This window comes from Maylandia zebra, linkage group LG17, assembly GCF_041146795.1.
Source record: "Maylandia zebra isolate NMK-2024a linkage group LG17, Mzebra_GT3a, whole genome shotgun sequence".
NCBI classification, from domain to species: Eukaryota; Metazoa; Chordata; class Actinopteri; order Cichliformes; family Cichlidae; genus Maylandia; species Maylandia zebra.
The window spans coordinates 33735569-33803754 of record NC_135183.1 but is presented as its reverse complement, the minus strand read 5'-3'; the positions used below and the strand labels follow the sequence as shown (position 1 = coordinate 33803754).

At 40.9% G+C, this 68186-nt stretch overlaps 1 protein-coding gene and 2 long non-coding RNA genes across 5 annotated transcripts; 1 reads left to right on the top strand and 2 right to left on the bottom strand.

Moving 5' to 3' along the window:
- Nucleotides 1-19880: 19880 nt before the first annotated feature.
- On the bottom strand, nt 19881-21621 carry LOC143413284 (uncharacterized). Of its 2 annotated transcripts, XR_013093917.1 has the most exons (4): nt 21328-21621; nt 21019-21126; nt 20693-20900; nt 19881-20529 (listed from the first exon to the last, which is right to left on the bottom strand). It is a non-coding gene; the product is annotated as an uncharacterized LOC143413284 (long non-coding RNA). The 2 variants fall into 2 exon arrangements; XR_013093916.1 differs by having other exon boundaries at nt 20693-21126.
- Nucleotides 21622-21824: 203 nt separating this feature from the next.
- Nucleotides 21825-43196, top strand: LOC112436230 (uncharacterized). Of its 2 annotated transcripts, none has more exons than XR_013093915.1 (4): nt 21825-22065; nt 22459-22617; nt 23078-23278; nt 31028-33312. XR_013093915.1 is itself a non-coding variant. In XM_076876069.1 (4 exons), the coding sequence occupies exons 1-4, from the start codon at nt 21930-21932 to the stop codon at nt 42598-42600; spliced, it is 573 nt and encodes a 190-aa protein (XP_076732184.1). In that variant the 5' UTR covers nt 21825-21929; the 3' UTR covers nt 42601-43196. The 2 variants fall into 2 exon arrangements, 1 of the variants encoding a protein (XP_076732184.1); XM_076876069.1 differs by lacking the exon at nt 31028-33312 and adding an exon at nt 42524-43196.
- A 6372-nt stretch (nt 43197-49568) lies between these two features.
- Nucleotides 49569-50774, bottom strand: LOC143413267 (uncharacterized). Its single transcript, XR_013093903.1, has 3 exons — nt 49976-50774; nt 49779-49890; nt 49569-49698 (listed from the first exon to the last, which is right to left on the bottom strand). It is a non-coding gene; the product is annotated as an uncharacterized LOC143413267 (long non-coding RNA).
- Nucleotides 50775-68186: the final 17412 nt, after the last annotated feature.

Here is a 68186-nt window from a genome sequence, read left to right as displayed (position 1 = left end):
TTTCCACCACAGGCCGCCACACACGACAACACCACAGACTTTCAGGAATATACAGAAACTGTCACTGCCTACATCCCAAAATGCATCGATGATGACATTCAGGGACAGGTTGTTGTTGCTGTACCACTCTGGCAGATGGTTAACTTCACCCCTGTAGTAGATCTCGTCGTGGGTCAGCAGAGTGAAGAGAAGGGAGCTCAACACACATCCTTGGGTAGCCCCCGTATATCGTGTTCTTGGGCTGGAGGTGTTGCTGTTGACCCGTACTGTCTGCTGTCTTCCTGTCAAGAAATCTAGCAGCCCGTTATACAGCAAGGTGCTGATCCCCAGCAGATCCAGTTTGTGAATGAGTTGCTGGGGAATGATGGTGTTGAATGCTGAACTGAAGTCTATGAACAGCACTCTGACATATGAGTCTCTAGTGTTCAGATGTGTGAGGGCTGGATACTGAAGAGCCTCCGGGGCAGAACCAGCAGACTGAGAGACAGCTTCGTCCATCGGGCTGTCAGGATGCTGACCATCTCTGGATCGAGAAGGGGGGCCCAAGGGTACATCTTTGGCCATCCTACAATGCTGTGATTGTAGCCATTCCCCACTTTCTGTGAATGGTACTCATGGCCATTGATCAATAGGCTTTGATTAGTTGTCATTGATCAATGGTCATAAGAATTTGCATACTAACAATCATGGAATTAACCCCCCGGCACATTGTTCATTCAGTGGCGCTAGTTTCCTTCACTATGCAAATGTACTGTTTATATGGTTGGGGAAACCTACAGTCAGCTGAGACTGAAGAAGTCACTTGGATGAGTGACGAAACGTTTCTCCAACTGAAAATGTCCAGATGAACAGAATCAACCTTTTGGGATTTACTTACCTGGATGATTAAGCACGCATCAAGACGTTATTTTATTAAACATTTTAAAATGTTAGCAGCACAAACAAACATTTTTGCAGCACAAACCAGCACAAACGTTTGACATCCATTTTGTTTGATTCCATTAATATGGGGGGGCTGGTTGACCTCTAGAAATTTTTGTTAATATCTTTAAAATAATAACGGCACAAACAAAAATTTCTGCAGCACAAACGTAGCACAAACGTTTGATACCACTTTTGTTGGATTTGGGTAATGTGGGGGGGCTGGTTGACCTTTACATTTTCATTAATATCTTTAAAACAGAAGCAGCACAAACGCTAATTTTACCTGCACAAACCAGCACAAACGTAGCACTAAAAAAGTAGACCATTTTGGCCCGTTTTGGAGCAGTCTGGGGGGATGGTGACCTTTGAATGACCTATAAAATAAAGTTTAATATCTCGGAAACCGTAGCAGCACAAACGCTAATTTTACCTGCACAAATCTGCACAAACGTAGCACTAAAAAAGTAGACCATTTTGGTTTGTTTTGGAGCAGTCTGGGGGGATGGTGACCTTTGAATGACCTATAAAATAAAGTTTAATATCTCAGAAACCGTAGCAGCACAAACGCTAATTTTACCTGCACAAATCTGCACAAACGTAGCACTAAAAAAGTAGACCATTTTGGTTTGTTTTGGAGCAGTCTGGGGGGATGGTGATGTCATCAGCAAAAAATATAACTTTTAATATCTCAGATACTGTAGCAGCACAAACGCTAATTTTACCTGCACAAATCAGCACAAACGTAGCACTAAAAAAGTAGACCATTTTGGCCCGTTTTGGAGCAGTCTGGGGGGATGGTGACCTTTGAATGACCTATAAAATAAAGTTTAATATCTCGGAAACCGTAGCAGCACAAACGCTAATTTTACCTGCACAAATCTGCACAAACGTAGCACTAACCGCTCCGCCTATTTGCCTTTACGTTTCAAGTGGGTGGGGGGTCAGCTTCACTCTGCTAGTGGACTGTTGATCTGTGCTCCTGTCCCATACCTGAGGCATTCGCCAATCCCTCGTCTCCTCCTCCTCCTTTTTTTTTTTTCTTTTCCTTCCCTGTTTATTATTATTGTTATTTTTTCTGTTTGGTTCCTTTTTTTTTTTCTTTTCGGGTCTGTGCGGAGATAATAACCCCATACACATAGACTATTTTATTTAGCCATTTATAATCCGAATTCTTGTTTTAGCTGCGGGCGGGCAACTGTTTCACGTTACTGATTAAGAAAAGACTCGTACTCTGGTCCAGCATCTTTCTATGTCCAAGTTGGAAAGTTTGCTTGCGCCCCCTGCTGGGCGTTGAAGACCTTTGTCTGACCTCCATACTCACTGGTTTCTTGACGGTTCTGTTTCTTATAAATAGTTTTCTGTTAATTGTTAGCAGAGCAGGACGTTTGTTTTTCTATGTGTATTTTACTTGCCACTGGTGTTGTAGAGCAGTGTTTGGGAGCCCTACATATCAGCTATGCTTTGGTCACCTGAGCGTGGTTCCATGCTTATTTAAAATGTTGTATGATAAGTGATAATTCAATGTTGAATGTTTGTTCCTGGAATGTAGGAGGTATACATAACCCTGTTAAACGGAAAAAAATATTGAGCTTTCTTAAGAGGGAGAATGTACATGTTGCCTTGTTGCAAGAAACTCACCTGTCTCCTCAGGAGCATCTAAAACTGAAACGTGATTGGGTCGGTCAAGTTTTTAGTTCCTCCTTTACGAGTAAGAGCCGCGGTGTAGCCGTTTTAATACATAAACACCTACCGCTGGTAGATATGTTTCCTTAAAAGGCACCCTAGGTGGTCAGGCGGTGTCATTTCTGAATATTTACTTTCCGCCAGTACAGTCTAACGACTTTATTGCTCATACTTTCTCTTCCTTTTCTGATTGGGTTTGTGATAATTCTGTGATAGCCGGTGATTTTAACTTATTTTTCTACAACTAAGGACAGATCCCCTCCTAAACAAATTCAAATGTCTACAAGGGCCAAAGCACTTTTAGATACTTGTAACGAACTTGATCTGGTTGATACCTGGCGGACTCTTCATCCTAACGATAAAGAATTTACTTTTTTTTCCGGTGTTCATAGAACAAGTAGTAGGATCGATCTCGTTTTCACCCCCAAGCGATCACTGGGAAACATTTTGAGATGTACAATAGGCGATATTATTATATCAGATCATGCGCCGGTTTTTGTTCAGCTAAGTGATCTAAATCCTGTCCCTCGGTCTCATACCTGGAGATTTAACAATTTTTTGATTCACGACCCAAAATTCGAAATATTTTTAAATGATCAGCTTGAACATTTTTTAAAGGTCAATGCAACCCCTGAAGTTTCTCCAGGCCTGCTTTGGGACACCCTGAAGGCTTACACCCGTGGACTGATTATATCATATTCAGCAGGCCTGAAGCGGAAAAATCAGATGGAACAACGGAAATTGGAACTGGAATTGCACGAACTGCAAGCTAAACATAATGAATCACCTTCAGAGCAATTAAGGAATGAAATTCAGGTGGTTAAAACAGCTTTGGAGGCACTATTGACAAGAAAGGCTGAGAAATCTCTTTTCTTCATGAGGCAGAGGTTATATGAGTTTGCTAATAAACCTAACCGCTATCTGGCCAATCTTCTTCATAATAAGGGTGCTGGTTGTAATATCCCATGTGTTAGAGACTCATCTGGTTTACCTAAATATGACAATTTAATTATTAATGATACTTTTAAAACTTTTTATAAGCAGTTATATACCTCCCAGTTTAAACCAACATTGGAACAAGGTATGCATCACTTCTTCTTAGGACTAAATTTACCTAAAGTTACTGAAATCCAAAGGGATGATTTATGTAAACCTATAACGCAAAGTGAAATTTTGAAAGTTATTCAGATGCTTCCAAATAACAAAGCCCCGGGTCCAGACGGGTTCACGGGGGAATTCTTTAAGAAATTTAGTAAGATTCTGACTTCCCCACTGTATAAGATGCTTCTGTCCTCTTTTGAGGCAGGCACTCTCCCCCCCTCCTTAATGGAGGCTAATATTTCGCTAATTCTGAAGAAGGGGAAACCTCCAGAAGAATGCGCCTCCTATAGGCCTATATCTGTTTTAAATCTTGATTTGAAGATACTTGCTAAGGTCCTGGCTGTACGTCTTGAGCCAATACTACCTTCGATCGTTGAGAATGATCAAACTGGTTTCATACGAGGGCGGTATTCCACACATAGCGTGAGGCGCCTACTTAACATTATTCAGCACTCATCTTTGTTTAACCCTGAGGCTCTAGTCATCTCACTTGACGCTGAAAAGGCCTTTGACCGTCTGGAATGGCCGTTTCTTCTTTTCACACTTCAAGAATTTGGTTTAGGTGACAACTTCATTAAATGGATCCAGATCCTTTATACTTCCCCTCTTTCGGCAGTGATTACCAATGGTTATAGGTCAGACAATTTCAGTATTGAACGTGGCAGTCGACAGGGCTGTCCGCTGAGCCCTTTGTTATTCGCCCTGGCTATGGAACCCCTTGCCACAGCCATTAGGAAGGATGCTGCTATTGAAGGACTCTGTTTGAACAATTCTCAACATAAGATTTCACTTTATGCTAAATTCTCCTGCTCACTCAATTCCTAGATTAGTTGCGTTAATTTCCCAATACGGCTCCTTCTCAGGCTACAAGATCAATTTTTCTAAAAGTGAGGCTATGCCCCTCTCTGTTCTAAATGAGGTTGATCCAAACATTTCTCAGCCTTTTCGTTGGTCTCCCTCCGGTTTCACTTATTTAGGGGTAAAGATTTCACCGAATCTAAAAGAAATGTATAGTCTGAACTACACCCCTTTAATTCAGACCATCAATCGCGATTTGGGTAGGTGGTGCAGCCTCCCTCTGTCTCTCTTAGGTCGTATTCATCTGGTCAAGATGAATATCCTCCCTCGCCTCTTGTATTTATTCCAGATGTTACCGCTTGCTCTGTCCAAAAAGGTTTTGTCAAAATTAAATGGTTCAATTATTTCTTTTATATGGCGTAAGAAAAGACCTAGGCTGAGATACAGTTTTCTGTGTTTGCCTGTTCAGAAAGGCGGTCTTGCCGCTCCCTCCTTCCCACAATACCTCTTGGCTGCACAGTTTAAATTTCTTACAGAATGGTTTATGGACGATCCGGATTCCATTTACCTCAGCGCTGAGTCCGCTTCTTTAAAGGGCATTCCGTTGCGGAACCTGCTATATATTTCCTCAGGTAAAGCCACAGTTCTAACACAAGATAATATGGTGCTAAAGAATATGCTCGTTATTTGGCGCAAAGTCAGGCGCCTGGAAGGATATTATAATTGTTTCTCCCTTCTTACTCCTATTCATGAAAACCCTGACTTCTTACCTGGTCTTCAGGCTGGTTTTGCGGACTGGTCTCAAAAAGGGATTAATACAGTGGGTGATCTTGTTCATGAGAACTCTCTTCTTACTTTTAATCAACTGAAAAGCAAGTTTGGTCTGACCATTAAGGATTTTTTGAAGTACTTTCAGGTAAAGCACTATATTACTTCTAAATTGAAGGATTTGAATGGAGGGTTTGGTCTTTCTCCTATAGAATCACTCATGGTAAAAACTACCCAACTAAAATGTATCACTAAAAAGATTTATAACATTCTCTCTGATCTTAGAATGGATAACTCTAACAAAATCAAGGGCCAATGGGAATCAGACGTAGGCGCTATAGATGCTGAAGCTTGGGATGAGTTGTGTTGTCGTCCTTTTAAAGCCTTGGCATCTAATTCTATTTGGGAAAGGCAGTTTAAACTTATAAATAGGCTTTATATTACACCCGAGAAGAGACACATAATGTATCCAGCTTTGCCTAATCTCTGTAACAAATGTCAGTCTGCTGTTGGTTCCTTTTTTCATTGTCTGTGGAGCTGCCCTGTTATTCTACAGTTTTGGAGATCACTTATAGACAAGCTATGTAGTATATTTAATTGCCGACTGCATCTGGGTCCAAGGACTTGCCTGTTAGGACTGAACGATGAGCTACCTGCCGGCTTTCGCAGCAAAGATCTCCTTCACATACTGCTGCACTACGCTCGAAAGTGCATTATGGTACTGTGGATTTCTGATAAGGCCCCATCTGTCAACCAGTGGCTACAGTCTGTGATATGTATCATGCCAATGGAAGCCTTCTCTACAGCACTTAAGGACAAACCTTTCCTTTTCTATCGCATATGGGACCCTTTTTTGGCCCACCTGAACACTCCTTCTGCTCAGAGGTTGAAATCGGGCTTACGGGATTTAGCCTGGCAACAAAGGGACGATTGTTAACCTTTTTCATTGTTTATTAATATTGCTGTTGGCTTTCTCTTTCTGCCTCCCACGTCCTGCTATACATGTAGATGCATCTTTGTCCTGTGTATGTATATGCTGGTGACTGCTGTTTTCCTGCTCTGCAATTAAAAGTTCAAAAAAAAAAAAAAAAAAAAAAAAGTTTAAATTTCTTCGGACTTGAACAGCAGAAACAGGCTTTCTTGTTGGAAGTCATTTAAAAAAAACCAACCAAAAAAAAAAAAAAAAAAAAAAAGTGGCCGACAGCACTGTACACAGTGGTATACTGGTGCATAATAACCAAGAAAATAATGCAGAAAACAGATTTGAGACGGGGAAACTGTTCTTGAAGTACACTGAAACAGAGAGAGCTGTGCAGGGTGTGTGTTTTTTTTTTTTTTTTTTTTTTTTTTTTAATTGTGGTGGAAGCAAGACAGCCAAAGTAAGCGCGAATTAATGAGGATGTTTATCAAAAGAGAAGCAAAGTTTTGTCCGGCGAGTGACAGAACCTGCAGCATCAGAATCTTTGAGCTGATATCTGTGTACATGCCATCAGGTGAGAAGCTGACATCTCACTGATTCTGAAGTGTCGGGTCTGCGCTTTGTTTACATTTTTGTGTGGAATCATTTACCTGCTCTCATTTACGGTTTTAGCTGTTTGGTGGCTGTAGAAATAGTTTTGTGAAGTTTAACTTGAGATTCTGGTGTTTCTGGCAAAATACATTCAAACTGAGAAATCGATTCAGGATTCGAAATGAACCCCTAGTAGTATTATAGCGGCACCAGTGAGTCAAAGTTCTTACTCTTTGAACAGTTGGTAGAACTATCAGGTATTTGCATTTACACCTGTTGAGTACATGGCAGAAAATCGTGTCCACTCTGGCCATAAACAGCTACCAGACAATGACGATTCGCTCACTTTTTACTGTAGCATAAGGAACAATTTGATCACTTTTTTGTAAAATAAATGTGAAAAGGTAAAACTCTCATCATGAATTCAAATAACTTTTGTGATCCCTCAGGTTTTTATCTAGTATCATTACGAGATCAGAACTCTTCATTCACAATCAGCATGTAGCTCAAATGACAGTCTTTTAGAAAACCTATGACTCCCAGGTTTTAAATTAAACAGGTGTTGACTGTGCACCCTCGGTAAACAACTAAATTCAACAAGCCAAATTCAGAATTCCCAGTGAAACATGTATTTTGAATGCCATCTGTGCCAAATGGTAAAGGCTTAAGACTCCAAGCAAGAAACCAAAAATAGAATGAAGTGACAGCCCAAACCAACATACACACATGAAAAAGTATCCGCACACGCCACCGTAACTGGCAGCTGACAGACAGGTACAGACAAACAAATATGGGCACCTGTCCATCTGTCTGTCAACACGTACACAATCTCAGACAAGTGCACAGAAACTTCTCCTTTGGTAAAGCCTTCTTACAGAGGCCCAGAGAATTTCTTAGCATCTTATCCTTCCAGTGTACCTACAGCTAATGAAGGTGCTATACGTGAAGAACTTTCAGAGTTCTCCTGATACAGCATTCCCAACACTGAGCCTCCACTTCTTTGCACACATATTTCACAAAATGGCATATTTTAGCCTCAGGAATTATACATTATTGATAGTAACTACTTTATGCTTCACTTGTCACCATTCCTGCTCTACAGCTGCTAACAGACTGTACAACATGCTAGGTGAACGTTGTTATACAACTTAAATTGTTCAGATATGACATACTTATGGACTACACTTACATCTGCTGCTTTGCTGCACAGAATTGTGGTATTTTGTCACCATGTAACTGGCAATAAAAGACATTTTTACTATAACATTTACTTATTTCTGTAAGCAAAAGAGGCAGACAGGGCCAATAAAGAGACACAGGCAGGGAGATGTCAGCAGAACACATCATTCATTTGTGCTGCTCCCATGTTTTGGTCTACATTTAAAATAGTTGGTCTATGGATGAAGTACAAAAATGCTTGATATGTTTATACTGTCAACATGCTAATGATTAGCATATAATGTTTACCAGGGTTTCCTTCTCAGTTTTGTGTTGCAGCTTGGAACATTTACACTCCCAGGCTACTTGAGGACAAAAATTCCCTCCATCCCATGCATCAACTGACTTCCTGCATCTGCATTAGTTCGAGATAGATCCTTCAGAACATCAAGACAATGTCTCATATTTTTTCTTATTTCAATTTCATATGCATTCGTGAAGATATACTGTGAAATGTCTAATTTACGGTCCCATGGCTCAGTTACACTGAGTAAAAATAAGAGCGCAGCCCCCTAAGAAAAAATAAAGTAAAATTAGCAGTTGCTCGGTGATTGCACTGAATCTTATCACATTCGTTGACCAATTGCAAGCAGATGCAGTGACCAACTGGTTGCCCAGAGATTGTAGGCATTGCACACTCAATCTCTGGGTGGCAACTTTTTAATCACAAGGCAATTGCATTAGTATCTTGGTGGGAGACGACTAGTCTCCAAATAACAGCAACCCAAACTGGACTGACTACAATCACTCTGACATTGGCGAAGGTTTGCAAATAATTATGGGTAATTTACAAATGCAAGGAAATTTCTAGGATATTGCAATCAATCTGATTCACTTTACACCGATAAGCACAATTCATCTGTGGCACACCTCTTTGCATGAGAGGACTTGACTCAGCTGATTGCCAAATTGTTCTGGTTATATTCCTGTACAAAAATGAGGCTGCTGAGCACCTATATCAGTTTGCATTTAAATCGCTGTCTTGCAACAACCAAGTCTCTATTTGTGGCGGACTGAAGGAATAAAAAAATTACTGTGCAGTCCCACATAAAATGGGACACATGGTCACCCTAGAGGGAGGTAGTAAACACAAAGCACAACCTAAACTGCTGGTCATTACCTTTAAGGCATCTGGCTATAAAGCAAAGTCCAAATTAGAGTGATGCAGAAAAAAAATCCTTACATTTATGCTATATGAAGGATTTAGTCAGAGGGGATTATTTCAATACCAAATTTAACAGAAAACTGTCCAAGAGAACAGGATCAGCGTAAAAACCCAGAGTTGCACAAACGTAATTAGAAGTCATATAAGAAGCACTACTATCTGAATGACAGTGGAAATACTGGGAATTCAATTGCAAGGCATTCAACTGTTGAGATATTTCAATTAAAAAGAAAAACTGTCAACCTCATAACAGTGCTTGAGAAACAGTCAAAATAGAGCTACTTTAGTACTTTAAATCCATCTGTTAGGCCTAAATAATGGATTTGTAAACACAAAGTTGGTAGTTCAAACCCAGGCCCTGCCATTAATCAGACCTGTGGCAAAAATAAGTTACAAAAAGGCAAGTTGCTCTAAATGGTACAGGAAAGACCAACTGAAAGAAAAAGCTTACTTTTGCAATGATGGCCTAATTATGACACATATACAAAAATTAAGAATACATGTCAAATATTTAACACATTTAAAGTAATTATACAAATGCCATGTCACAGAATGTTGTTACTTTAATATGAAGCTGGCAGCAATATATAGCTCATGTTTGAAAAGGGTATAAATATGGATTTGTGTTTCTTGTTTTCTCAAAATGTAAAGCAGGAACAATCACATTAGCACACTGATGGTCACATCCCCTCATGGGAATCAAAGTCTTTCATACAGCGGCTGACAAATCTACAGTAGTATTTCAAATCTCCTGATCCCAAAAATTAAACTCAGCTCTCAGATGGGTGCTTTTCTCTTTTAATCACTTTGTCTATGCCTAAAACGTTTGCCCACGCAGAAGTAAAGGTTTTCCGCTTCTGCGTGTTCCAAGTACAGTTTGATGGATGGAAGCTGGTTTGATCCCTGCTGCACCACAACGCCAAATTGCAGCTATCTGCTGATGTGTTTGAGAAATAACATTCTCCATCTCGTGCTGTCGAGTTGCCAGGCTGTTTGGCCTGGCGGCGATGTATTAAATGGTATATTGATAATTGAAATCTTTGCAGCCCTTGCGTTGCCTTTCTGCTGACTGTGATCTTTTAGGCAGATGGTCTCTATTACTCATGTGCAACTGGAGAGCGGAGAGGAAGTGGAGGGGAGTCTTATGCAAAAATTTGATTTTATTATGCAGCCATATGTGCCGAGATCCTATGAGACCTACAGAACTTGGCTAATTGTGAAAAACATACGAGCAAATTTGACTTAGCATTATCTGTATGACTGCTATGTGTCATTTCCCTTTCTTTCAAACATACTTAACAACTGATAAATGGGACACTCGCAGGTTTCCTCTATGTGCATCAGAGCCATAACCAGATCACTACAGCACAAATGAGAGACCTCTTTTCATTTCCATCGCCTCAGAAATATCATATCGAAGGGTAATAGCCCATTTTGTTTCGATTCCAGTGGACCTCGTGAGTGCATTTTCACCCATGGCGTTCAGCTAAAATAGAAATAGAACAGACTGTTGACAGTAACCAATGTCACATAATCTCCCCCTGAAGGACAAGCATCCAAGATCAATCTATTTTCCTAAATGCTATTCATATATCCATCTCTGCTGAGCGCCCAGGGATGTTGCATATCAGAGTTTAAATCTAATGTTGCATGAATGAATTCTACAGGGGGGCAAAAGACAATACACTGACACAGAAAATGGACGTGACAGAGAGAGAGAGGTGGCGAAATTCACCCAATGAAAACTGTCAAACCAAAAAGAATGAACTGTCAAAAAGAAATGTTTGTTATTTGCTGTTCATCCAAGATGGCGCCGCGGATGGCAGCCTCGGTACTGCGCTCTCTCGCACTTTTCTTGTTTCTGTTTATTTTCTGCGCTTTTGAATAGAATAGAATAGAATAGAATTCAACTTTATTGTCATTGCACATGCACAGGTACAGGGCAACGAAATGCAGTTTGCATCCATCCAGAAGTGCTTTAGTGATATAGATATATTACAATATATATTAGCAATAGTATAGATATGTAAGTATATTACAGAAATGGGTCTATTATGGTATGTTATAATGTACACGGTATGAAGTATGTTGTGAATATGCTATAACTATAAGTATGTACAGGCTGTAGTGAGTACAAGCTATGTACAGGCTATGAACAGGATATAAATATGAAAAACTATACAGAATATGAAATAAATAACTTTACAGAAATCTGAGATATACAGCTATACAGAAATGTGAACTATGGAAGTTGTAAACAGTTGTAGAATTAAAGATTATCGAATGTACAGAATGATTATTTACACAGAGCTATACAGTAGTGCAGTTAAGATAAGTGAGGGTGTAGATAGTTTCTACAGAGGCTATATAAAGTGCTAGTGGTTGTGAGTGGTGGTTCAGTCCATGTTATTATTGTGTGTTTGAGGGTACAGTTGTCCATTGTGGGTGTGTGTATGTTCAGTCCATATGTTAACGTGGGTCAGATGTCAGGAGGCAGAGTTCAGGAGTCTGACAGCTGTGGGGAAGAAGCTGTTCCGGTACCTGGTGGTCTTAGTCCGGAGGCTCCTGTAGCGCCTCCCAGAGGGCAGGAGGGTGAAGAGTCCATGTGATGGGTGACTGGGGTCTTTGATGATTTTCCCAGCCCTTTTCAGACACCGCTTCCTGTAGATGTCTTTTATGGCAGGAAGTGGTGCTCCGGCGATGCGCTGGGCAGTTTTCACGACCCTCTGCAACGCCTTCCGGTCCGAGGCAGAGCAGTTCCCGTACCAGACTGTTATACAGTTGGTCAGGATGCTCTCGATGGTGCAACGATAGAAGTTCACCAGGATGTCTGAGGACAGGTGGTTCTTCCTCAGAGTCCTCAAGAAGAAGAGGCGCTGATGAGCCTTCTTGACCAGCTTGGAGCAGTTGGTCGTCCAGGTGAGATCCTCGGAGATGTGGACTCCCAGGAACTTGAAGCTGCTCACACGCTCCACAGCCGTCCCCTTAATGTGGATGGGTGGATGTGGGTCAGCATTCCTCCTGTAGTCCACGATGAGCTCCTTGGTCTTCTCGGTGTTAAGCAGCAGGTTGTTTCTGTCGCACCACTCAGCCAGACGATCCACTTCCTCCCTGTAGGCGGCCTCATCGTTGTCACTGATGAGGCCAATCACCGTGGTGTCATCTGCAAACTTAATGATGGTGTTGGAACCATCAGCAGGTCTGCAGTCGTGGGTGAAGAGGGAGTAGAGGAAAGGGCTCATCACACAGCCTTGTGGTACACCGGTGTTCATTGTGATGGTAGATGAGCAGTGGTTATCCAGCCGGACATGTTGGGGGCGGTTGGTCAGGAAGTCCAGTAACCATTTGCAGATGAGGGAACTGATGCCCAGGTCTGTCAGTTTCTTGATGAGTTGTGAGGGGTGGATTGTATTGAATGCTGAACTGAAGTCTATAAACAGCATTCTGGCGTAGGTGTTGTTGTTGTCCAGGTGTGAGAGGACAGAGTGCAGTGCGATGGAGACTGCATCCTCTGTGCTCCTGTTCTGGCGGTATGCGAATTGGTGGGGGTCCAGGGTGGGGGGGAGACAGGATTTGAAGTGTGCTAGGACCAGCTGCTCTAAGCACTTAGTGATGATGGGGGTGAGTGCTACTGGGCGGTAGTCATTGAGGCAAGATGGGTTGGAGTTTTTGGGTATCGGGACGATGGAGGTGGATTTGAAGCAGGCCGGTACCACAGCGTGGGCCAAGGACAGATTGAATATGTCTGTGAGCACTCCTGCAAGCTCCCCAGAACACGCTCTGAGAACACGCCCGGGGATGCCATCGGGACCTGCAGCCTTGTGGACATTGATCCTGCTCAGCACCGCTCCTACATCGGTGGGGGAGAGAGTCAGAGGTTGGTGGTCTGGCGTCATGTCTGCTTTGGTTGTGGTTGTGGGGTTCCCTCGCTCAAAACGAGCATAAAAGTTGTTGAGCTCGTTGAGGAAGGAGACATCAGAGGATGCGGGGGAGGGTTTTGGTCACTCAGACCACATCACTTTCTCCAGAGATCAACTGCTAAACATCAGGCAGTCGTCTCACTATAGTTCTTATCCATTTTTCACAAACCCGGAAAGTTTTTTGGAGATTTTAGTTAGAGGCGCAGCAGCTCTCTGTGGCTCCTGGAGAAGACCTAGACGGGGGAGTCGCGCTGGTGCACTGGTGAAACTACGTCGGCGAGGATTCCGCACGGCACTCCCCTCCATTCACCTCGCGAATCTCCGCTCTCTTCCAAACAAAGTCGACGAATTACTGCTCTTAAACCGGACTAACAAGGACTTTGCACGCACTGCTGCCCTCTGCTTCACTGAAACCTGGCTCAGTGAGCGAGTCCCAGACGCTGTCTTAAATCTGCCGGGCTTCCAACTTCACCGGGCGGACCGCGAAACAGAGCTCTCAGGGAAAACAAAGGGTGGTGGAGTCTGCTTCTACATTAATGAAGGTTGGTGTACTGATGTCACAGTGTTACAGAAACATTGCAGCCCACACTTGGAAAGTTTTTTCATCAACTGTAAACCTTTTTATTCACCGCGGGAGTTTTCTTCCTTCATGCTGGTCGGAGTTTACATCCCTCCACAGGCCAACGCGAACAACGCACTGTGCGAGCTGGCTGACCAGATTACTACCCTGGAGAGGAAATTCCCGGATTCCTTTACAATTATTCATGGGGATTTTAACAGAGCAAACCTAAACTACGAACTCCCTAAATACAGACAGCATATAGACTGCCCCACCAGGGACAACATCATACTGGATCACTGCTACACCACTCTAAAAGATGCCTATCGCTCTGTACCCTGGGCAGTTTTGGGACATTCTGATCACTGCATGGTCCATCTTATTCCAGTTTATAGGCAAAAACTCAAACGTGCCAAGCCTGTAGTCAAAACTGTGAAGAAGTGGACTAACGCAGCAAAGCAGGACTGTTTTGACTCCACTGATTGGACTGTTTTTGAAGCTGCATCTGAGAACCTAGATGAGCTCACGGACACTGTGACATCATACATCAGTTTCTGTGAAGACGTGTGTGTGCCAACAAAGACCTTTTGCACATACAACAACAATAAACCATGGTTCACTCCTAAACTCCAACATCTTCGTAAGGCCAAGGAGGACGCCTACAGAAGTGGTGACAGGGCCCTGTACAAGCAAGCCAGGAACACACTGACCAAGGAGATCAAAGCAGCTAAAAGCATCTACTCCCAGAAGCTGGAAGAACGGCTCTCAGCCAACAACCCTGCGTCAGTGTGGAGGGGCCTGCAGGAAATCACCAGCTACAGACGCCCCCACCCACTATTGAAGCAAACAAAGACCTGGCCAACGAGTTAAACACTTTCTATTGCAGGTTTGAGACGGACAGACTCCCACGCCCCACCCTCCCCTCCCCAGGGACATTGCTTCAGACATTGACCCCCAACACACCTTCCACCTCTCCTCCCTTCACCCTCACCCTCCCCCTCCCCAATCCAGTCTCAACGACCACCCCCACCCTCCCCAATCCAGACTCAACGACCTCCACCACACCTCTCACCCCCCTTTCCTCCTCCCTGAAACTCAAAATACACACTCAGGATGTGAGCCGACTATTCCAGAAACAGAAGCCCAGGAAAGCCCCCGGACCAGACGGCGTCTCACCCTCCTGCCTCAAAACCTGTGCTGAACAGCTGGCTCCCATCTTTACTCGCATCTTCAACAGATCCCTGGAGCTGTGTGAAGTTCCCTCCTGCTTCAAACGCTCCACCATCATCCCTGTTCCCAAGAAACCCACCATCACAGGACTGAATGACTACAGACCTGTCGCCTTGACGTCTGTGGTCATGAAATCCTTCGAACGACTGGTTTTAACCCATCTGAAAGACATTACAAGCTGGACCCTCTGCAGTTTGCCTACCGGGCAAACAGGTCGGTGGATGATGCAGTGAACATGGGGCTGCATTACATCCTGCAACACCTTGACCGCCCGGGAACTTATGCCAGGGTCCTGTTTGTGGACTTTAGTTCGGCTTTTAACACCATTGTGCCTGAACTTCTTTCCTCCAAACTCTCCCAGCTCAGCGTGTCACCAGCTACCTGTCAGTGGATCACCGGCTTCCTGACAGACAGAAAGCAACAAGTGAGGCTGGGGGAGATCACCTCTGAAACTCGGTCCCTCAGTATTGGTGCCCCTCAAGGATGTGTCCTCTCACCACTACTGTTCTCCCTCTACACTAACGACTGCACCTCCAAGAACTCGGCTGTCAAACTCCTAAAGTTTGCAGATGACACCACTGTCATTGGCCTCATTCAAGATGGTGATGAGTCTGCATACCGGCAGGAAGTTGAGCGGCTGGTACTCTTGTGCAGTCAGCACAATCTGGAGCTGAACACTCTTAAGACTGTAGAGATGACAGTGGACTTCAGGAGACATCCCTCAACTCTGCTCCCCCTCACCATATCAGACAGCCCTGTGTCAACTGTGAAGACCTTCAAGTTCCTGGGTACAACCATCTCCCAGGACCTGAAGTGGGAGACCAACATCAACGCCATCCTCAAAAAGACCCAGCAGAGGATGTACTTCCTGAGACAACTGAGGAAGTACAGTCTTCCACAGGAGCTGCTGATCCAGTTCTACACTGCGGTCATTGAGTCTGTCCTGTGCTCCTCCATCACAGTCTGGTATGGAGCAGCCACTAAACAGGACAGGAGCAGACTGCAGCGGACTGTACGGGCAGCAGAAAGGATCATCGGCACGCCCCTTCCCTCCATCCAGGATCTGTACCTCTCAAGAACCAGGAAACGGGCAGGGAAAATCATCACAGACCCTGCACACCCTGCACACAGACTTTTTGATCTGCTGCCCTCTGGCAGACGGTACAGAAGCCTGCAGACCAGGACCACCCGACACAGGAACAGTTTCTTTCCCCTCGCCATCTCCCTTCTTAACAGTTGACCTGTCACACTGCTCCCACTGCAGCTGCACCTTATGCACATTTTGCAGTATTCATTCCACCTCATTCATTTCTGTATTTTATGTATATAAGTTTAGATTCGTTATTTATAGTTGATTTACACAGCTTTGTGTATGTATGTGTATATATAGACACGTGTGTGTGTGTGTGTGTGTGTGTGTGTGTGTGTGTGTGTGTGTGTGTGTGTTTTACATTGCTGTGCTTGAGAGCCACCATCTACCGGAACCAAATTCCCTGTATGTGTCTGCACATATACTTGGCCAATAAACACGATTCTGATTCATCTAGAGCAGCCGTGACCACAGACAAAGACACAGCTGATCCACTTGTGCAACAATAATATTGAGGGTGCATACAGCAAGATCAAAAACAAAGAAACAATTGCTCATTAAGTACAACTGTGGTGCACCATTAAAAGAAATGAAAACGAAGTGTTTCTTCACAAACACCTTCGTGATTTGACTTTTTTGGCGGTGGGTATTTTTATAAATCATGCAAAGCCTGCTCCTTCTCGCACTTAATAATTGCGCCACACACATGGGGCACGGAGGCTTTGTTTACTGTACTCTGAGCCAGCAGATCAATGTTGTGTTTTCTGAGGAGCACTCCCAGCAGATCTCCTGCCCTGCCCCCTTTGATAATTGCTGAGCAGAAGATGTGCGTTTACAGTTACAATTCTGCCAGCTCTGAAACACTTTGGACAGGAATAAAAGTGAAAGGCTGTGAGGTGGATGGGAGCGGGAGAGAATTAAAAAGGAGAGAAAAAAAAAATAGCTGGCGGTGTGTTTTTGAAAATGCAAGGCCTGATATGATCGGTGAAAAATCAATACTATTAAAAATGAGGGATGGGTCAACAGAAAGCCCTTCAGTGTCAGATTCAATAAAAGATGGCGCCGGGATAATTAGCCACTGGAAAGCTGGCACAGATCTTCGGTGTGACCTTGCAAAAAATTAACAATCAAAAGATATACTAATTGACCTCTGGGTGACTTATTTTCCTTTATATAATGCATTAAATGTGTGTTAGCCTTGAAAAACTGTCTGCAGATTATAGGGACTAGGGATTGAACCACCAACATTCTGATTAGATGGGCGATGGTAAGTGACAGGAATGGAAGGTACAGTAAAGTGAGGAGAGCTATGCTGTAGTATCAAGAGACCAAAAGAAAATCTCTGAAGCATTGAACATGGTGTGCCGCTAATTGCAAACATTTCTGTCACTAACTTTCGCTGCCAATTTACTCTGACATCTTTAAAGAGTAATAAAAATAAGACTGGGAGACATATTTGAATCGACTTCAACACTCTGGAGAACGATGAAGAAGACTTTGACAGTTTGCAGTGTTTTATTGACGAGTGTTTCAAGCGCATTGTTATGGGGAAACTAAACAGTGCAGACTCCCTCCAACAAACACGCTCCATCTACAAAAAGAAGTGGCCCAGAAGATTCACCAGAGCCAGCTTCACCACAGACCAGTGGCACGGTGAACATTTTGCAGATGACAGACAAAATTATTTTTTTTAATTTATGGTCTTTTAAACAGGGGTGGCCCAGTACAGGAAAAATGTCAATTTTTTTGAGGCCAATATGGTCACAATGGTTTCCTGAAAGGATTAGTAGTACAATGCGTGATATTAGCCAGGGAAGTATCATTAAGTATTGTTTGACTTGATTTAATAACAAATTTTTGCAGGAATCGATAATCTGGGTAAGGGTTGTTCAGCTGAAGTTTTGTGTACTAGTAACCCCACCCTTACTGCTGGACTTTGTCTATCCACCAGAAGAGAAAACAACCCAATAACTAACCACACACACACACACACACACACACACGATAGATCTTTAACAGCCAACTCATCATTTATATAGCCACTCAAGCCATATAGGCATGCTCCCTGTATAGCCTTGTCTTCCAGTCAGCCTCCTTGGATAAAATCCAAAAATCCATTTAAAAAAAAAAGAGACACTTCTTCTCTGCCATAAGTTGAACAGTCTGTTAGCCGCTGCGTCAGTAATAGTCACTCTTGAACTTGTTTATGAATTCAGAACAAGTCAGATCCTTTCCACCACTTGGCACAGCCTGTGCTCATCCAAGTGCTCTCATCCTAAGAGGAACAACCAGGTAAGCTAATTTAGCATCATCCATCCATCTATGCATTTCCAAAGACAGTCGACATTTCTCTAGGTCCTCAGAGTAGACTTCTAGAGCTGGAAGGGATTGTTCGCATGGGATCTCTGGTGGGGTGGCCCAGTACAAGTATTTGCACTGGGCCACCCCACGAGGAGGAGGAGCAGCCTGGTGCTGAAGCTTGAGATTGTGAACACAGACTGTAACATACCTCCCATATAAGCCATCTCCTGCAGGTTTACTTTCTGCTGTTTGGAGAGGTGCTGGGGAACTTTGTGTTTTCTGAGGAGCACTCACTGGCTGATGAGTGTCTTCTTAATGGAATTTATGTTTGTAGAGTCCATGTTTATAGACAGATGTTTCAGGCAAAAACTGAACTAGACGCAAACACAGAACACCAGGAATAATGTCTTTTTTTGAATAAACAAAGTTCATTTTTGGAAAAAAATACTTCTAGGGTGTGTTTCTCCACAGTTTGCTTTTCCTACAGATTTTTCTCCGCAGGTTTCCTTTTCCAGCATGGATTTCTCTTCACAGGTTGGCCATGGCAAGAGGCATTTGCAGAGAGGAAAAACAGATTTTCTCACAGAAACACCCACAGAGCAGGAAGAGCTCAACTTTACTACCACAGTGGCAGCAACAATTTGACTGAGAAAAATCTTCTGCCTTAAGTAGTGGGTGAGTAATCATCAGATTGAATGCAGGTGAATGATTACCCAACTGCTTTCAGGTGTGCAAGCAGGAAAAGCACAGGAGCAAGGAAAAGGCTCCGCCTCTGAAACACACACAAGCAGAATTATGTGCTCACATGCCCACAGACTGAGGAGAGAAAGTGAGAGCAAGGAGAGGAGAGATAAATATATATAAAGGCAGGTCAACACAAGAGGACAAGGGAACAATGACAGCTATAGCATCAACAACAGGGTGATAGGATGAAAGACTCGGACATACAGAGGTAAAAGAAAAGGGTGACATAGTCAAACACCAGGAGGTAAAGGGACTACCTTAAAAACAGATTGATGACATTATATGAATTAAGTGCCACATTATATTCTTGCTCAACAGGATTATTTTGAAATTTCGGTACCACTTTACAATAAGTCTCCCCTTATAGATGCTAATAAATAGTTTATAGCTATATTATTAATTAATCTGTAAATGCTTTATAAACCATTATTAATGGTTTATTATGCATTAGTTAAGGGTGAGAAAAAGAAAAAAAACTGACCGGTTTCTTGCCAAATAGTGAGCCAAATGTGTTCACCTATATATTTCATCTAGAGTTGCTATATTAAACATTTCAGACTAAGCTACTATCCTGTAAGCACAATCAGCATTTGTAAACATATTTTTTATCATATAAAATTGTACTTCATAAATGCATTATAAATATCCACAACTATCAATCGGAGCTTTGTTGTAAAGTGTAAAGCATAAAACCATTTATTAATGAATAATAAATATTTATAAATGCCACATGGGAGACTTATTGTAAAGTGTAAAGCATAAAACCATTTATTAATGACAAATAAACATTTATAAATGCCACATGGGAGCCTTATAGTAAAGTGTAAAGCATAACACCATTTATTAATCACTAATAAACATTTAATTGCCAAAAGTGAGTCTTAAATGTATAATGTCACCATTTATAACACTTAGACCTAAATTACAATCAGTGCTTGAAATAACATTTAACTACTGTCAAAAATGTATTGTAAGAGTAACACCTGTAACATTAAATGTGTTTTTTAAAACACCAAACAGTCACCCACTCCAAAAAAAGTTCATGCCAGACTGGTTCAAACTGGAAATATTTTTTGTATGTCCTTAAATAAGCGTCCCAGTGGTCCATCAGGGTGTCGCGAACCAAGCCAAGATGACCACTCAAGAACCATCAGGTGTTCCTCCAGCAACTTCTCAGTGCGATTTCCTTAGTCTACGGACATGTCCTTTGATGGTCATCCAAGCCCTTTCGATATGCTGTGTATGACTGCCAGATTGAGGATCTACAAACCACCTGCTGTGATTTACAGTGTAATGTCTGTACCCTATGTTTGTCAAAACATTCTTGTAGGCTCTCCACTCATCACTGATAATGGCACTACCCAACTTAGCATGCTGTCTGATCAGAGGAACAAGGTGGCGCCTTGATCGTTTTTCAACAGGTTTTAACACGAGCCTTCGCCTTTTGTCTTTAATTCCCATCATTCCAAATACCCATTTCTTCCTTTTCCATGCATTTCCAAAGCGTCCACGTGCATACTGAAAACAAAAAGAATAAAATTAAACAGAATATCTACAAAGAAACATTCAAAAAGATGGTTGCTTCTACTAATTTTTTTTACTTATGGTAAAGGTTTCCATGTTTAGAGGACACATTCAGATCTGCATTGATTCTAACAAACCTGTCTGAGAGTTTACCAACCTTTCGCTGATGACGGAGACAGCTTTCATCTATAACCACAAATTCTCTGTCACCACCAAGACGGTGTCCATTGTTTATTCTGTGTCTTTTAATTGCACGTATACAAACATGTCGAATGTGTCTTGCCATGCTACTTAGTGTTCTGGAGCTGCCAGCCACTTCATCATCGATCATATCTATTTGTCTGAGCCTGAGCCCTTGTGAAAATCTGTGATAGAAATTGAGGCAATTATTACTTACTGAGGCCCTAATTTTATTTCACAAGTCTCGTATTGGTGTTCAATTATGAAAGGTGCATTGCTATTAATGTCTACATCTACATATACCTGTAAATGAACTTCATCCAACTGAAAAGAGATGTTTTTGATTTCTCAAAGAGGGAGCTAGTTCTAATTGTTCTGGAAACTTTCCTATGACTTGCTCTTTTGCAGCACCTGAGAACATACAAATGAGTTAAGTAAAGAAATGGACCCTTAAACAAGAGCATTAATTGAAAAGATAATCACAAAATTAAGTATGAAATTAAGTATGAGCATTAACCTAATGAAAAGAGGTTAATGCTCCCTCTTGCATTGATAACCGAAATATTTTGTTATATTTACTACATGCACTACATTATCATGCATTATACATACCACATATATTGGTCTTTCTTCACCACGGAAATCATTTTCATCTTATGGTGACAAACAGGACATCTAAGCTTCTTTTTTAGCAGGTGTTTCTTCTGCAGCCATTTAATGAGCCTTAGTGCCTTATATTTAGTTTGTTTTCCTTCTATTCTGGCGCGCAATCTCATTCCCAGAGACATTCTGGTGGGAAAAAATGAGTAATTTATTTTATTATCACCTCGAAACACCGTAAAATACTCTATGGGAGTCTAGTGCAAATCGGTTCAGAGTTAAAGAACTTCACATGCTATATAAAACAAGCCCTATAATCAAAAATAGTCCCAAGCAAAAAAGAGGATTGTCTCACCTGTTATAATGTATCTCCAACTTTGTTATGTAGATCTAACCCGCTGGATTCATGCTAAAGAAATATGTTCTGCCGCCAAAGGGAGGGAAAACAAATTTAATTTAAACGCAGAGGAGCTTATACAACCATCCAATCACAGTTAACTTTATTAAGGAAAGCCCCTCCTCTCAGAGCGCGACAGGCAGTGGAGCGCTCTGGAAGGTCAAGCCAAAGGGGCACGAACAGACACACTGAAGGCGCTCGTTCAAGTTGCTGCACCATGGATGGAGCAGAAGATAAAAATTTGTGTGCGTCTGCGACTTACACAGTTAGCACACGTTCGAAGAGATACAAAAAGCAGAGACTGGGTGATCTAGATTGCACTAAGCCAACGACGTCAGCAGTTAGACATGAAGGTGAGTATAATGCTAGCTAGCTAGCTACCGAGCCATTTGGCTGCTAGCTACAGTGGCTAACTAACATCACATAACATGTGAATAGCTCTATTACTATTGGTTATTCCAAACGATTTATATCACTTAGTTGTACAGTATATTTTTAGTTTTGTTTATGTGCATCATTAAATTTATATTAAACACCCTGGTAAGGCAGTACACATAAGAATTATTTGCCTTGTTTTATAAATGCCTGAACCACCACAGGTGTGTATAACATAACATACAGCCATACAAAGTGGCTTTTTATAAATTCAAGTTGTAAACGTTTTTAATCAATATTTTATTTGAGTTTCCCAAGTTTAGATTATAAATTATTTTAGTATTGTAATTTAATAATTGTTTGTTCTTTAGATTCTTCTTCTAATCCTGCCCCTACTGCAACTGCCCTTCTTAACAAGGAGCGAGAGAAATTGACTTTTCTTAAGGAGAAACTGGAGTGGCAAAAGAAGAGAATTGAAGAACTGGAAGGAGAGAGAGATTTTCTCCGAAGTCAGCTATCATCCCTTACAAGTATGAAACTAGACTTGTTCCATGAACATTGTTTTTATTTTACAGTCTTCAAATAAACATTAGATAATTTATCAATCCCAGTGAAGTTCCCTTATTGTCATTGTGTTGATTAAAAGATTTTAGTCAGTTAACTTTAAGTGTTGTGCTAGTTCATTCCTAAAGAGATCTGGTTCCAAATTCAGTTCAGCCAGGTCTAACTTGATTGATTCAATTTCATAGTTCATAAGATCATAACTCCAACTTGAACTAGTAATGTAACAGCCTTACAATCAGAATTAATATAGGTTTTATATATATATATATATATATATATATATATACACCTTATTCACATGATGATTTTCTATAACAAAATCCTCATTCTCTTTAAGCACATAAGCTTACTAAATCATCAATTGTGTAACTGAAAAACAGGGGACTTGTTTCTAAAACCAGCCATTTTGTTGTTTACATCCTGCAGAGCAACCTAAAGACGAACCATTCAATGATCCATTTTCCTCGAAGGCTTCTGAAAACTCAGATTCATCTTTCGCATCTTCATCTGTATCGTCTGTGTGGTCATCCTCATCTTCATCCCCAAAGAAGCGAAAGCACAAATACAACAAAAAGCATTCAAGAGCCAAGAAACCCAAGAAGGAGCAGAAGAAGCTCCGGCAGCGTGGTGAGCAAAAGATTTTGGAAGAGAAGATTTTACAGAAGAGGATACTATAAATGTGACATAAAAGATAGTATTATGATTTTAATTTGTTCTAAAAATTACTCTGTGTTCACTACGTCATATATACATATCTATCTATCTGTCTGTGTATATATATATATATATATATATATATATATATATATATATATATATATATATACACAGACCAGCACACAGTCTTTTAGCTAATCTCCGATCAGTCTCCTGGAAAATGGGATAATCAGCAATGTGCATGTGTGAAATACTAAAATATGCTTCAGGGTTTTTTTCCCCTCAGTAGAACATCAATAAGCCCACATATGATAAATGCAAAATTATAATTGTCAGGAAGTCACTGCCGACAATATCAAAAATGGGTGTAGCTGCTGTGATGTAACCTATTAGTTTTGGATTCCTCATTTTTAAGCTTCAGTATCAGCAACAAACCTTACCTTTTCAACCTTAAAGATTTTACTCACAGGCCAAATCTGCAATTTCAGCAGTATTAATGAGCTTTTTAATTCTGTAAATGTTTTTGACATGGAGGTCTGTATGAAATAATTCCCTTTTGTAGCCAGCTTCAAATGGAACCAAGGGTAACTGAAGTTTTTAGTACAAAAGGGCAGTAAACTACAAACTGGATACAAATTGGCAACATGAAATCATTTATTTCCTGGGCTCTCTGTCCTGGTCGTTGTGTCCTTGGGCAAGACACTTTACCCTACTTGCCTACTGGTGTTGGCCAGAGGGGCCGATGGCGCAATATGGCAGCCTCGCTTCTGTCAGTCTGCCCCAGGGCAGCTGTGGCTACAACTGTAGCTGCCTCCACCAGTGTGTGAATGTGAGAGTGAATGAATAGTGGCATTGTAAAGCGCTTTGGGTGCCTAGAAAAGCGCTATATAAATCCAATCCATTATTATTATTATTATTATTATTATTATATGACAGAACTACTCTGAGAGTAAGGAAAGTGAACACTTTCCCTTTGCTGTGATGCTAATTCGTGTTTTGGGCAAGCACTGCCTCCATGGTTGACCTGACCACACAACACAGAGTTTAATTCCCATGACAGTCTGATGAGATGTAATTATTGATTAGTGGTGCAATGGATGAAAAATCTCACGGTTTGGATCGGATTACGGTTTTAAGTCACGGATTGGATAAATTTTCGGATCAGCAAAAAAGAAAAAAAGACAAAATTTTAACATTTACTTATTAACTTTTCAACTCAAGACTCATTCCACGCAATTATATAAAAACAAATTAAGGTGCAATATAGGTCAGTACAGGGCTTTGTATCTACCACTCCGCTGTGATATAATGAGCGGTCACATAGCTTTCCGTTGACCTGGAGGTCCACCTGTTTGTAGTTGGGCAACAGAAGATGCCTGGGACAGTTCAGCCGTAACTTTAAACTTTTCCTGCTCATACATGCCTGGGTACAATATTGTCACTTAAGTGGACGCGCAACGGGATATCATAGTGTGGCTCAAGCACGGTCATCATAGTTTAAACCCCTTGTTTTGCACAACGGAATACGGCCTCCCGTCTGCAGCTAAACACTCCAGTAGCTTTTGTAATAGCTTTAGCCCGGTCGGATTGGGCAGCAAAGGGCTGTTTAAATGCCGCAAACTCCTCTGCTCCTCCACTTGGACCGCTAGCGCTGGCCATAACTACCGCTTGACAGACTGACCACGCGCACCATACACATACTTTTTTTCCTTCTTTTTTGAATCTTCGGATCACGTGCTGAACCGTGGAGTGGGATTGGTTCGGATTATGGATCAACCGTGATCAGTTGCACTACATTGATGGTGTCCCACCGCAAAAGAGCTGTGAAGCTGGTGCATGTAGACAATAGAAAGCAAATAGCTTCTACAACTAAAAGATGGATATAGTAAGTAGAACGGCAGAATTGCAATGTTTGAACATTTTTTTGATGTGTATTTTTTCTACTTAAATTTAGAACAGCAGTTGAATTAAAATTGAATTTATATGCGTGCTCTTTATTATAATTTGTCATTTAAAGCATTGTAGTTATAATAAGCAATACTTTCACATAATTAGCCATATTGTTAAAAATTCATTGCACTCCACATACAGCATTCAACACAAAAACAAGTCAAAATTATTGCACTGCTACACAGACTCTATACAAGCAGTCTAAAATGGTCTCTCACATATAAATTCAGCGATTTTGAAATGGGAATTTGAGTAGCACACCGTTTTCATGTTGTCCTTTAAAACCCAACATCTGCTGCCATGAGGAACGAAAGAAGTCGAGGTAAGGGAAATATTATTACCCTTTATATCTTTGAGGAGGCAGGAGTCCAATCCAGCCACCTACCCTTGAGATATCGCAGAGACTGGTTGTTTATGGGGCCCTTGAGTGTCACTGCGAAAGTGACAGTGCAAAGGGATCCGCGGGCATGGCAATGAACTGTGTCCTTCTCCAGAGAGAGGGGTAAAGAGAGGCAATTTCTGGAATGATGGGTGCCGGAGATGATGCCCAATATGCTTCAGCTCTTTAGAATTTACAGCCTCTGCAGCACTGTGTAAACAGCTGGGGAGCAAAACGGGGCGCTCTGCAATTTCCTCCCCTGTCCATTTTTTTCCTCTCCTTTTTATAATGCTCAGTCGGCAATGTCCTTGAGAGAACATAATTTTAGATTTCTCTGGAGAAATACTTAGCTATAGTGCCTTGCCTATTGTTTAGATGCCAATATTGCAGTTTTTACTTGCGCATCCATCACCGGTGACAGAGCAGAATTGTTGTGCTAAATGTTTACAGCAGGGCATTGTTGCCCATATAAGCACGCAAGGGTTAAGAATACTGTTGTGTGCAGGTGTTTAATGGATAGTTGTGGATATGACAACAAGAAATTCACTGCTATCTTGATGGAAGGCCATTATTGTGAATCTTTTTTATGATGCCTGTCGGCTCAGAGAGTTCTCTGGAAGATGGAGACTGTTTGCCTTAGTACATCAAATATATAATACATAAGGAGAACTTAATATTAGGCAGCACAATTCACACCTCAGGCTCATTGTCTCAAGGTTTAAATTTATATATAGATATTTTCATTGTCTCCTCTTTGTCTGCATTCACCTTCACACCTGAAGGCTCATTTAGGGTAATCACCCTAAATCATGAGCTGGTTATAATCACCACTTTAGTATGCACTATGGACGGCTCGATTTTCATAATTGCTCACGATTCCTTTAAACTATCTGACTGATCATGACAACAATTCATGAAGAAAAATCTTATTGTCGTAAAAGGAACCCAATGTGCATTACTATGTGCTTGTGTGCCATTTGTTATTTATTGTGATTTTGCAATGGAATGAAAATAGATTTATAAATGGCTTGATTGCATAACTTCTCCTGGAAAGAGCCTTTGCATTCTCTGACCTGGAAGCATACTGACCTTGGTGTTTAATCTTCTTTTACACTTGTGCAGGAAAAGTTTTGCTTTCTCTAGCGGAACTTTTAGAAAATGTAATAGCTGGTACATATTAGATTTAGTTCTTTCCACTTTTGTGCTCTGTAATTCTGTTAAATGCATAGTCTAGCTTTTTAAAGTTTACCTCCACCACACAGAACCAGACCAGAAGTAGTGAAGTAAAGTGTATTAGGTGGTGGGAGGAAAAAAAACAGCTTAAGATAAGATAAACTCAAACAGACTTATTCCTGGAGTGATTTCAGATAACACTGCAACATTCATCAGTTTTCTTTTACTTACATATTTTTCTCCTTGACACAAACACATTTACAACCAAGCTGCCCCTAAGAGCAAGCAATTGGTTACGGTGGGAAGGAAAGGCTTCCTTTTAATAGGAAGAAACCTCCAGCAGTCATCTGGTGGAGAGATGGAGGGAGACAGGACAAAGACACACTGTGGAAAAGAGCAAGAGATCAAAACAAATTTACAATAAATCCTCTTCCAAAAAGTCCAGCAACTGTTCTTATCAGTTACCAGAAATTTACATGCTGTTGTTCTGAGACGTGTTGCTATGAAATTTAAGATGATCTAATATGTTTCCATTTTCTCACAGTTGGTGTGTTTTTGCTGTTCCATTGTAAACAAAATGTGGGTTTATGACATTTGCAAATCACTACATTCTGTTTATATACATCCTAAAAAAACAAAACAAAAAACTTGATGTACTTTTTGTGAATATTTATTTTCCTCTTCTATTTATAAGTATTCTTGATATTTCTTTGCTCGGGGTTGCAAACATATGCTAAAGGCCAAAAAAATTCACAAAGTCTCGAGTCTCACAGGTCAGCTCCCTGTTGGCAGCTGAAAGTGAGCTTATGCCAAACATCTCGAGGACTGACCTCAAGAAAAATGCATCCCTCACTCTGGCCTGCGTGTCTCACTGGAGACCTGGATGCAGATTTCTGGCGGTAGCTGTAGAGCTCCTCACCTGCTGGTTTTAGCTCTTAGGTCTCAGAGGCCAAACAAGTGAACACATACTTAAAAATCAGACTTGTAGCAATTGAGCAAATTCTAGTTTTGTTCTGAAGAAGCCCAGTTGCTGCTGCAAGTTTGTGGCTGATGGTACACAGCCTGTACCCTACGCAGTGCAGAGAGGCATTATGCAAGGCATTGTGGATCAGGAAGTGGCTCTGTCCACCCACAGGGATGAATCTCAAGAGTGTGTGGATGCGAACAAGTTGTGTGTGTGGAGAGAGAATGAAATATGGTGGTGTATATTAACACTTTCCCCCCCCTGTGCTGTAAAGGTTCTTGCACATTTCTGCTTGGTGCACAACAAAGACCCACTCAGTGACCCCTCACCTTCCATGTACTGCACAATAAAATGTTTAAGTAGCATACCAGCACCAGTAAACTCTAGCTGAATTGCCTCATATTTTCTGTGAAGCTCCACATCCTTGAAGATAAAATAACATTTAAGACTGCAGTAAACAGAGAGAACATGAGATTGAAAAATAAATCTGGGTGTTTTGCTGTTATATACATAAGAACCTTAACATATTGTTTACTTTTATTTTGCATTTTGTGTCATGATTCCCAGAATATGAGCTCTCTTTGGATAAATATCTACATTGCACCCTTGTTTATCAACTTTACTGTGTACTCACTATTGCAACCTTCAAACATTTCCATGCAGAGGGAGATGAGATCAAAAAATAATGAAAAACATAATGCATATTTCAGGCAGAGAGGCGAATGTGATGGAAATGCACGCTGATGATGATTCATGCACATAATGGATCGGGCATCCCAAATGAATGACTCCGTCGCGCAACAATTCAAAGTCATGTTGAGTTTCAGCATCAAACTGTCACCCATGGCTTTTAATTTCACATGTAGCCCCGAGCTGTGGCAGGAGATGTTTTACATCCAACACACCTAAAAATATGACAAAAAATAAACAAAAAAAATAAGGAAACTTATGAACTAGCTTTCTTTATTCTTCTCTTGTTCTGCTATAATACATGAAAGCGCTGGGTAAAAAGCTATCTTTACTGAGCAGAAGGCTTTGTGCAAGTCCTGCACAAATGGCCACGCAGAGGGATTTGCAAATAGGCTACAGCTATTCCATTTGAAACTTTTGTGGTTTTGCCCATTAAAAAGATTATTTTTTAATTGCGGCTTTGAAAATACTTATTTATAATTTACCTGGGCGGCATAAATCTGAGCGAGCACAGACCCAAACTGCCTGTAATCCTGCGTGCTTGTTCAACTGAAGCATGGGGAAATTAAAACATGGCATTTTGTGGCTAGGCTGAATTATATGTTTATAAAAATCAGTAGGGGGGTAGGCGGGCGCCGCTCTTTATAATAAAAACACTGTTTCTCTTCACTGTACTGAAATAAGCACGGGATGTAACAAGGTGCAGGCATGCAGACTGCATGAATTTGCGTGCACTTTAACCTTGGGAATCCCTTTTGGGGATCACCAAATACCTTCACTCGCACGCTTTCATTCTGCTCACAGAAAGATTACCATCGCCTCCCGTGGAGGGAAAGGAATAGGAAAAAGATGGATACAAAGTGCTGGAGTTCATACTTGGACATTCCATTTCATATTCATAGAATGTATAGAAGCATTTTAGCAATGCGATTGGCAGCTATTTTTGCTTCGTCTATTTTACTTGAAAACTACAGACAGGACATTTCAATTAACAATGTTAAACAAGACATAAGGTCTGTAAATTTATCTTAAACCAATATAAACATCTTTTATTTTATGTAACACCCATATATTAAAATTCTCCCTGCACATATTTTGCATTCTAATTAAGGGTGCTCCAAACAGCTTTAATAATTAAACACGGTTGCAGGTGAATATGCATTATTTCACTGACACAACAGAAGAAAGGACAACTATTTTGTAAGCTGTTTGTGTATTTACAACAGTGGCGGATGTGTTTGGCAAATGATGCACAAGTAAAAGTGCAAGATTAACAAGCAGTGTATCCCTTTTGTGAAAAAACATGCATGCTAGCAAAAACAAAAGAATGAACACAAAAGCGTGCAGAGACGCACGACTTGCACAAATGCACACTGACCTCATGCAATGAAATGTCATCTCTGATTAGCAGGCTGCATGTTTGATGTGTAAATATATTTAACCGGGATCTTATAATTATTTCCCCATTAATTATCATTGAAAAAACAAAGGATTTTTGTAAAGGAGTGTTGTTTTTTTTTTAACTCATGTATTTCGTGTCCCCATTGTACTTCCTGCAACAAGAAGACACTGTTCACTGGAGTTTGCAGCTAACAAGGTCCCTTTGCAAGTAGTACAGCTCAGAAAATGCTTCCGGTAACAGAAAGTAAGTAGAAAAAATGAGAGAAATGTAAATTAGCTGGTGATTATGCATTCCTTCAAAGTAAATGGAAAAAAAAAAACTGTAATTACCAGAAACAATGTCCTGGTTACTCTGGATAATCGACAGACCTCGACATCAGTCCTTTTCATATGGGGGTTATTTCTTCAGTGAATAAGACGCTTCAGTGAAAACCGAAGGTCTGCGGATTAACGGACCTATTTTTTTCTGGAAAGGCACACTGCAGAGCCTTTCAGATGTCACTTTCCAATGCTTTAAGCTTCCCTAACAACATTACAGTTACTTTAATTGTATTCCTGTGGCACCAAGGAGGAAAAAACAGGCACAGTTGTTCAAAAATAAGCAAAGCTGCATTCTGACAGAGTTACTCCTCCATATGTGGCAGAGGAAAGATTTGCTGTAAAGGGATGGTGCCATCATAACACACATGCCAATCTTCACTGCCCACTGGGAGTTAAAATAACAGTGTATTTGTTTAAAACTGCAGACCCAGATATGGACTTCACAGGTGTAAAAATAGAAACAAATAAAAAAAGAAAACCGAGAACTGATGACGCACTGAGCATTTCTTTTTCGCACATCTTTTTTTATTTTCTTTACACATCATTACTGTATTCAATCATTAGCAATTACTAAACTCTGCTGCTCTCTAGTTTGCCTTTTGTTCTGTCTTTTGTTGCTGTCTTCAATTTCCAAACCAGTTTTGGGTGTGATGTGTTACAAATTGAAATTTTTAACCGTAACCACATTACATTTTTCAATGAAACATTACTGTACTAAATTCTGTAATTAAATTTCTGTTATGTCGTTGCCTACGTTACAAAGATTCTTCAATTACCTGAATGGCAAGCAGATTGAAAGACAAAAAAATTAAAACAAACATGCTCTTTTTTCTTTTGGCAGACTTGCATCACAATCAGCTGACTTCAGTCCATCTATGCAAGAAGGAAAATGGTGGAATTGTAGAACCATTAAGGAATGGAGACATTAAATTTATTTTTATTGCACAAAAAGACAAGAGCACTATGGTAAAATGCAAACTGTGTTCAGGACAGAAACAACTGCATCACATTACGAACACAACTTCAGCTCTTTGCAAGCACCTGCAAAGATAGAGCACCAATGGGTAACCCCTATCTTGGCTAGCTTTGCTAACACAAAGTAACAAGTAATGTGTAATAGAGTACTATTTTGAATAACAACTCCAAAACACTGCCTCCAACTGGTCAGACAGCTGCCCCAGCCTGGTTCTATATAATAATGGATTGCAGTTATAGCGCTTTTCAAGGCACCCAAAGCGCTTTACAATTCCACTATTCATTCACTCTCGCATTCACACACCGGTGGAGGCAGCTACGGTTATAGCCACAGCTGCCCTGGGGCAGACTGACAGAAGCGAAGCTGTGCCATCGGCCCCTCTGGCCAACACCAGTAGGCGGTACCAGGACAGAGAGCCCAGGGATCGAACCGGCGACCTTCCGGTTACAGATACGCTTCCCAACCCCCCTGAGCCACGGTTGTTATATGGATAACAAATGCTTGACAGCCTCATGTGACTACTGAAGTTTCTAATATTGGAGAGAAAGTTGCTGTTATTGCTGTTGTGCACTCTGAACAAAACTGTTTTTTTTTTCATGGTTCACCATACAAGCATTTCTCAGGAAGTTAAACATTGCATGGCAAAAGTTGCTTGTTTCTAGTAGTAAGTCCACCAGGTATGAAAGTGGAATATTCCAGGGTGATGACATGCCAGTAAAAATCATAAACTTGGACAATGTGTAGTCCAGTGATGATAAAAAGACAGAGGCATCAGGTTAAGGTGTTATATGGTGTTATATAGCCTATATTAGTTGTCAAATTTGAATATATATTATATTCAATTTGAATATATATTATATTCAAATTCAAATATTCAATATATATATTAACATTTTTGTCCCAAGTCTGACATCCTCTGGCTGTATATAGTTTTAACCAATTAGAGAGGCTTTATTGTCAGAACATGAAGATTTATTAATGTATCTTTAATCCTAAACTGGGGTTTGATTGCACTGGAATTCTGGCACCTTCAATTAGTGAGCAATTAAATCTGATACATTGTTAAAAGAGTTATTTTTTCATGTGCTTCCAGCTGATGGCATCAAAATATTTCCTCAGTAATATGAAAGTGATGACATGTCACAGTCTGCTTAAAGCTTTCCTTCTATATAAAGCTGCAGTCACAGCATTTAAACATCCATCTGGCGCTACAGAAGAGGAGTGAGTATACATTTTTACACGTTTTAAGTGGCAGGTAAAGAGAAAAAAATGTTACAGTTGCTCAGCAGCCAACAATTTATTAACTGGAAATTTAAATCTTCTCTCATCCTAATCATTGTAAAATCAGATGCTGAGGCTATACATAATGTATTGATAAATTAAGCTTTTATGAAAAGTCTAAACTAACTGAAGTATGCTGATTTTGTGCTAATAAAATATTGCATATATTGGATAAATAAGTATCAGGAAGTCTGGGCTAAACTGTTTAGCTTGCAGTACTGTGCAGCTTATGGTCAAGCACTATGTTGGGCTGATGCTGTCACGGTTCTGGGTCCGTGGGACCCAGTATTTTGAGTTTATTATGTTTTGGTGTAATTTTGCATCAGGGATTGTTTTCTTGTTCTCTTGTTGTGTTAATGATGATGATGATGATTATGATGTCTATTATTAGAGTTCCATGTTTCTGTTTATCTGGGTTTAAGATGTGGGTTTAGTTTCATATGTCATTTCCTGTCTGTCTCTCGATGTCGAGCCTGCATGTGATGTTTTATTGTGAAGGTCTGCGTCTCATGTGAGTGTGTTCAGTTTTACCTCTGTCTCGTCTTACTGATTGTTCCCAGCTGTGTCCACCACCTGTGTGTAATTCCCGTGTTTCTCTGTGTGTATTTAAGTCGTGTCCTCCGTCATTGTAGTTGCTGGTCTGTCTGTGTAACCACCATGTCTTGCTCGTGTGTTCACCCTGCTGTCTGCCTCTGCTAGCCCTGCTTCATGTTCTGGTTTCTGCGCTATAGTTTAGCTGTTTCCCAGTATAGTTTAGTTCGAGCTCCATTTGCTGTTTGTCCTCGTTTTGTGCTCAATAAACCACCCTCACTTCTCCACTACTGCCTGCGTTTGGATCCTCCTTCATTTCCTCCACACGGCTCCTCTCACTCGCCGTGACAGATGCAGGCTGTGGTTTAGGTTTTAGATTATAGGTTATATTATATTATATTATATTATAGGTTATATTAGATTGCATATCTAATATAAGCATTTTCCAATCTTTTGGAGACATGGCACATATGTCACATTAGAAAAATCACACGGCACACCACCAAACAAAAATGTCACAAAAAGCATATTGATCATTTTTCCCTGTGCACCAGGCATAGTGGAATTGATTTGGTTTGTCTCTTATATACCTTTTTTGCTGTCTTCTGACCACTACCCATGCTATTGTCTTCATTTGAGTTGGAATTTTTTCCAGGACCCAGGTCAGATTGACTACTTTTTCTTTTCAAATATGTATCTATTCATATTATGCGCTGTGTTGTCTCACCCGCAGCATGACTATGCAATTTCTTCGTCGTCTTCTTCTGTACTGGCAGTTGGCAGCCCATTTAATTAGAGCAGGTAGTTGCATTGCCCTCTAGTGAAGAGAATGTAATTGTTCTACCGTTACGCTCACGTGTGAAATTTATGGTTTGCAGGGTTTTTATAGTTTTTTATCGTTATTTTTTTATCGTTTTTATCGTTAACTCGGTTTCCCGGGGTCTTTTCCTGAGTGTTATGAATAGCAATACCAGTACTGGTTTTATTTTGTTGTATTTATCCGTGACACCTTAAAGGCTGGTCCGTCAAAATATTGTGGAAGATTAAACCGGTCGGCTCAAAAAGGTTGAGGACTGCTGGCTCGGCGTATCAATCAGGTGAAACCAGATCTTCCACGGCACATCTGATCATTTCTCATGGCATCTCAAGGTGTCATCACCAACAAAGGCTTCTGTATGAACTATTAAATTCATTTCAGTAAACATGTGCAATACTTTTCCGCTGTGTCATTTTTCTTTATTACTCATAATTTAATTAAAGGACATCTATGGCTTGACTTCTTTGCATGTTTAGATTGGACGAGTTGTTACAGACATCTGGTAATAGTTTTATGTCAATAGCACATTTAGAAAAACATTTACTTAATATATTTACAGTAAATTTGTTTGCAACAATTAGGAATAAAATAAAGGAATAATGTTGCATTTAAGAATTTATGTTTCTTCCTGATGCTTATCAGGGAACATTGAAATTATTAGATCCTATTGTAAATTTTTAGATCCTTCTACTATCCAGGCACACATCTGCGGGATCTTCCAGGAATGGTGATGTTATTTAATTAGTTAGTAGGCGTGATTTTGTACCTATTGATCTCTAATCTAATCATATTGCATATTTTCAGAGATGGGCAGTGACACGTAATCCGATTTTTTTTTTCAAGTAACGAATAACGTAAGGGATTACTATTACAAAAAAGTAATTAGATTACTGTTACTTTCTCGTAAGCACATGGTGTTACTGCATTACTAAACCGTGATTTTGTTTGTGAGAGTTTCTCATGACAATGATGTAAGCATTTGTTTGTACGACCATGCAGCTTTAAAAGAGTGGAAGTACTTACATTACTTCAAGTTTTATTCTGTAAGTGGCAAAAACATTAGCGTCAGCTGCAAACTCTGCATGGGAAGCAAACTTCATAGTTCACCAAGTACCTAGCACGCTGCCATGGGAATGTGAAATTCACAGAGACGTGCTTTGGAATTTGTACGTGCTTTGTCTCTAGGGGCCACTGTAGAAAGGTCTATTGCTTTGTTACGTATTCAAGTTGCACATCATGTTTTTAAAAAGAAACAGTAACTAACTAGTAACTAATTACTTTTTTCAAGTAACTTGAACAACACTGCATATTTCATTGTACAGGCCTCCGAGTTGATTCCTCCGAATGTGCTTACTATTTGTTTTTGGATTATAATGAAAGGCTAGCTTTTTTTTATCATCATCATCATGTTGGCAGCACGGTGGCACGGTGGTTAGCACTGTTGCCGCACAGCAGCAAGAAGGTCCTGAGTTCAATTCCACCATCGGGGTCTTTCTGTGTGGAGTTTGCATGTTCTCCCCGTGTCTGCGTGGGTTCCCTCCGGGTACTCCGGCTTCCTCCCACCGTCCAAAGACATGCAGTTTGTGGGGATAGGTTAATTGGATAATCCAAATTGCCACTAGGTGTGAATGTGAGTATGAATGGTTGTCAGTCCTTGTGTGTTAGCCCTGCGACAGACTGGCGACCTGTCCAGGGTGTACCCCGCCTCTCGCCCTATGACAGCTGGGATTGGCTCCAGCACCCCCCATGACCCTGAAAAGGATAAGCAGTAGCGAATGGATGGATGGATTATCATGTTTTGTATTTGAGTCCTGCTCCTTGTGAACCCTAACATATTGACCCAAACTACATGATCATGCGCCCATCCTTGTTGGTTTGTCATTGGATGTGTATATGGATTGGCAGTTTTGCAACTTCTCTAAGTTATCCTGTAAAAAAAGTGTCGTCCTTTTTTTTCTTATTTCTTTAGAACATGACTTTCACATACTGTTTATTTGCTGAAGATAGTTTTTCAGAGCTCCCCTTGTTCAGTTTCCTCAAAGGTTTTAAGGACACACTGCACACCATTCTGCACCACACCTTGTTGGTGCAAAAATACAATTTTATGCCTGTCAAATTGCTATCTTTATCTTTGATGGCCCATGAGAAATCATCGCTGATTACATTTCTACCAGGTGCAACAGTGCTTCAAACATCTGAGCATTCTCAAATAATGTTTCTTGACTGTATCTTGCACACTTGGGACACTATTACTTTGACAAAAATCTGTCCGCAGAGACATTTGCCAAAGTTCCCTCCACAGACATAAACACACTTGCAAGGTGAACACAATAAGCTGCAGCCTGCAGTGAAAGCATCTGAAATCTCATCTGAATTTGATCTGGATATAAGCCACTTGAAATGAGAAGTGCAAATGAGGCCCCTGCTTATACGTAAACGGTGGATTTCAGCATATCTAACATAGACATCCTGAATCACTGCTGTTATGTTTCCTTGCCAAAAGTCCTATTCTGCTGCTCTGTAATTCAATGCTGGGGCTGTTTTTAAGACTTTACCATTAATAGTACTCGTTGTCCTTGTTTTTTTTCAGTCGTGGAGAGCATTCTAAGGGCCATCCTCCACCTAATTTGTATATTTAGCATCTAAAATTATTCCTCGGCAATGCATTTCTTTGATCGTTGTCCAAGAAACGTGTTTGATGTTGAGAGCGGGTTTAGCAGGAAATTCACAACAGGCCCTGAATGAATAATTCCGCCATATTTTTGGAAGGGGCAACACTACATGGCAGTGCCAACAGCCACCAACTGTCTCCTCTTTGAAACTGTCCTGGAAAAGAAGGCCCGTAGTGGCATCTTTTTTCCCCCCTCCTAAAGAAGAACAGGAGCGAAGGGGGAATACTCTTTTATGTTATTTCCCGGTCTGAACATATCAAACTTCCTCTGTGACTCATACCACACATGGTTGATGCACCCAGAGGCATGTGTCACTGATTTGTTCATCATCAGTGACTATTCCTGTTTGAAGATAATTCAACATGCTTCCACTGCACCTGACTCGTTCTGCCTCGGCATCGAAATCAATTTTCCTTGACTCCCGTCTGTACATCCCACTCAAAGCTTTAGATCCTTTGCTGCCAGACTGCTGAGCTGTCCATCATGTGGCAGCCTTTAGCATCTCAGACAGTAATTGGATAGGTGCTGCACACAGGCAGTCTCCTTCTTTTACATTATGCTGTGAATATCTAAACATATGATGGGTATAGAGGAGTGCATTATATGGTTATAGAATGGCTCCATTAACATATCCACTGCTATGGGTTGAATCTTTAAAGTAAAAAGGAACACTTGTCTATACAGAGACAAGAATTATTGCAAGGGAAGCAAAGAAGGAGAAAAATAGAAGAAAATGTGAAAAAGAAACTGAAAAGAGAAGATTAGAGTGAGCATTTTCCATGCTTTTTGCAAGAGTAGTGGGGGATCGCAATGCAGCAGCTCACATTAAAAAAGTAGAACTTGCACAGAAAGTAAATACTCTAAATCAGCTTTGGTTATTTGCCCAAAGCCTCTTCAAGCTGTCAGGTTGTGCACATGTCCAGAAGAACTTGGCTGCTACTTCCACGGGAAATACAGCCGAGTCAAATGTAGCAACATAACTAGGTTTATGCCCACAATTACTTGCATCAAATGTTCAATTTATTTCACACAGCTGTTGTTTATACCTTATATGAGAGCCAGAGGAGCTATACTGAGGCAGCGATTGGCATGTCTACCAAAATTAATTTACAGCATGCTACAATATCACACTTCATACTAAGATACTTCTTGACAACTTAATATAATATTCAAACATACAATAGAAGGGTGGGATCATCTAATATTACTGTCACTGCAAATGGTGAAGATACTATTATTTACTCCTTACAAAGCAGTGACTTCATTATTTTGGCATTAGCTATGAAGTTGACAAAGATTTTAGGAATTTTAAAATGACTTCATCATGAAATATTTACCACCGCTGATTAGTTGAGGCTTGGCAGCCATTTTCAAAAGCACCTCAGTGGACGAGCCAATTTTCAAATGAAAAAATTCCTGTGAAGTAAGCCATGGCCTCTTATTAATATTCCTCTATGCAAATGCCAGATGATCTAACCACACACTAAATGGAGGGGGCTTTCTGAAATTCATTAACTGATTCAACAACTCGAAAAGGAAATGTCTTTATCGACGTCTGAACTCAAGTTCAAGAACACCATCTTGTGCATCCTTGACGGAATAGAAGGGAGCTGGGGAGTATGTAGTGGAAAATGCAAACATTAATTGAAAGCTGTTCTGCAAAGTTCAATCTAAGCTTTAAATTATTTGTCAGCAGTAACAGAAAGGGAAACTTTTTCTTTTGTTCTGGTGTGAGTGACAGGCAGGAAGACAAGTTGAAACTATATAAATAAATCCAACAAACAAGTTTAGGGGCAAAACTTGGATCGATACATGAAACTGTAAGATTTCAAATAAACTGTATTGCACTTTTTCACAATCACTGTCAGAACTATGATACAGCTAATTGCCTCAGGCATGCCATAAATGTAGATTTGAATTAATATTGAAGTAAGAAAATCATAATGACTTTAATGTAATTAAAGTGCAAGTGAGAAATTAAAAAGAGTAACCACAAACCTTTATGTATAATTTTTTATTTTTGAAAGCCTTCGATTAACATCCAATTTTAATCCAGGCTCTACAGACAGATTATAACTGCTTTGGTTACATGCAAGGAAACAGTCCTTATGGAGAGCAAACCAGTGCATGCATTTCTCAAAATCCAAACTTGAATATACTGGGTGATTGCTGCGTGCAACAACAACTTTCATAATGTAGTACAGCTGAAGTACAGAAAAATTAGAATTAGTATTACAAAAAAATAGTTTTTTTTATCTTCAGTTAGAATAAAATAACATCATCTACCCCACAGAGGTGTACATTCAAGCTCTCTTTGAGCTGTCTACCTTGAGATAGCACCAAGCCCGAGGCTGAGGAAACTGGCAGAAGGCTACCACAGGCAACAAGACAGATGGCAAGCACAGGCGATTTGCCTTGAAAAAAGGAAACACTGATACTTACCCATATTTTTAAGCTTTTTTTGATTATACACCTAGCTGGACTGCCAAGTATTTCTATTTAATTCCTCTTTGTGTCTTTATTTTGCCAAAAGCCCATCAGAGACCTCATAAGTGACTCTAGTTATCAGAAGGACATAAGTACCAAATGATTTTCAGTGACCAAATCATGTCCTTTTAGCTGGACTATGTATTTGCTAACTATTTGATCTTTTCAAATTAGCTTTACATTTCATCTAAGCAAAAAATGCTTAACTTAACCTTAATCATTCATCAAATCTAAATCTTAAACCTGAACTTAGTTTTCCCCTAAACTAAGAATGGTACCAGTGTTGGCTGTACTTCTAAATGCTAATTTTGCAGTGTTGCTTTTTGGAGCATTTTAAAAGAAGCTATCTAGCAAATAACATAGATTTACTAGCGGGATCTCAAGATCTCTGAGCTCCAGTAGTGGTGTGTTAATTTCTGCACTGTTAGTGGTATGGTACTTTGAAGCCAGTATATATTTCTCTGCGATTCACCAATATGGTCTATGACTGTACCTTGCTAACCACTTTAGCTAAGATTAGCTGACATGTTTAACAGTTGAATAAATTAGTGTCAAACGAGCTCATTTTTCATTTGTCAGTGCCATGGAATAACCCTTCAGTCCTAATGCCACATAGACACCAAGTCAGCAAGTCACTATGGTCATCCTTTTCATGCATGCAGAGGTCAATAAAAATGTGGTGGTGGTCCTATCTAGCTATCTGCTGAAAAGGAGTGAGCATTGCTTTTTTTTTTTAAAGATTTTTTTAAATGCCGTGTTTCAGGACAGTGGTATCCAGGGCCACCAATAGGTTAGGTCCTGGGTAGCAACAGAGACATTATAAAAGAGAGTCATGGCACTTAAAGAATTCTGAAAGTTTATGGTAAAATTGTGCTACAGCAAAGAAAGTGATAGAAGTTCCAGTAGAAATAGAGCTTTTAAACTTATGCCTGTGGGCAAAGTCAGCAAATCTTCTGAGTTTTCTTTAATCTGATTTAACTGGATATTTTTACACACAGTTTTTATATCTCCTTCACCACTGGCATGAAAATCAATTTAGAAAACAATTCAAAACACATGCCCAAATAAGTGAAACGATGTATTTCAATATGGCTGCTAAGTAACAGGACTTGGTAGGTGTTATGAATTTGATCTGAAGCTGAGTATGTTTAGTAATACTTGGTAGATTTGCAGAATGTCGTTAGCTAAATCCACAAAGGAGTAGGGAATCTTAGAACCAGCAGCAACATAGATCAACAGACCACCACCTGTCCATAAAGGAAACAAATCTACTTAAACTCACAATAGACATTATTATGGGACTTCCCACATCTTCCAAATTGCACTTTACCCTCTGCTTATGTATTACAAAAATTCAATATCCAAATATGGTGATAGGTATTATTATCTACCAGTCTAAAAAAACAAGATAAATTATTTGTCCATTTTAAGGGTTATTTAAACCTTAATGTCACCATAAGATTGACATTTGTGGCTTTGAGTAATTTAATCCCCTAACTTTTGGATTTAAATGACTACCTACCTAACTATTACCATGGTTTAATGTAATCTGCTATACGGTACTAAATATTATACAGTCTAAATATTAGCATTGTCACATTTGTATTGTTAGCATGTAGCTGCAAGTAGGCATGTGTGGAGCCAAATATCAGCTAATAATTAGTGTCTGTTCCTTTGAATAGAGCCTAACATAACTTTCTGTAATTCCATTAAAGTTGCTAAAACAAAGAAGATTGGTGAGAACTCACTGCTGACATGGGCGCTGACTAACAATATACCCACAAAAGCACAAATCCAACGGTAAATAGCTCTAGGAAAACAGAAAAATACAGCTCTTTCTCTTTTTTTAATCCTCTTCTGTCAGAGAATCTGACTTCTGAGGCCTTGCTCCTGTTACGCCAGGATTTGACACCCAGATCTGTTCTCGTCGTGTGCGTGATGCAGTCCCGCAGATTGTTTTCCATCCAATCGTAGCTTGAGTCCACATTGTTCCATACTTTGTGATTTCTCGCTCCACAGCTCTAGATGGGCAAAAAGTGTGGAGATCACCATAGCAACTGAACAGATGCTGTGCAGTGGACATTTTTTTCCAACAGTACACGTACACACATGGATCCAGCTACTTGTGATGTTCAGCACTCACTCCAGCCCTTGGGAGCACCAATGGACCAAGGAGGCTTCTGTGTTTCATGCACTGTTAGGTTAGTTAGAGGCTCTTTATCGCTGACTCCTGACAGTTGTGCCTACACTCCATAACCGAATGACGCTTGTGATCCTTAGAGATCCAAAGGCTTCCCATGGGAATGTTAGGGAAAACTGTGTCCAAACAAACTCATGTATTTTAACCAAAGGGAGCTGGCTAATTATGCTCAGTGCAGATTTAATATGATTATGCATGAGTGAGGTTTGGGAACCTCTGAAGGCGACATTTCTTTATTTGACACACCTCTTTGGGAACTGAGTTGATGGAGCTGAAAAACAGATAAACTCTGATATTTCTTTTTGTTTTGTTTTGCTTTTCTTTCTGCTCACTTGTGTGCAGCCACATTGACAGCCTGCCTTGTAGCCCCACGGAGCAAAAAAAAAAAAAAGAGGTTTCGAAATGCACAGGTCCAGATTGCGGTTTGCGTTATCTCATGCTTGATCACTTCTCAAATTGCAATATCTCGGAAAGACAAATCGGTTCCTTCACGCTCTACGAGATTCAGGTTGGATTGTTTCATTTTGCGCCTAACTGAAAAAGTCATTTTACAGGTTGTTTTTGCAAATTGTGTTATTCAGAAATGAGCCATTACTTATACTAATATGACACAAAAGTCATTCTGACCAAAGGCCCCATATTTCCCAGCCTCATCGGAGCAAGTCATATTTAAATGATAAAGACGTATTCAGCTACAAGGTCTACTTATACCTACAGCCCCCTTCGAGGCTTTTATCAGCTAGAATATAATATTGTGCTGCTGTGCCTCAGCTCTTTGCAGCCGTGCCTCAGATCCAAGACACCACTGGCAGAGCATGATCATCTCATTACACCAAATACTGAATTTTTAATGGCCATCATTATGGCCGGCGATTTTCCAGCAGCAGTTCTGTCAGAGCAAACAGGTGGAGAAGGGTTCTGTCAGGTCACCGTCTACACAGGCGAAATATCTCCACTGATCCCCCATTTATATACGTGTCTGCCGAATAGAAAAAAAGAAAAGAAGGGGGGAAAAAAAAGATAGGAAATAAAAGCTGCCAAGATGGACAGTACATTTCAAAAGCCATCAGTTTATTTCGGGGGTAGGCTAAAGCTAATTTCAACAGCCCTCAAAGGATTTGCTGATATGATGTATTAGCCAGAGCAATATTATAGGCCCACTGTGCTCCTATATGCCATTAGACTTGTTTGTGTTGCATTACGGATTCCATCTAATTTAAATGTACTCTGGTAATTAGGCCTTGCGGTAATTATAGGTCATAATTGTATTACTGCAAACTTGAAAATTGAGAATTGATAAATGCAGAGTTATTAATTGACTTCCAAATTCACCTCATATTTATTCATGTTTTTTTTTTTTTAAATTTCCACAGCGGTTCACTCTACATCAGGGAGACAAGAGCCAGCATTCCAGACCGAGCGCCAAGAGCAAGAGACCATTAAGTCTTAAGAGACTCGCAGTAGATGTCGGTAAAGAAAAGGAGAGAGCGATAGAGACGGGGCAGGAGGACGAGGGAGAGAGAGCGAGAGAAAAGAGTCCGATCAATATTCAAACTGCAAAATGAATTTGACTGGAGCGAGAACTTCTCATCAAATGGGAAAAGAAATTGGATATGAAAGATGACCTGCCATAAAATCCGATATCCCACAATGCCATCTGTCAGACAACGGCCGGGGAATAATGACAACGGCTAATGAAAGTTGAGCCCTGGTTCGGCAGTGGTTTAAATCAGCTCCTCTGTGCAGCCGCCCCGTTGTGCTGACTCAGTGCCCTGTCCTCTATCCAATCCAGCTGCCACAGAACCAAAGAGCAGGAAATGCCTAACATTATTCCATCTTACTTCAAACATGGGCAGGAAGGGAATCAGGTAGCTTTACACAGGTCCTGGGAGAGGTCTTCGATTCTGGTCAGAGGTTAGGCAAGACAGAGGTAAGCCCTTGTGGAGCTGAAGGAGCCTTCAGCAGTGCAGAAGCTTGCTGTCATGGAGGCTTCAGCATTTGCCTTCCAGGTGATAGACAGTCTCAACTCTCACATTGCTATTCTGCCCCCCAAAAGAGGTGAATTTTGTTGTCAGACTGATATGAAATCCAAATGTTGTTTTACCTTTATATATGTGCAAGGTTCAGGTGAGTCCCCTAAATCAACTGCTCATCCAAATCTCGCATTGCATTGGTTTCTCTTTCTCAAAAGTGAAATGCTAAAAACAGAGATATTTTACAGTATTGCCTGTGATTGTCTAATATGTTCCTCTGTGTCAGAGTCAAGTTAAACTTTTAAAGTGAAATTACAATGCTAAAAAAAAAGAAAAAGAAAGCAGCACTTCTTAATCAGAGTGTAACATCAAGTCAGTGAAACTTCTAGGATATTGATCTGGTCAGTTAGTATCAGAGGGAGTTGTTAATCAGTTTCAGGTGCTTTGGTGTTAATGAAATTAACAACAGCTGCACTAGAGGGGCAACAATGAGACAACCTCCAAAACACATAAGGTGACACCTGGACCCTACAGAGTTTGCACAGGTAGTCCAGCTCAACATGTGCCATTGCCAGAAAGTTTACTGTGTCTCCCAGCACAATCTTAATAGCGTGGAGGAGGAGAGAGGCAGTTACTCTAGGAGAGCTGGACAGGACTGCGGAAGGCCCTTAATCCATCGGCAGGACCGACATCTGCTTCTTTGTTCCTGTACTTGTGCTACAATCAGCTGATTTGAGCTTATGAGCAAGGAGGAGGAAAACGGTGCGGCAGTGTATAAGGCTTAAAGATAGGAATATTCCTTTTATTTGCATTGCATGAAAGTAGTGCAATAGTAAAGTGCAAATTGTGTGAGCAGCTACTGAGTAATGCAAAACTATTTTAACAAGTAGTGTAATGAACTACTTTTTCCAAAGAGTAATTAAGTAACGCAATGCATTGCTGTACATAAAAGATGCACAGAGTTCCGGGCTGCTTTCTTATTAATCACCAGCAGGGGGTTTGCAATGTATTATGTATGATGCAGTTGTAAGTCTATGGAAAAACAGTCCTCCTTGCTCAGTAAACTCACTAAATACATTTCTGACTTTATAGGTTCATTTGCTTGTTTAAAGTCATATTGAATGCAGCATGAAGACCACTTAGTAAATTGTGGTCAGTATTAAAGACAGAAAAGAAGATAAGTCAGGGTATGCCAGGCAAAACACAAAGATGATGATGGTGAGAGTGGCTACATCCATCTTTTACATATTGTCTGTGGTTAGCTGTTATATTACATAGTATAATGCAGTTTTATGCATTTTTTTCAGGTTGCTTTTGCTTCCTGCTTCCTGTTTTGAAGATTATGTAGCCTCTTCTCCTTGTTTCTTTTGCATTGTTCTTGAACAACAATTAGCACATCAGCAATTAAAAGCTTCATATCATAAAACAATAGAAGAAAATTGTAAACAGATGCGTGCCATTGTTCCAGTAAACCATGACCTAATGCTGCAGAGTGTCAGATGGAGTGACATGCAGAAGCTTGACAGAGGCTTTCGATCTGCAAACAGTTTAAATAATCACTTGGCTGTATCAAAAATAAAATCCTTAAATGTTTGTGAAGTTAAAACTTCACGAGAGGAATAAAATGCAATTATCTGTCTCGCCTGTGTTCTCCCATCCATGTTGAACATGGCTTATTCTAAAGGTTAAGATATGTTATATCTTGGCAGTGGTTAATATTACAGTAGAAAAATAACTATGCAGCGAGAGAAAAGCCAATTGTTCGAGACATCGCACAGTCCTGCAGACCACTGGTTTTGCTCATCTACTATATTAGCTCCAACCTTTGCAGCTGAGAATACACACATTATTAATGTACATTGCAATTAGGTGAATCCATAAGACCAGCGTGAAATTCAAAAGGTCAAGCTGTCGAGTTTTCCACATTTCTCCTGTTTCTATTAGTACAACAACCCAGTATGTGAGATGTTGACCGGGTACAGTATCTTTTCACGTTGTGAGTCCTAAAAAAAGTTAGAGCCTTGGGGCCTTAAATTGCAGCATATGTGTATGTCAAGTTGTGTATGTAAAGTTAATGGCCTTTTAAATAAACTGTCAATCGTACCAGTGTCTGCCCCCCCCAACTCACTCAAGAGCACATTCTTTTTTCTTCTTTTTGTTACAAGCCATGAAAAATATTACCTCAGTTTAGGAAAGCTTCTTTCTCCTCTCCCCTGTGCCTCTGCCCACCCACGTTGACTCCATCCTTTGCGACACAGCAGATTTAATAATTGATCCTATTTGATCCTGCCTATTTCCATTTCAATCTGTACCTACAGCCATATGGGGACAGGGAGGCACGGTTGTGACCGGGAAATCACAGGAAGCAATGACGCTGTATTTTGATAGATTGCGAGGGTGCAAGGTGACTGATGTCAGAAAAGACGGGGGAGTGCCTTATATCTTACTGTCTCATTCAAATATATACACTGCTGTTAGGCTGTCAACCTAAATCATGGCGCACTATTTTCTCTGGGCCAAAAGGAAAATTAGCGATATTGAATCGTCAGCTGAATATTGACTAGTTTACAGAGTTTCTCTTGTCTAACCTAATAGGAACTGCAATTAAAGATAGCCCACACATAAAAGTCAGAAAAGGGAAGAGAGAATTGGTTTCTTTATCAGCAGTATGAGGAGCATATGTTATGATTCATTGCAAGTAAAGTGTTCATAGATCTCTCAAACTAGATAAAACTTGGTGACATAACACTATTTCTAGGAGCATTTGTGACTGAATTTCAAAGGGAAGACTACCTCCAGTTCCCTGACATACTATTTATACTGTCACAACCAATGAATGACCTGAATACAGCTTTGAGGTGACTGGAGGGTAGCTGAGTTCTTGTTCTTTGTCTTAGTCTCATCAGGTAGACATTTAGACCAGCCATCACTTTTTTCCCCTCAAACTATCTAAAAGCAGTCTCCTTGTTAAATATTCATGTTGCCCTTCTCTTTCAGGCTAAGATTTTTTATTTGAAACGCGCAAGTGCTGTATCTGTGTTTTGATGTTGGGGTGTAAATGTAGTGTGAGGTTTTTGGCAGATGTGCAGGACCCAGGATTCAACAGATAACAGCTGTGTCCGTCACATGGAAGCTCCCAACAACACCGATGTGATGAGGAGACCAGGGGCCCGTTCTTCGTACCTCGCTAAGTAGGTTAGCCGGATTAGATTGTTGACGATTTCGCGTGATCCTGGATCAGTCGGTTCCCCGAAGCTCATCCGGGACTTGCTGTCATAGCAACAGAGCCGTAAGCGTAAACCTGCTCGGGAGCAGGTTTACTTTATGTAAACAGGATTAGATCGCGGCCACGCAGGTATGTCCGCGTCATTCATACGAAAGCAACAGCGATATTTTTCCACTGTTTCACCATAAATAAATATTATCAATGTAACTAAAGATAATGCAGCACTTGATCCTTTTATTGATGTCACACAGATACATACAGGTCATTTCCTAAAAAAGGGAAATGAACTATTAACATTCTATTACATGTATGTGATTATTACAGATGTAATTCATATTTCAGAGTAGTAATTGTAAATTACTTCGTGTAATCAAGATGAGAGACCACGGCTATAAAAGTGAAGGTGGATTTGGGAAGCCTGTCGCAGCCATGTCCTGTCCGTATACGCGACCAACCCATTGCGGAAGGTGCAAGATTGATAAGGAGAGTCCTCAGAATTCAGCGTATATTTCGGGACAGACAGGATCCTTTACCTCAGCGCGACAGTGTGCTCATAGAGAGATATCGATATTCCCGTGAGGGTATTATTTACTTAACCAACTTGTTGACGAGGGGGTGCAGGACCACCACCTGTCTTTTTTTCCTCTGCCCTTTTCTTGGTTGCTGTTATGAACAAACTAACAGAGTATTACAGGCCAGTATTACCTTGCCAAGAGACGCAAAGCAATCTAAGAGATAAATATTACCATTCTGTAGAATACTCCTGTATTCCACTTTTACTTGTTCCCATTTTCTTGTGGGTCCTGTTGTGGCTCTAATGTGAAAGGGGATATAATATAACATATTATAATATAATATAATGCCATATGATATTGGACAATATAGTGTCATATGATAGATCTACCCTACCGCCTACTGGTGTTGGCCAGAGGGGCCGATGGCGCGATATGGCAGCCTGGCTACAACCGTAGCTGCCTCCACCAGTGTGTGAATGTGGGAGTGAATGAATAGTGGTATCGTAAAGCGCTTTGGGTGCCTTGGAAAGCGCTATATAAATCCAATCCATTATTATTATTATTATTGAATTACCTACGAGTTTGATTTGTCAGCAACTTTCTGCCAGCCCTCTCTCCTTGCTTTTGCAGCCTTTGCAGTGTTCTCTTGCGTTTTAATTAAACTCTGAAACTCCTGAAATCCCTCACTCATGAGTTCTTGCTCTGCTGCCGGAAAATACCGAGCACGCCCCTTCGACATTTTCGCCGACCAATCAGCGGGTTGCCGATCAATGTTTCTACTATCGATGCGTAGCCCCTTTTACGACACCCAGTGATGTCACATTCCTGCGTCCAGCTGTAGTAATCGTCAACAGCAGGTGTGTTCGGGGAACCGGATTAGCGAGCTCACGGTTAGCGCGATGATTTGATCTTGGATGTGTCATTTGATCTTGGATGTAGTAAGCGACGTACGAAGAACGGGCCCCAGGGCCCTGTTTCAGGAAGCCGGTTTAGAAAACTCAGAGTGAAAAACGATACGCAGGGTTGAGTAATCCCGAACTGTCCAACTCGGAATATTCGGTTTCAGAAAGGCTGATAACAAGTAGTTCAGTCAACGCGGAGTTGCTTTAACCCCAAGTGAAGCGCGCGGACGAGGATACATAAAGCCCTGATCAGTGGAGCACAGATTAAGCGAGTCACCATGGAGACGGAGGGAAAGAAGGCGCGGTCAATGTATTTTACAGCGCTTGAGGCCGAAATTCTGATGGCAGCATATGCCGATAACATGCAAATTCCGCGGAAAAAAGTAACACAGCGACAGCTGCAAAAGAAAGTGAGCATGCATGGCAAAACATAGCCGACAGAGTCAATGCGTGAGTGTTAATTTAAACATTGATCTAGGGATTTCCACCCATTTAACACGTTATTTTATCATATGTTATTTTATTTGTTATTTTATACATTTTATTTTGTGACGTGATGTGAGCGCAGGTGCAACCCAACAGGCCCCAAACGTTCCTGGCAGCAAGTAAAAATGAAATATAAAAATATAGTCCAAACAGGTAAGGTGTAATTGTATTATGAGCCATAGTGCTTGGTCTGTTTGTCCGATGTAAATCAATTGCAGTTAGAGGCTACATTAATTTTCTGTCTGTAAGCACTTATTGAAATTATCTGAGCACATTACAAGTACATATTTGCTTACTCTGTATGCTCAAATGTGACCCGTTATAGCCAACAGAAAAAAAGCGGAGGCCCGAAAAACAGGTGGGGGTCCTCCACCACCACCACCACTCACAGAGGCTGAGCAGTTGGCCCTCAGCCAAAACAGTGGGCGCCCTGTGGCCGAAGGCATCTCTGCGGGGACATCCTCTGAGTCAATAACCCCGCAAGACACAAGTGCCTACATAGGGGGTAAATTCAAAATAATACACGATGTGCATACATCCTTTCTTCACAGTCACCTTTGCAGTGCTGCTCATTCATTTGATAAACTCTTTACCATAATGGATTATTTTGTAGTGAAGTTATTTTCCTACTGATTTTGCCTTCCCTCAGTCTTGGTTGTCTTTGAGAGCATAATGACAATGAAGTGTAAGGTGATTGGTGTGTTTGTTAATTGCCATTTGGTCCCTTGTAAGTTATAAGTGACCTGTATAAACCTCATATTCTATCAGTTGATGGTGATGGTGTACTGCATCTGGTGCAGCCTCCTGTTGAGCCAGACCAACATGCAGTTGTGAGTAATACTCCACAGATTATATGAGTTTACAGTAGAACAGCATTGTTGTTTATTTCTTTACTACAGGAAAATAATGAAGAAACATTGACAGCTGTTACAGAGGAGGAAGCAACAGAGACACTTTATGAGGTTTACATCTTTTAATACTTTGTGTACAGGAAACACAGGTGACCAATAAAGCCAGTTGAACAAAAAATCTGTTTATTCTTCTTTCAACATGTTGAGGTGATGGGTCAAAAGAAATGATTGTGACATATGGTGTCTCTGACTGCGCTTCCATCTTGTATGTCCGTGGGAGGGTCAGGATGTTCATGGTTTGGATCACTGCTGTTTGGTTCAGAAGGACAGTGTTCTCCTCTAATTGTGGCAATGTTGTGAAGAATCACACATGCCACAATAATGTCACATGCCCTTTCTGGGGTGACCCTGAGTCTTTGCAGGCACTGGAACCGGGCCTTAAGCATTCCGATAGTCATTTCAACTCTGGCTCTTGTCCTGCAATTAGCCAGATTATATCGCTGCTGTGGGCCCGGTTCAGGGTCAGAGTAAGGGGTAAGCAAATAGGGTAAACATGGATACCCCCTATCACCAAGCAAGTAGCCAGTGAACTCTCCTAAGACAGAAGGATACACTTCAGTTCAAATGTCCCTGAAGCAATTGGTCTTTATATATTTTAAAGTATTTTCAACTCACCATGTCCAAATTTTGTGCTCAGTGTACATTCACGGAATATTTGTGAGTCATGGACAGAGCCTGGCCACTTGGCTTCCACATTTGTGATAATGTTGGCAGCATCACATATGATCTTCACAGTGCAGAGAACACAAATTAGCATCCATTACTATGATGAAATAATTTGTTAGTTTGAAATGCTACAGGGAACTATGTACCTGTACATTAATGCTGTGGAAAGACTTCCTGTTCACATAGTCTCCTTCATTTACTGAAGGAGCAATGATTGGAATGTGAGTGCCATCTATACAGCCAATCACGCCTGGGAACCCTGAAAATAAATGTAAAATTTAAGTAGTAGTTCAAGTATCACCACATCATAAATTAAGTTTTGGTCATCCTGATACCTGCAATTTTGTGGCATCCCTCTTTGATGAATCTTGTGGGTCTATGACCGGGGAACACCACAAACGTGTACAGGAGACGTTTCAGTGCAACTGTAACATTCCTGACTGCCCGACAGACGGTAGCCTTGGAAACGTGCTCAGCGTCACCAATATTATACAGAAAGCTCCCGTTTGCAAAAAACCGAAGTGCAATACAAATAATATGTACAGAACTGAGAGCATGTCCGCGATGTGTCACATGCGTAATATATGGCCTGAGGATGTTATTCAAATGAATTATAGATTGTGCTGAGAAACGGTAACGTTCGCACAGACAATCATCAGGAAATGATAAAATGTCCAAACGCGCTCTGATCACTCTCTCCCGGCGGAGAGCTCTGCGGAGAATTTGGGCTTCACGATCTACTGGCTCTTCAAGGAAGGGACACGCCATGTCTGACACTTCCTACTGTCAGGTTTCCGACAAAGGGGCGGAGACAGTCAGGGTTAGTTGTAGTAAACCTGCTAGGGGGCAGGTTAGCTTCACGGCGTGTGTCGTCATAGTGACTCACTCAGGCTTCAGCTGAACTCGCTTTGTGAAACCGAAAACCCAGAGTTGTCGTTAACTCAGGGTATACTTACTCAGTTTTTCCACTAAACCGGCTTCCTGAAACAGGGCCCAGAATGAACAGGGAGAGGGAAAAGAGGAGAATTTTTTTTTTTGATAGAAATGTTATACAACACAGATGCATGAAATCTCATTCATTTTTTCATGAGTTCCCCTTTTGTGTCCTCGCAGTAACCCACTCAGCAGCTCCTTACTTGAAAGCCAGAACTTGCACATGAAAATAACCTGCTTGTAATGAGTTCTATGTAATCTTCCGTAGGACTTACTTTTAATTGACAAAAGAACCATCAAAGGCAGCTTCATAGCTGGGACTAAGCGTAAATCATGTTTTAATTAAGGAGGATATAAGGATTCCTTTTTTCCCTCAGCGAGAAAGACTTCCCCAACGGACTGCCTTCAGATTCCACAGTAACATTACTCCAAATAGCTTAACTAGATGCTAATTGGAGGCTGTGCTAGCCAGGAGGAGGCTACGTTTTTTTTAATCAATCCTTTAAGAAAAAAGGGCACCGTAGTGCTCTTTTCTTTTAAAGAAGCCCAGTCGACTGGCCCCGAAACAATCCATCTGTGTAAAAGAAAAGGATTTTGCAAACGTGACAAAACAAGAGAGGTTTGGAATATTGTGTCAGCAAATTATTTGTGGCTTTACCCTTTCATTCTTCCCTCAGAACTTTTCAAGAATACCACTGAAAATGAATTAAATTTGCTGTGCAATGTGGAAGAAATGTGGGGGAGAGACAGTATGGGAAGTATGGGAAGCAGTTAGCACTGCAGCAAGTTGGACAAAGACGGCGAGCGTTTGAAAGGAATTTTAACATGCTGATGACATCAAGAAAATTGATCAGAAATCTCCCCAATGTCTCCAGACAAAAAGAAAACCATGGTACTTTGTCTGGAAGAAGGTGAACCTAAAACAACAAAAAAATATGTATTGATTTTTGTTGAGCTATTGCAGCTCACAGTCAAAAGTATGATTCACAGATAACCTTGAGGTATGAATGGACATAACAAATCACCGCCCACAGAAGCCATTATCAGTGTGCGAGTCATTACCATGTCATTTATGTATATTAGGACGTAGGGGGGACAATAGGCCATCAGAGGGCCAGGTGGAGGAATTAAACTCGCAAATCACTTAGTATCTGCCACTTCTACTGGCAACACGTTAGCAATAAACACAAACTCATTATTGCAGTGCACTCCTTGGCCTATAAATGTCTCCAAAGCTGAGACAGGAAATAATGATGAGTATAGGCCTTATATCACCGTTTTTGGTCTGATAGGCCAGAAGGGAACCCACCCAGCATCTGTGTGTATTCCAGAGAAATGGCTAAAATGGCAGCTGCTATGGCCTGCAAGTTATTTGATTAGGGCTCCCTGCAGACCAGCCATGCTGCTAGAGAGAGGAGAGAGAGGCAGGAGAAAGGAGAGAATGAGGGGGAAAGAGATATGTGCTGTTGATGCACATGAGATACCAATAACCAGTCTCGTCTCTTAAAGGACTACTTTGATGTTTTTAAAGTGATCCTATTTAGAATATAGCAACAGGGTGCAAAGTAATTGGCTAATACTAACAAGCTTGGTTGGCAAAAGGTCATGCCTCAAACTTCAAAGTGAACGCATTAAACTTCCCGCATCGGTCACGTTGAGACCAAACAGTGACATCACCACTTTACCCGTTGCATTATTCTCCTGAACAATGGATGTTGCCATACAGAGAAAAACTATATCAGCACAGGTATAAGAGGAGAATAATTCAAAATGCAACAATTTGAGGGTTTTCTTTGTTCAAGTTTTTTATTTTTTATTTTTTTATTTACAGATATTTTTATAAAATGAGCTTCTTCAAAAAAGAATTATGTGTGTGTGTTCGACATTGGTGTGCTGACCGAGGCGCACCAATGTATAACAAATTGATTCCTTCAGTCTGCATGTGAAAGCATGTTCGGACAAGATACCGACCATTGAGCTGCCCTCGATGCAGCCATCTGAATGTGAGTGCATGTTGTAACGTGGGTTTTATTCAGTGGTTGAGAGGAGGCGGCAGAAACACTCAGCAGGACAGTCAAAAAGTCATGATCACACTAGTACTGGGAATGCCACAGTGCTTGTTCTTTTAATAAACACACCCTTCACCAAGGCCCGGGAACAGCTGCTGTCTTATCATACATGAAGCGAGCAGTGTTCATACATCACGCAACGTTACGTTGAGTTAGGGAGGTAAAGATATGAGGTTCATCTCAGTCCATATGTCCATCTCCAAGCACTTTCTCCCACACTCGACAGAGGGCAGTAGCACATACTTGTAAAATCACTAAACATTAACTTAGGTTGTCTTAAAAAGACACCACAAAATTGCGACTGCTACAGTGTGATTTTAGACAAGATGCTTACGCACAGAAAAAATGATAGTATTAGTGTGTGTGTGATTGCATGAATAAGACGTGTTGTGTCTTGTTTTACTTAATAGAAACACATCACTCAAAGTTATCAGTGATCATTCTCTACCTTTCTGGCTTTTTAATAGCAATAATCATGTGAAGCATGTCTATTTTATTTTTTTTTTTTTTACAGTTACAGCTTACACAACACCCCATGGGCTTACAGTGTATACTGCGACTCTAAATATTGGAAAGCTTTCAGGAAAGAAGCAGTCTTGGGCAGACAAAGATTTTAGTGTTGACATCCAGCTTAGGATCAAGAAGTTTTCTTTGTTAGTAGTCTAAACCATTCAATAACATTATAAGTAACCTTGTGCTGGAGAAGGATCACTTCAGATAGATAGCTTAAGTTTGGTTGTTTTTCAGTGTTTTCTTCCTCCACAGGATTGTCTCTGCCCACCCTTACCGAGAAGAATTACTGAGAGCAATTTATCTTTTGTCTTACATCGTGTTTCTATTAGTCAAACCTGCCACCAGGTACAAAATCAACCCAACTTCACTAACCTACCAACCATCACTGCTATTCAAGTTTCCATCTTTGTTTATGTCCAAAGTTATAGCAGTGCTGTGCAGTTAAGGTTTTTCAGAAATGCTTTAGTCCAGCAGTCCCCAGCCCCCGGTCCATGAGTTGATAGTTGAGGCTTGCGTGTGAAATTCATGGTTTTCGGGGTTTTATCAGTGTTTATAATTATTTTTTTATGGTTTTTAACATTAACTTGGTTTCCCTGGGTCTTTTCCCATGTGTTAATAATAAATCTTCTTTTTTTGGTACCGGTACTGGTTTTATTTTGTTGTATTTATCCGCAAACCCTAAAAGGCCGGTCTGTGAAAATATTGTTGGACATAAACCAGTCCGTGGTGCAAATAAGGTTGGGGACCGCTGCTTTAGTCAGAACATGGTATCATCTTTAGGTGGTAACTAGCTGATGTCCTGCTAAATTCTATTGCTAAAGGTCATAAATCCTATTTTTCGCAGATGACTGGATGATAAAGACCTGGGAGAACAACCACACTAATAATTTTACTGGAGCTGTTTTTGACTCTTAGTGGTGCCCCAGAGTTTGTTTGCTTTCTTGTTTGAGCCGAAGTGGCATCTGGACCTTCAAAAGGCACTTAACAAGAGGGGATGGAGTTACTTTTGAAGCCAACATGAAGTGGTCAGTCAACTTCAAGGAACTACAATTTGGGACAGTTTCACATATGCTTTATTTTTCCAGGGCTGGACGTTTATGCATGGAAAATAACTAATTCTCTTCTTCTACAGGCGACAAACTAGCTCAGTTTTGCAAAAAAAAAAAAAAAAGGCAGGAAATAGAGGCAACAGTTAACCTAGCTCTGTCAAATAGTAACAAGGTCAAACCAACAGCTCCTCTAAAGCTCAGAAATTAAGATGTCATATCTTGTTAGCTTCACAAGATAGCAACAGTTTATGGGTTTTTTTTCCAAATGATGCGTGCTGGACTGTGTCATGGCTGGGAGCAGTGATGTCCTGAAATCTTGCTTTTACCATGAGGTTGTCCTGCCAAGAAATACTGTCTTTACTCTCTTGCTATAAATGCAAAGTGTCTCCTCAATTGGCAAACAATCTCATTTTGCTGGGCCTTTAACCTTGAAAGCTGGCATCAAATACAAGGCAAGTTTTATGATTTGCTGGGAGAAAACAGTGAGTCACTGTTCATTTACATCTGTAGCACCATGCCCTCTGGTGATCTTTAGGCACATGACTGTCTCTAATCTTTTTTATTCTCAGAGTTTAGCTAGTCAACCAAGAAACTATCGAGGCAGAGGGACACCTGTCCTTAGAGGCAGCGACCACAGGCACACGCTGGCTTGTAGCACTCTTACCATATCTGAAAAACACTCAGATTTTGCCAGCCCACCCAAGCTCGCATCTCATGCAGTTGCTAAGAAATGGCAGCGCTAATTAGCAGTGCCATTTTTTTTTTTTGATCTGCCACCCACTCCCTTAACACAGGATCAGAGAGTGTGGGTCGGTCGTACTCAATGTGGAGGGCAGACTATTCACAAGAGAGCCCTTTGCTGCCGAAATCACCAAGATGCCGGTGAGCAGCTTGTCTGATTAGCGCTGATTACTCTCTAATTGGAGTTCTCCAAAACACGATGACCTCTGCTTTGTTTACTGATGGGATTAATCACAGCCTGGTAGAATTAGAAATCCCAAATGGATTCATCCTTTCCTCATTGTTTGGAGGCTGCGTGGCTCAGCCTGTGCCCCTTATGGCCCTGACTCTTTTTTTTCTTCTTGAATGCTGAGTGGCCAACAAATTTTCACTGCTGAGAAGGGCGAACCTTTGCCGTGATGCTCTCCCCCTCCTTGATTGCAAAGTTTGATCGAACACAAAACTCGGAGTCAAAAAGGACGACTCTGTTTTTCTTTTTAGCTCCTGTGAAGGTGCAGTGGGTTGAATAAGGCAATTACACATAAAAGAATGAGTGCCACGATGATCAATTAGTTCATCTGCCACTGGCTTTTACTGCACAATTTGTGCAGTAACACACATGTTTGATATGCACTGAAAATTTAGACTAGGCAAAAGGCAAATCAGGCAGAAACATGTAAAATATCAATTCTTGTAATTTACTTATTTTAAATTAGCAATTCTTGTCAAATGAATAGTATCTTGGCAAGTATAAGTGTAAAAAGCTGAACGGTGAACAGGGGGCCACTAATTAATGTAAAATTTGGCATTTTTAACCCTCCTGCCATCCTTTAAAAAACTCACACCCATCACCCTAGGGACCATTCTCAGCCACGCCATAAAAAGACCATATATCCATATTTTATTCCACTTTAAATTAGCCAACCTTGTAAAACTACTTCTCCCTGAAATATTCATGTAAAGTTTTAATTATATTTTCGTTGTTTTAACCCTTCAAATCCCAGTGTTATTACATGAGCGCCCTGTGTTATAAGCCCCAAAAACCAAAAAACGAAACTAAATATTTCCACAAAAAACCAGTTGAAGTAATATGTGATTGTCATTATAAGTAGGCCTTTAGATGGACCAAAGATTGGCACCAACATACATTTTGACCTGCCATTATTTTTTTTGCATTTTTTTTGCAATTTAAAAATTAAAACTTCAAGGCCCTGAGTCTTCATTGACATCCAAGAAAAGAAGAAAAAATAAAATCATATGATGATAATTTGGGGTTGAAAAATAGCGTTTATAATGGAAGTCAATGGGCAGAAAATGGTCCCCAGGGTGATGGGTGTGGGGATTTCTGCTGCTCAGCCATTTTAGGCTGATTTAAGGAATTCACACTGGAATATTAACATTGACAGGTAAAAACTATCCTGTGGCAAGTTTGGTTATATTCCACTGAACACAGTGGAAATGGCAGCCATTTAACACATAGCAGTGGCACAAAAAGGTCCCAAGAAGGCAGGAAGGTTAAGGTGATCAGGATCTTTCAAAATCACACAGCTTTCTGAAAATGAGGCTGGCCTGGCACTCTGTACAAACCAGCCATTTATTATCCTGCTGCAAACCTACAATTAGGGCGATTTTTGTCTGTTTTAATTTAATGACTACTTCACTGTTTTTCACTGGTGCAGTCACACCCTGAGCAACAATAATTTCAGTTTTTCAGAGTTTTTCCAGTCTGTCTTGTATCTGTGGAAAATAACTATTAGAAAGCTGCAGAATGGAACTAACTCTTTCTTGCTGCTGCTCATTCCATGCTTGCATCATCGGGTGAAGGATTTGGGGAATTAACTACATTTGGTGTACTGTACTGACAAAAAGAGAAAAAAAAAACATGCACAATGACCGACATACTGGACAGGCTGAAAAAGAGCAAAATAGTTCTTAAAGTTAATAATAATATAGGTTATATTTAAAAAAAAAAAAAAAAAGAAAGAAAGAAAAAGAGCAGCACTGGGAGCATACACTCAGGGAATAACAGCGTGTCGTAATCAACAACTTTTAAGTCTGAGTGGCCACTTCAAACAAGTGAGCCAAAATGATGACATAACAAGAATCCTCAGATGTGGAGGCAAATGATTCACAGATACAGACAACAGGAGAGTAAGAGAGAGAGAGAAAGAAACCATCAGGGAGTGCAAAATACAGGGACGGCTACATATGTAGACAGGTACAAAGGCAGGAACACAGATGCATCTCGATGGATGTGGTGTGACAACCCGAAATCATCCAGCAAGAGAGAGGACGGAACAGATGCTCGGGGACGGGCCCGCCATCGTCAGAGAGGTTGATGGCAGAATCTCAGATCCCTCTTAAGAGGCTGCTCAGGAGCGTCGGCCGATCCACGGGGAAGGAGACAGGCGGCTGGTGCTGGCTTGTGGTTTGTACTGGCAGGGAATGACCAGCTTTCCGATAGGCTCACTGACATCTGTCACCCTCTGAAGTTGTGACACTGAATTGCTCATTTTCCACTAAAAAAAACAAACAAATTCTTCATCATCATGATGGCTCATATAACCACCCAAGGACAATCTCTTCTGTAAGTGTGTATGTATTGTCTGTGCACTCTCTCTCATTTACATTAGCTAAAGCAACCGTACGCTTGTTAATCATTATGAGGAATTAATTATGTACATTGTTTTACAGCTTTTGAGCATAAATAAATATTATAAATATTTTGGTTATGCAATCATCAGCTTATTTTTAAGGGAGGAGAAAGAGGCTGGGTCGGCACCTGGTACTATTTTCCAACTGTGGTGCCAGGCTGTGCAGACGTTTTCAATTCATTTCGCTCTGAACATTTCTAAAGTTGACATATATAGACAGAGAGAGATGGTCAAGCAAGCTAGAAAAAAATGGTCGCATGAAACAAGAGTAAGGCAGTAAATCTCACAAATTGTTTCATGAAAAGTTCTAGTTCTAAAGCACAACTAAACCAGCCTATCCATGCCTGAAGCTGCTACATTGCCTGATTTGTGTGACAGCACCAGAAGTGCACATTGCGTGTTATTTACCATGGCTTCCTTTCTTAATAGAGCATTGAGGCAAAGACAGCGATGAACCCCTTGAACTACTGAGAAAATGGTATAATATTGGGAGAGTGCTGGGTCTGTATAAACCTCTTATAGTACAGGTGTGATCTATAAATGAATGAAATACAATTAAATAAAAGAATCATGACACCACTTTCACTTCTGTTTGTCAAATACAAACTAGAACCAGGAGGTAGATTACCTTAAGTAACTCACTGACTGAAAGCATGAGAAACAGCTACCCTTCTTTAGCTAAAAATACACATATACAAACAGCTTTGAAGCTCAGTGACTGAGGTTTGACAGAGAGTAATTTATTTTACAAACTGCAGCAGAATTCATTGATTTTCCTTGATGCTTGCTGACACTGAAGGTTGAAGTTGTAGCACAACTCAAAGAATCCACTGTACCTGGTACTGGAATTGGTGATATCAAATTCCTTCAATCAATTTTGACCAATTTTTGGTCACACTGGTCAGCCATACTTATACATCTACTTCCCTTTACTTAAAGCATATTCTAATAGTGGTGGTTCTGGCAATTTAGTAGAAGATGATAATATTCATGTGGATGAGGAGGTACAGCCAGTCATCTTGTAATTAGAAGCTTCTTTCAGTCTGCATCTTGAAGTATCATTGGGCAAGATACTGAACCCTAAATTGAGAGTGGGATTGTGTAAATGTTAGGTTTAAGTTATAGAAAAAAGAACTTGTATGAATGTGCATGTGAATGACTGAATGAGACTTGTAGTAAGAAAGCACCTTGAGTGCTCACATTGAGAGCAAAAGGATTTAAAATACATAAAATAAAGAAATATATATAAATATAAAGCGTCTTGAGGTGACTGATTTTGTGATTTAGGGGTATATAAATAAAATCGAATTAAACTGAATTGAAAGTGACATTGACTATCTTAGAGAAAAATAAACATATTTTTCGGAAATGCACTCTTTAGCTTTCTTACTGAGAGTTACTTCCTCATACCATATGACTTGAAAATGACCCTGTGTCTTTACAACAATGCATATTAAAGCACTTCAGCTGCTGGAGGACATTACTTTGCGTACTGTTGCTCGGGACTAAATATATAATCTCAACTTGAATACAGTTCCCATCCATTTGAGGTGCGCACCACAACCGCATGATCTAAATATATTATGGGGAGCTTAATGGAACACGTCCCTCCTGCTTCCTAATCTGAGGACATTTTCCATTAGGCTAATTGCAGAACAGCAAAATTCAAAAAGCCACAGAATAGTTAATGGTTAAGGGTATTTGCCACTGAAGCTTAAGTTCTCTCGTGACACTGAAAAGTGCAACCCAAAACACTTAAGGATCCATTAAGGGAACTAAGCGCATAATCCCAGAGATGCAAGTGAGGACAATGATGCTCAGCTTTAGCATTCACTGGTGTAGACTTAAAAAATAAATAAATAAATCAAGAAAAACTTAACGATTCAATAATAAGTGGGCGTACTGAGCAAAACAGACTACAAAGGGCTTTTAATTGGCCTGATGCACAAACATCATCTTCGTCTCTTGCCAGGCCGTCTGGGATCCCGAGGTTGAAAAGATCTCTCGTCAATAAAAGCGAGCCTAACATTTTCTGATGAAGGAACAGTCTGCTGTCATCTCATGCTATCAAAGATGTATCCGCTCTGAATGGTTAAAGAAAGATCCGCTCCTGCACATCAAACAGTCTCCCCCCACCAAACACAATTCCAGCCCCCTGTAGCCTGAGCCAAATTGCCTTATCTTGTGTAGGAAACGCAGAGCCGCTGTTACATGTAGCGATACTAAAACATTTAACTGACAGCTTCCAATTACGCACCTATTGATTAAAGTAGATTTCTCTGTCAGCCTCTCACCTTTCCTGTATCCATCACCTGTATCTTCTTTTAACCTCCTTCAGATGACAAGATAGTGGGCCTAAACTGCCCCTAGATCAAACTTTCAAGTCCCATTCTTAGAGAATCAAAAATTACACTTTGGACCACAACAGGCGAGCAGAGTGCTCTACTGAAAGCATCCTGGCTGACAATAATTGGAGTAAAGAGCTGTAATGGCACAGAATTGCACTTGTACACTCGGTACCCTGTGATCAAAAAGACTGCGAAAGGCTGTGGATGGTTTATAGTGTTATTTATCGTCAAAATTGTACACGGCCGGATTCTTGGAAGCTGCAGAAATACACCAGGCTTTGTGTCAGTGTCCTTTCAGCCTTACATTTGGTGAGATAGTTTAATTCCTTCCAATTTTTTTTTCGTCATCCAAGAAAATGAAAGCGAAACGCGAACAACAACGGGAAGAACAGCACAGCTGACTGGGCTCCCCCTGACACAACTGTGCTTACGAGCGGAATGCAAACGACATAATTGGCTATGTAAAACTCTTGCTCTATTAGACGAGGGGAGCTTGGTGCCTGATAGCCTTCATCGCCACTAAAGCTCTTCATTAATCTCCATCCACAAGGTCAAGGAGGTGCCCTGTACAAGACAAATGAATTAAAGCTCTGCTATCAAGAAGTGAACCTCGCGTGACCGAACAACAGGGGCTGCTCGCGGGTTTAATGGGAGACGTTGCTATCTCAGTAACCTGCGTATATGTATATTTTTTGAAGCTATAGTTTAAAATCGACTGCATTATTTTGTTAATAATGAGAAAATTGGTTTTTTTTAATCAACCAAACATTCGTGTTGTGTGCAAGGGTCTATTTTTCTTAGGCACTGAGGCTTCAGACCTCCAAGACTGTTCAACTGCAGTAAACAACAGCAAATTACCAGGGTTTTCACAGTTGCACAACATCTGACCCTGAAATAATTTCTCCTCCTACCAAAAAAACGGCTTCCACTCGGAAGTAAAGGTTAGCCTCCAAGCCAGCACTTAATATAGGGGAAATATTGTGCGCCTACACACATACATCAAAATGCATTTAGTGTTGGCCTGCGCTTATTCATACCCCTCCTGAAGCTGCACTGCACGCATGTATCTTTGTCCTGTGAGTATTATAAGATGTGGCCACAAAGTTCACATTGATCATAGCAGGAATTTATGCTTTCATGACTCTTTCTATCCTCGAAGGTCTTCTAAACACCCTCGGTGTGTATTTTGATGTGAAACTGCAGGTTTTATACATCCCTCCTCCTACCAGTCTTTAATCAAGATTTGTTAACAGTGGAATGAACACATTTCGAAACCCAACTTTTGTAGTTTATCAATAGGTCTAGGTCAGCTGCAGGGCACACACCCTTCTCAAAGACACTTGCTTATTAAGGCGTTTAATCAAAAGTGCTTTGCTGATGATAAGATGAGGTTATATTCGTGAAATACGCCCCTTTAATAAATCCACTCCCATCTGCCTAAATAGATGTTTTTGAGCTATTACATCTTGTCCTCAGAGGACAAGGGGAATCGAAATCTTAATGGGGCCGGATTACGGCCGTCGTTGTCGGCCAGTTTTAATGACAGACATTTTGCCGGCGAAATGACCAGAGAAAAAAAAGAAGAAGAAAAAGAAGAAAAAAATGTGCTGACTTGCCTGCAGAACAAGGCAGAGAAGGAAGCAGTCAGGATCTCTGTTACATGTGTGCCTCTTCGGGCAATGGCTTTGTTCAAGTTCACCTGCATGTGCATTTGTAAAGGTCTTTATTCAAAAACACACACACTTTTTTTTGCACGCATTATGGAATACTTATTTAAAATATGTAGTTTCCTGATTTTTTTTTTTTTTTTTTTACAAAGAACAAAAAGAAAATAAAAATTATCTTAAAGCCAAACTGAATCCAAAGTCAGGTGTGTGTGTATGCGCATTTATGCTAATGTGCAATAACACTGTCTGTACAATGGCTATATTTTCGTGACTAGAACTGGATTATATTGTGATTTATGTGGGATTTAGTGCATTTTTTGTGTATTTCCTAAATATTTGCTAATTCTTTTTAATTATTTGTGAGTTATTCCGTTAAAAGCTGAAAATGTGTGGCACTTGTAATGCAATCTTACCAATCTTCACCACTGCAACAGAACCTTGTGTCCTGTTATATGTGCAAGGTACAGCTGACCTGCTCTCACATGTTAACTTTTTAATGCATTATGAAGTGAGTAAATATTTAGCATTTTTCCTTAAATAATTAAAAAACAACAACAACAGGTATGTAAACATACTGTAGCTGTATAGACGCCAGTCTGTGTGGTCGGTCCCCAGGGGAGGAAATTTTTATGGGACAGTGGCAGCCACTCCATCACACATTTACCATACCACTATACTCATTCATGCTCACATATATAAAAGGCAGCAGCATTAACGGAGGTGAAAAACTGGTCAAGGTCAGTTGAGAAAGTTCTCCTGCACACACACACACACACACACACACACACACACACACACACACACACACACACACACACACACACACACACACACACACACACAGACCAGTAAAGTGCAACTCTGTTAAATAGACAGTATCAGCAGCACAAGACCATAAAATGAATAAACACACACACACTTTAATGTTCTAATTCAAGCTCCTTGTAGCCCATCTTGTATCAATATGATGCCTTTCACATTTACTAAATGAACAACACGATTTGTTGTGGTACAACTCCTAGTGCTGCATGTGAAGCTTGGCACCCTGTGGCTAAAAATCGTTATGAGTTTATATGCGTGTGTTGCTACCCAGTAGGAGGGACGGGGATGCACGTTTGCCCTGAGCTGCTGCACCACTAGCGGTTGTTGTTTAACATGCACACATAAAAGATTGAGAACGAGCATCCCATGCTGCAATGTGGCCCTGCACGTTTTAAACAGATTTGATTTCATCATTAACAAAAATGTGTGGGGGTGTGGAAAAAGACTGCTTTTATCACAATCTTGCAGGTGTTACAGTCAGTTAAGGTGACCTGTTTGCTTGTTTCCAGCTAACAGACTAAGTTCACAGTGATTTGCGTTTATCTCATACTTGGCCTCGGTGAAGCCCTTCAGCCAGTCCACTCTCTGAAACAAGCCCACTTGAAGGCCAGCTGTCCTCTGACTGACTAAACAGAAGGTTTGAACAGCATGTAGATGGGGCTGCAGTTCTCGTGGCTGGAGTGTTGTGCCTGGGATGACAATATTAGGGATATCCCATCTCACTGACATCACCCGGAGTCAAGAATAGAAAAAAATTGTTGAAAATGGAGTGTTCACAGTAATCTGAAGTCTGACCTTTCGGCTTACAGTGATTACTCAAGTGTAAGGCAATCATATTATCTAGAATATTTGGCAATTTTTAAAAGGAAAATACACAGAAAATGTGTGAAAACCTAACAGAGGTTCTAAAATTGTATATGTTGTATGTAAGTCTTGATGTAGTTTTTTGTACAAGTGATTAAAAAATTATTAGACTCTAGACTTTCTCCTTAAACAAACAAACAATAAAAAAACGGTGTTATTTGTATTGGTCTTGCCAAATATTCCCTATAGTCGCTGCTGCGTAGTGTGGAAGTTTAAGCCCCACCAGGCATCACTTAACAAAGGCAGCCCCGGAAAGACATTTCAGATAACCTGAGCTCAGTGGGCAAAAGCTCCAATAGAGCGCCCAACAGCGTTTGTTTATTGTCCCAACAACTGGTGGTAATGTCACACCTCAATGTGTAACTTAGCCTTGACACCTTACACACTGGCTTGATGCCCTGTGGTGCTTTAAGAACACCACTGGGCCCAGTTACCGTGTCCTGACGAATGACACTCACTAGCAAGGTGACTCAGTGCTTGCCCTGTTGTAAATTGCACTACTTCACATCAGATTGATCGCAGCGAGCATGTTTGTGTTTGAGGGTGTGCGTCTCTCCTGTTCTTGCCATTGGTGGCCTCTCTTTCTTTCCCTCTTCCTTTCTTGCTCACTCACTGGTTAATTGGTTAATGGAATGCATGACATCAACCCGAAAAAGAAAGCAAAGACAAAAATAAGCACTGTATTCATGGCTTCTCTACAGCAATGAAAGCTTTGGTGAAGTCGACAGCATGATGAAATGAAAGTAAACGCTACTTTCTCAAGTACACAGAAGGAGCAGTCTTTGTCTGATGCATAAACAGGAACAGCAGTTAACTGAATTACCATTTCATTTTTGATTTGCATTTCATTTAAAAACATACAACTGAATAAAACTTCAAATACAAGGTAATGTGACGCTTAGCTTATGAACTTGTTTGGGCAGCCAACTCGACTTTATAGTAACACTTAGAAACAATTTTTCTCACATAATTTTTACTTGGGTAGGTCACCCAGGGACACATAGTGGTGTGACAAAGTAGTTGATCCCTGATTTCCCAGTTTTTTGCATATTTGTCACACTTGCCTTTGACAATCTGAAAAGTGTAAGTTTCCATATTAGACAAAGATAACCAGAGTAAAAAAACAAAATGCAGCTTTTACATTATAATTTAATTCATGGGGGAAAAAAGCTATCTGAATCTACCTGGCCCTATGTGAAAAAGTAATTTCCCCTCTTGTTCAATCATGAATTAACTGTGATTAACCACATTGTTTGTTGAGCTCAGTTTCACTGGCAACACCCAGGCCTCATTACTTATTACCACTACCACTGCCAGACCTGCTGAATCAAAACAAACAAACAAACAAAAAAACAAAAACAAACAAAAAAATCACATAAATGGAACCTGTCTGACAAAGTGATGTAAGCTTAAAGATCTCAAAAGCAATCCACAAACGGAGAAAATCTGGAGCATTGGTGAAACTTCCCATTGTGAAATTATGCTATGTGCTCCAGAAACTACAAGTATGTATGTTATCAGCATTGTTTGTTTTTCTTCCATCCATCCATTCTCTTCTGTTTATCCTTATGAGGATTGTTGGGGGGCTGGAGCCTATCCCAGCTGTCATAGGGCGAGAAGCAGGGTACACACTGCACAGGTTGCCAGTCTATCACACGGCTATCTTCTTTTCTTTTCTTTTCATTTATATTATTTATTATCGATGTTGCAAAAACATAAATACTCTATCCATAATCCAACACTGGAACAAAAATTTCTCTGACTGGTGGAAGCTGCTGTTATCATGGAAATATCTAAGCCAGGAAATGTCAAGTCACTTGATGACTTAAAAAACCACCAGAGGTGACTGTAGTCAGGAACGAAGTATTGTACCATATCAGTAACAAAGCTCTACTTTACTGGACATTCACTATACAAACTCCAAAATTACTCCAAACTATTATTACACAACATTATTTGTTGAGTAGTTGAGATGTTGGGATGAGTAGTTCTTTCACCGGTAAAAATAATATTGTGCACAATCTTACAACTTTCCTTTTTTATCCAGCTGTTTTCCTGAATTTTTGATCCATATACGTTTCACACCATAGCTAGCTGTCTTGGTTCACATCTTAGAATTCTTTATATAAGGATTTTCTGAAATGTCAATGGAGAAAATGAAGGGGAAATTCACTTCGCCTGAACCAGACTTTTCAAAAATGAGGAGCTACTGAGTTCAATTTCCCATGCTAGTTAACCAAGTTAGCATATGGTCTTCAAATAAAAAAAAAAAACAACACAAAGGGATGACGGCTCCACAAAAGTACTCCACAAAGACAGAGATTGTGGAGAAGTCCATCTCAGTGTACAGTTTATGGTGTTGGGAGAATGCTAAATAGAATCAGCCAGTGGTGGCTTGTCAGTTGAGGGTGCTACAGTGCTGCCCCGGTAAAAATACTGTGAGGGAAAAAATCCATCATTGTGATTGGTGACTTCAATTACTGATGAAGCAGTAGAGTTAAATTTAAGTGTTTATTAACACCAACCTGGAGCTGTCCACCCAGAATTAAATATTCAACAGCAGTCCGTGGATTGTGGGAGAGCATATACACTGACCTTGCCTAGCATGCTACAGCGTAGTTGGATAACTGGATGTGGGGGTGAGAAATGCACTCTTTTGCATTGTTTTCAAAGTCTCTTTCAAAGTCCTGGTATCAAAATGTTGTGGATCACCATGGTTCTATGGGACTTAAAGTACTTAACAGAAAAGTGCAAAAGTCAGGAGAGTAGCCATTGGAAAACAGCTTGAAGCTACAGCTTTTTGGGAGGTTTAGCATAGTAGAACAGCTGGATGAAAGCTATCAAATTAGCAGAATAAAACACAACGAAGAGGTGATAAAAAGTTAGCCAATTTTGTCCACAATTATAAAGTGTGTAAATTTAGCAGAGCCTTTGAATTAGCTTTGGGTGGCCATGAGGAGTGTCACGACCTGCGGGGTCGGCAAGGCACTGATCAGCAATCTCTCTCCCCCTCCCCTGTTTTGCCGGGGCGGAACTCATGGCGGGTTCACGCCCTCGGCCCACGCCCTCCCGGATCATGCACACCTGGGCCTCATCAGACCAGCTGGTATATCAGAAGGAGGAGATCAGCTGTTCAACGCTGGATTGTTGTGAAGACTACTGTCAGTACACGTCGAGCCCTAGTTTCCCACACTTCCGCCTCAGAAAGTAACATTTGTCTCTCTGTTCTAGATTCCCCGGACCCGTCCCCGTGTTTCTCCGTGTGGAGCGTGTAAGAGGTGGCTGGTCACTAGCGGAGAGAGGTTGGCGTGAGCGTGTGTGTGATCCCCTTGTTTTCCCTGGAGCCCTGGAACCTGTCCTCGCACATCTTGTATATAGCACTGTCCTCGCACTGCCTGTAAATACACTTCGTGAAGATTTTTGTGAATAAACTGTCTCTGTTACAACACACTCCTGCGAGTGGATCCTCAGAGCAACCCGTGACAGTAACAATCCAGCCATACTATGGATCCAGCGGACTCAGCTCTACAACCCACCCCTCCTCCGGAAGCCGTGTTGGAGCGACACGAGCAGATGCTACAACACATTAACCAACAGCTGATCGCACTCACTCAGGCTCTCGCTCAGCACGTTCCGCTGCCAGGTCCCGCTATGCCACCCCCGTCTGCTCCCGCACAGCCGCCAGCCGCGGAACACTCCACGCCACCAGCCCCCGCTTCCGCGGAACCCCTGGAACGAGCTCTACCGTCACCGGAGCCATTCGCTGGTGAGTTCCACAAGTGTGCTGGTTTCCTAACGCAGATTACGTTGCAGTTTAGGCAGCTGCGGCGAACGTATGAGAGTGATGGAGCTAAGATAGCCTTTTTCGTTCAGTTACTCCGCGGTCAAGCCTTGAACTGGGCCCAAGCAGTGTTACGGACTAGCCCGGAGATTACCTATGCTGATTTTCTCTCAAAGTTCAAAAGTGTGTTCGAAAGGGGCACCGGAGCTGAGGCAGCGGGCCACCGTTTGCTGAACTTAAAACAAGGAAGACGGAGTATGGCGGACTTCTCTGTGGAGTTCTGGACACTGGCTGAGGAGACGGGATGGGGGCAGCCTGCGCTGATAAGTACCTTATTGAACAATGTTTGTGATGTCCTTAAGGGCGAACTGTTAATGAGGGAGCTGCCCAAGACTCTATCGGAGGTGATCGCCTTATGTGTTAAGGTTGATGAACATTTGAGGGCGCGTCACCGCACCAGCAACTACGGTTCCCAGAGGCCTGTGGGGCGTGCGGAGTCAGCTTCCGGCGGAAGCGGAAGTAGCGATCGGGAAGTGGACCGCGGCGACGAGCAGGAGCAACCCATGCAGATCGGACGCTCCCAACTCTCCCCGGAGGAGAGGGCACACAGATGGCGATCCGGTGAGTGCATTTACTGCGGCCGCAAGGGCCATCTCGCCAAGGTCTGTCCTGCTCGGCCAAAAGACCCCGCCCGCCGGTAGAAAGGAGGATACGGGTGGGCGAGGTCTCCTTTTCACATTCTCCTTCACGCTTCATGCTAGCCGCTAAAGTGACTGTCCACTCTGCCTCTCACTCTCTTCAGGCGCTGATTGACTCTGGGGCAGAGCAGAGCTTCATAGATGCTTCCCTGGCTCTCAAACTTAAGATTTCCACACGGGCATTACCCCATTTGTTGCAGGTCACCGCTTTAAACGGTCAACGTCTTCCCGACATAACT

Excerpts from the sequence above, each read along its gene's own strand:
- LOC112436230 (XM_076876069.1), top strand. The coding sequence starts at position 21,930 with ATGGATGGAGCAGAAGATAAAAATTTGTGTGCGTCTGCGACTTACACA. Across the intron at positions 22,618-23,077 it reads TCAGCTATCATCCCTTACAA|AGCAACCTAAAGACGAACCA; the intron begins GTATGAAACTAG and ends TACATCCTGCAG. Across the intron at positions 23,279-42,523 it reads GAAGAAGCTCCGGCAGCGTG|CGGTTCACTCTACATCAGGG; the intron begins GTGAGCAAAAGA and ends AAATTTCCACAG.